This window comes from Hibiscus syriacus, unplaced genomic scaffold, assembly GCF_006381635.1.
Source record: "Hibiscus syriacus cultivar Baekdansim isolate YM2019G1 unplaced genomic scaffold, ASM638163v2 tig00111311_pilon, whole genome shotgun sequence".
NCBI classification, from domain to species: Eukaryota; Viridiplantae; Streptophyta; class Magnoliopsida; order Malvales; family Malvaceae; genus Hibiscus; species Hibiscus syriacus.
The window spans coordinates 1,962,583-2,033,869 of NW_024063054.1; the positions used below are offsets into that span (position 1 = coordinate 1,962,583).

The following is a 71,287-nucleotide window of genomic DNA, read 5'->3' on the forward strand; positions in this document are numbered from 1 at the left end:
TATCATCTAAGTAAATTTTCTAATGAAATAACTTTTTAAGATAACTAGTAAAAATTATAAAAAAATTAACGAATTGTTCGTAAATTTATCGAGTCAAGTTAAACTTTATTCGACTCAGTTTGTTAAAGTCACGAGTCGAGCTTGAATTCGAATTAAATCAACCCGAGTCGAATTACTCACTAGCTGCTCAACTCATCATTAATGATTGATTTTATCGATTATAATCGTTGGTCTCAGTTCTCCAGCAAGAAGGCAGATCTGGAGAGCCATAAGCTAAATTAGAAGGGGGGAAAAATCAACTGCGAAACGAAAATTCGTTTCGGATTTTGAAGAGGTAGAGGACTTTGCCTGAGAGAAATGCGAGCGGTTATCAAGCGACGACCACGACGGAGAGAAGCGAAAATCTACTCCTCTCCCGGAATCGAATTCAATGAGCGAATTGACGCTTGAAGCTGAAGCTTTGAGAGCCTCTATTGATATATATATGGGCTGGGGAATGGGTATATTGATTTAGCACAAGGAAGCTCATAAGGAAAGTTGGACTAGCTATTCTATTAAGCCTTATCGCCAGAAAACACTACAGTTTGTCACTGTGCTCTACAGTTGTCACTGTGCTTGGTTGGACCAAAATCACCATCGCTGTTGGGCTGAGCGTTAACAATGGCGCTGGTGAAGGGGAAGAATTCGTCTACAGGATTAGCACGGCTTAGGAATGGGAAGCATTGCAGAACAATGGATCTACTTTTGGCGAAAATTTGGACAAATCCTCTGGTTTCATTCACTTCAGCTCGCTTCATCAGGTTTCTCTATTTCTCTCTCAACTACCCAATTTTATTCCTTTACTTATATCTCCCGATACATGTAATTGAATCATGTTTGTGTTTGGCTATCATTTGTTGCAGGTGAAGCCCACACTGCAGAATTTTTTCTCTAACGTCAAGCTGGATTTGTACCTTCTTCAAATAATAATTTAATATTTTATTATAAAATTAATAGATTAGTCATTTATCATCTAAGTAAATTTTCTAATGAAATAACTTTTTAAGATAACTAGTAAAAATTATAAAAAAATTAACGAATTGTTCGTAAATTTATCGAGTCAAGTTAAACTTTATTCGACTCAGTTTGTTAAAGTCACGAGTCGAGCTTGAATTCGAATTAAATCAACCCGAGTCGAATTACTCACTAGCTGCTCAACTCATCATTAATGATTGATTTTATCGATTATAATCGTTGGTCTCAGTTCTCCAGCAAGAAGGCAGATCTGGAGAGCCATAAGCTAAATTAGAAGGGGGGAAAAATCAACTGCGAAACGAAAATTCGTTTCGGATTTTGAAGAGGTAGAGGAATTTGCCTGAGAGAAATGCGAGCGGTTATCAAGCGACGACCAACGACGGAGAGAAGCGAAAATCTACTCCTCTCCCGGAATCGAATTCAATGAGCGAATTGACGCTTGAAGCTGAAGCTTTGAGAGCCTCTATTGATATATATATGGGCTGGGGAATGGGTATATTGATTTAGCACAAGGAAGCTCATAAGGAAAGTTGGACTAGCTATTCTATTAAGCCTTATCGCCAGAAAACACTACAGTTGTCACTGTGCTCTACAGTTGTCACTGTGCTTTGGTTGGACCAAAATCACCATCGGCTGTTGGGCTGAGCGTTAACAATGGCTGCTGGTGAAGGGGAAGAATTCGTCTACAGGATTAGCACGGCTTAGGAATGGGAAGCATTGCAGAACAATGGATCTACTTTTGGCGAAAATTTGGACAAATCCTCTGGTTTCATTCACTTCAGCTCGCTTCATCAGGTTTCTCTATTTCTCTCTCAACTACCCAATTTTATTCCTTTACTTATATCTCCCGATACATGTAATTGAATCATGTTTGTGTTTGGCTATCATTTGTTGCAGGTGAAGCCCACACTGCAGAATTTTTTCTCTAACGTCAAGCTGGATTTGTACCTTCTTCAAATTGATACCAAGACGGTAAAACAACGCTTCTACATGTTTTTTGACAAAGAATGCTTCAGATCTTACTCTACTCCTTTGCTTGTTGATGTTAAAGATCAAATTGAAATGAAAATACAATATCTGGGTACTTGGATTGTTCTCAAATTGAGAGATTCGGAAACCCTCAAATTAACTTGCAATCTTAGTTAAGGAAGCAATAGTACTAAGGTTCGTTTAATGGTTCATTTTTGGAAATGATGGGAGTTGAAACATCAATGAATATTACAGATCTTTAGTTATTTGGGAGTTGAAAAAGACCACCATTTCCCCTATCCTTGAATTTAGGGCTGAAAATGAGACAAATATGTCGGCTGCTACTCGAAATTGGTTCGATCAAAATTCGGTCAACACTCTATTCGAATATTTTCGACTCTAGTTTTTAATTAGCTGAAACAAACTACTTGATACTTGATTCAAAAAGCTTGCAAGCAACTCGTAAGAGAATATGTTAAATTTTTAATTTTTAAAATTAGATTATTAATAATATTTACATTTATATGTTGTTTTTTAGAGAGAGAAAATGTAGCATGAGGTCTTCATGTACTTAAGGTTTAGGTTTAAGTTCATATTCGAGTTTCAATTGAGCTAAGTCTGAGAATGTTTTGGGTTCAAGCTTTTTCGAGTTCGAGCTTCAATCGAGCTAAGTCTAAAAATATTTCGAGTTCAAGTTTTTTCGTGCTCAAGTTTTGATTTCAAGTTTGAGTCAAGTTTAACAATTTTAAGCTCATGAGCATTTTAATCGAATCGAACTCAACCTTGAACTTTTCGAGTCGAGCTCGACTCGGCTCGGCTCTTTTACGGCCCTACTTGAATTAGTGTCATAATTGCATTCCCTAAGCATTGAGCATTATGCTTTTGTTTATGCTCTGGTTCCTCAACTTCTTGATGTACATGAGCTACCGTTTGACATTTGCAGTTGCAGCTCGGAGGTGAATTGGTGTATGAACTTGTGGATGATTCGAACAAATTCCCGCACTTCTATGGCCCATCTCGAAGCTTTGCTCCTCTTCCATTCGATGCAGTTACAAAAGCCGAGAAGCTGTCGGTCGTAGACGGCCAATTCAGCTGCAATTTACTGAATTAGCAGTGATGGTTCCACCGGTTCCCTCACTTCATCATCTTCTTGAATATGTAGAGATAATACAGCATTTGAATGTAGCCATACAATGTTCCACCATTGTGATACATAACTACTAATAAATGGAAATGGTGTGTGTACTTCGTTTAATGATCTGTTTTTATCGATTATAATCGTTGGCCTCAGTTTTACTGCACTGTCTTCTTCTCAAGCAGGCTTTTACAAAGCAAGGTTATATTTCGAACCCTGAAGATAATATTATTGTACATGTACCGTAAAAGTTACAGGCCTGCCCTTCGAAATCATCATTATTCTTGATAAACGATTTTGATCACGGACCATATAAAAGCAAAAACTTGGTAATCTTTTTTTTTTGGTTGTTTAGATGCTTGTCTTCGTATTGCTTATGCATGTTTTACATCAGGATTACCGGTTGCTACCGACATTTTTATTATTTCCACCTAACACTCCCCGTTTGTTTCTGTAATTCATCCATCAAGCTTCTGTCTGAACGACCAAAAAAAAAAGTTAGTGCCACAAACTCTTAATGGAAATGACTAATCCCACTTGCTAGTTGCATAGCACGCATCAGCAGCTGTATCTGCTGGTGCAAAGTACCACGACTGCTCGGGTTTATGGCCAGGAATTCATTACATTAAATTTCCTTGGCCATCAATTTTTCCTTTAAATGGATATCTTTCCTCTCGTAAATGCATAGTGTCACGTCTTAGATAAATGGAATATTAATCCCATATCCAAAAAAAAAAAAATTTAAAGTGGTTATACATCCTATTAGATATATTTTGGAAATATGACAATAACCCATGACAATAGTCTTTGGTCTATAATGATTCTGGTGTTCTGTTTTGTACTTGTGTAACCTGTGTTCGTATTTTGCCAAATAATTTTCCTGAAACAATCAGTTCATATCTCTTTCGAAAAAGGCATAATTTCGATTTCTTTTTTCACCTTTAAAGTGTGTATATATGTAAGCATCATTTATGTTTGTAGACTTGAAGACAAAGAAAACCCAAACAATCTAGAGATATGGGAGTAGTAAAGGAAGGGTGTTATCTTCTCTTTCCCTTTTTCACACTTTATGTGATTCTTTTCCTCTCTCTCCCTTTGCTTCCTCTCTCAGTCCATTCCCAGTGCACAAGATGTTGGTTTTTTAGCAAAATCTCACATTGGTTGTATATAAGGAGGAGAGAAAATTATTTGTTATAAATAGAGTCCTCCTCCTCCTTAGTTTAACATCCCACAAATATAAACTTTCTTCACTATTAAAGGCTATTTGTACTATTTATCTCTTTATAATATTTCATCTATTAGTGAAATATTATTTTAGTAGTGTTCGATGACATAGGCATAATTTGACTGAACCTCGTTAAATTTTGGTGTTCTATTTTATGTCTATTTAATAGCTATTGTCGGGTATATTTGTTGTTAATTATTGTCCTATTAAAATTATTTATCTTGATAGTTCTGTCTAAGGAAAGTGAGTTTTAAGAGGGACTATTGTAACCCCTCCTCTTTCTTGGGAATCTACCTTGGGGTGATTTTTAGTACAATCGTTTTCACTAGTCACTTAGATAATAGTTTTCAAGATGAATTTGTTATTATTGGTGGAAATTAACCCGAATTCCACAACAATTGGTATCAGAGCTCTTGGTTTATTTTAGTATGCTCTGTGGTTGCGGCTTAGGCTGATCTTCCACATCAGAAAAAATTTCCTTGGGACAATTGACATTCCGCATTGACAACTATTAAATAGAGTTTGTAGCAGAAATGGAAGATGACATAAAAACATCTGTAAGAAATGCTGTGACAAATGTTAGATTTGTAGTGGAGATTTTTTATGGTACCGGTCATTTCGGCATGTGGCAAAGTGAGGTTCTAGATGCCATATTTCAGCAGGGTCTAGACATTGCTATTGAAGGAGAGAAACCAAATGGTGTTGAGGAGAAAGAATGGAAGAAGGTCAATAGATTGACATGTAGTACTATTTGATCGTGTCTTTCTAGAGAGCATAAGTATGCATTTTTTAAGGAAATTTCTACAAGTAAATTATGGAAGGCACTGGAGGTGAAATTTTTGAAGAAAAGCGGTCAAAACAAGCTCTACATGAAAAAGAGATTGTTCCGCTTCAACTATGTACTAGGTACCACTATGAATGATCACATTACTAGCTTTAATCTGCTGGTGACTGATCTGATGAATATGGACATGACTTTTGAAGAAGAATATCTGGCTCTGATGTTGATGGGATCACTTCTTGATGAGTTTGAGTATCTTAAAACTACTCTACTTAATGGGAAGGTTGATGTGTCTCTCAGTGAAATAATTGATGCCTTGTATAGTTATGAATTGAGAAAGAAAGACAAATAAGAAAATACAAGTGTCGAAGCAGAAACTCTTGTTGTTAGAGGTCGTTCGAAGAGTCATAATAAAGGAAGGAGAGGGAGATCGAAGTTAAAGTCCAGATTGAGCAAAGATGAATGTGCCTTTTGTCGAGAAAAAGGGCACTGGAAGAAAGAATGTCCCAGGCCAAAGAATAAAGACAAACCTGAAAGGCTGTCTTAGAATCAAATGTGGTCGAGTATGATGATGCAGATTCAGATTTCGCATTCACTGCTACGCCATCAACCAGCTGTTCCAGTTCATGGCTGTTAGATTCAGCTTGTAGCCAACATATGACCCACAATAGAGAATGGTTCTTTGATTTTAAAGAACTAAAAGGTGGAATTATCTACACAGCAAATAATTCCCCTCTTGACACACTTGGGATTGGTTCAATTCACTTGAGGAATCAGGATGGATCAATCAGAACCTTAATAGGTATCCATTATGTACCAGATTTAATGAGAAATCTCATCTCTATGGGAACCTTAGAGTCAAAAGGTTTAGAAGTGAGGGAAAAAGATGGGATTATAAGGATTATATCTGGTGCACTGGTGATAATGAAGGAAATTCAAAAAAAAACAATGTGTATTACTTTCTGGGTAGTACAATTGTTGGGACAACAGTAGTGGCAGCTTCTACTGATGAACAGGAGTCAGAAGCAACCAGGTTATGGCACATGCGCTTGGGGCATGTTGGTGAAAAATCCTTGAAATTGTTGATAGATCAAGGATTATTGAAGGGTGCTCGTGCTTGCAAATTAGATTTTTGTGAGCATTGCATCAAAGGGAAGAAGACGAGGGTGAAATTTGGAACAGCAATCCATGATACTAAAGGTATTTTGGATTATGTTCATTCTGATGTATAGGGGCCTTCCAAGACAACTTCATTGGGAGGAACACACTATTATGTCATATTTGTTAATGATTTTTCCCGGAGAGTTTGGGTGTATACAATGAATACAAATGATGAGGTGCTAGGATGTTTCCTTAAATGGAAAAAGACGGTGGAGACTCAAACAGACAGAAAAATCAAACGTCTCCGTACAGACAATGGTAGAGAGTACAAAAATGATCTATTTCTGAAAGTCTGTGAAGAAAAAGGTATTGTCAGGCATTTCACTATCAGATCTACACCATAACAGAATGGGGTGACAGAGCGTATGAACTGAACATTAGTGGATAAGGTTCGATGTATGTTGTCTAATGCTGGGTTAGGTAAAGAATTTTGGGCTAGGGCTTTGGTCTATGCTTGTCACCTTTTCAATTGTTTACCATCAACTGCTATTGGTGGTAAAACACCATTAGGGAAATGGTTTGGAGAACCAGCTACAGATTATGATTCCTTACATGTGTTTGGTTCCACTGTATACTACCATGTTAAGGAGTCAAAACTGGATCCAAAAGCTAAGAAGGTGATCTTTATAGGGATCACCTCTGGTGTGAAAGGCTATCGTCTTTGGTGTCCAGAAACAAAGAAAATAATCTTCAGCAGAGATGTTACCTTTGATGAATCTACCATGTTGAGAAAGATGACTTCAGAAAAATTGGAGCAGATAGATGGAACTCCCAAACAGGTGGAGTTTGAAGTAAGCAAAATTGTCCCAGCCAGTAAAGAAACTGATGTTGACTCTCCTATGGTAGAAAAAGAGTCAGATGAAGAAGAGGTTCAGACCCAAGAACCTCCACAGCAACATGAATCAATTGCACTCAGAAAGGGAAAGAGGACCATTAGATAACCTGTTCGTTATGCTGATATGGTCTCTTTTGCATCACCAATTGCAATTGATGACGTTCCTGCCACTTTAATGAAGCAGTCCAAAGTTCAAAACATAAAAAGTGGAGGATCGCCATGAATGAAGAAATGCAATCCCTTCAAAAGAATCAGACGTGGAAACTAGCTAGTCTTCCGAAGGGAAAGAAGGCAATTGGGTGCAAGTGGGTATATGCAAAGAAAGATGGATTTCCTGACAAGAATAACATCCGCTACAAAGCAATTGGTGGCTAAAGGCTACGCTCAAACGGAGAGAGTTGATTATAATGAAGTATTTTCTCCAGTTGTAAAACATTCCTCCATCAGAATTTTGTTGCCTTTGGTAGCGTAGTTGGATTTGGAACTAGTTTAAATGGATTTAAAACTACATTTTTACATGGAGACTTGGATGAGGAAATATATATGACTCAGCCAGATGGATTCAAAGTTACTGAAAAAGAAAAGATGGTGTGCAAATTAGAAAAATTGTTGTACGGTTTGAAGCAATCTCCAAGGCAGTGGTACAAGCGATTTGACAAGTTTATGATAGGGCAGAAGTACACAAGAAGCAAATATGATCATTGTGTGTATTTACGCAAGCTACAAGATGGATCCTATATTTATCTTCTTCTTTATATTGATGATATACTGATAGCTTCCAGGAGTCAGACAAAAATTACGAAACTAAAGACTCAATTGAACAGGGAGTTTGAAAAGAAGGATCTTGGTGAAGCGAAGAAGATTCTAGGCATGGAGATATCAAGGGATAAGAAATTGGGGAGGTTTTGTTTGTCTCATAAAGAATATCTGAGGAAGGTACAAAAACGTTTTGGCATGACTGAGAAATCAAAACCAGTTAGTACACCTCTTGCTCCTCATTTCAAGCTTGGTGCATCCATGTCACCTAAGGATGATGAAGAACGGGAATACATGTCAAAGGTTCTGTATGCAAGTGTTGTTGGTAGCTTGATGTATGCAATGGTGTGTACGAGACCCGATATTTCACAGGTAGTTGGGGTTGTGAGCATGTATATGCATGATCCTGGAAAGAAGCATTGACAAGCTGTGAAATGGATTCTGCGGTATATTCTGAACACCGTAGATGTTGGTTTGGTTTTTCAGCAGGACAAACAAGATGGTCAGTGTGTAGTTGGGTATTGTGATTCAGACTATGCAGGTGATTTGGACGAGCGTCGATCAACTATTGGTTATTTGTTTACATTTGCAAAGGCATCAATCAGTTGGAAGTCCACCTTACAGTCAACAGTGGCTTTGTCCACTACAGAGGTAGAGTATATGGCAGTTACAGAGGCTGTGAAGGAGGCAATTTGGCTTCAAGGGTTGCTTGGTGAATTGGGAATGGAACAAAAGCACATCAAAGTGCATTGTGACAGTCAGATTGCTATTCATTTAGCAAGGAACCAGGTTTACCATGCAAGGACGAAGCACATCGATTTTCGATATCACTTTGTACGAGAGATTCTAGAAGAAGGTGGAGTCATAATCCAGAAGATTTGAACCATTGAGAATCCTGCTGATATGTTGACAAAAGTCGTAACTGCGGTCAAGTTTAAACATTGTTTAGACTTGGTCAATATTGTTACAAATTGAAAGATGAATTTACAAACACTACTGAAGATTGGATTTTTGAGAGTGTGGGGTTTTTTGGATAAATAATGCATGCAAGAAAAATTTCATTTAGGAGAAATAATTTGCAATTATAGTGAAGAATAAACTCATTATTCTAATAAGACAAACTTTAATATAAAAAAAATTATCATTTCAGAAAGACGAATTCTCGAAAAAATTTAATTAGAATTCATATTGTTGGAATAAGGAATTCATTTAAACAATAATCTTCAATGGAACTTGTTTTGCTAGAATGATAAATTTATCCTCCACCATGACAATCTAAGGATTGTACTCTAATTTTATTTCCCGTGACAACTACTTATCCCCAATTTTTAATTCCACATAGATTATTTATCTAAAAAAAGGCCCACATCTAGCGTATACCATATATTGTTAAAGTTCGGACCCTTCCTTTTAGATGGATATCTTCTCCTACAGTTTTTTCCTATAGACTTTGGGCTGATTAACCCCTATTTTGATTCAAGTGGGTGGTCTTGTTAAACTATGGTTGAAATTAGTTACACGTTTGGATGAATTTGGAGATGAAATTGAAATATTCAAATTTTGGGGATCAATTTAAAATGAAGGTCATGGTTTGCAGATGAAATTTGAATGTTCAAAAGTGTGAGGACTAATTTAGAATGAGATTGATAGTTTAAGGATGGAATTATAACATTCAAACATCTAAGGACCAATTTAAAATGAAGATTATAGCTTAAGGATATATCACACAATTAACTCTTGTTTTATACTATATATATTATAAGCTTAGAAATTGAGAGAAAGGGTTGGCAATAATTCCACCGAAAATGGATAAATTTGGAAACGAAGGCCAGAAATTTCATGCTGTTTGTTGAATGGTAGGCAGGTGAAAGCTTGAACACTGTTTATCTGACTCCATATCTGAACTCTTTGGGGCCGAATTTCACAAACGGAGCCAACTTTGCAATTATTGGGTCCTCCACTCTGCCTAGATATGTCCCTTTCAGTTTGCACGACCAAGTTTCTCAGTTTCTTCGATTCCGATCTCGCTCCCCGGCACTCATGTTGAACGGTATGTTCCAAGCCAAATAGCTACTTATTTACAGTACCTATGAATATTTGGCAATTGATGTTCAAGTTTTTGGTTCCTGGAGTCAGGCTACAAAGATTTGGTTGGTGATGGTGACTTTGAAAATGCACTTTATACAATTGATATTGGACAGAATGACTTAGCTGCGTCTTTTGATTCCCTCACCTGCTCACAAGTAATTGATAAAATCCCTTCTTTCATCACTGAAATCAAATATGCTATTTGGGTGAGTCTTTCATTATTCAGTGCCTGTACTTTGGCTAATCTGATGAACCAGATTAGTTTTTATTTCTGCTCTCCAATCTTGATTGCAGGGTATATACGAGAAAGGGGGGAAGAATTTCTGGGTACATAACACCGGAGCACTCGGATGTTTGCCGCAAAAACTCGCTTCCTTCGCTCGAAATGCCAGTGAACTAGATGAGCATGGCTGCCTTCTGCCTCTCAACAATGCCGCAAAAGCATTTATGCACAGCTTCAGACTTTATGTGAACAACTGAATTCTCAACTGATTAATTCCACCATTGTCTATGACGATATATATTCCATCAAGTATGACCTGATTGCCAATGCGTCGAATTACGGTATGGTCGGTTCTTACCACTTGTGTTCCGTTTATATTTGTGTCAAATTTGAAACTGATAATGGCATGTTGTGGCTATGGGGGTCCTCCGTACAACTACAACGCGGATCTCACTTGCGGTTGAACCGGATACTACGTCTGCCATGAAGGATCGAAGTTCATAAGCTGGGATGGAGTTGACTACACCGAAGCCGCCAATGCCGTCTTTGCTTCCAAGATTCTTTCCTTTAATTACTCCACTCCTCGAGTCAACTTCAACTTCTTCTGTAATAAAATGTGAGTTCTGCTTCAGAGTTTTACTTAGCAAATTAATTGAGGTGTATGCTCTATTTATAGTAAGATTATCAGCTTCTTTCAATATCAAAAAACATATACAGATTTCGTTAAGGCTTGAGGCCCATAATTCAAAGAGTTGTCCATATCGTTAAAATTGTGACCTTTACCAAATGTAAAGGTTTAATTCAACAACCATCCTTAAAATAATTTTATCATCTAATTCTAATGGGTAAGACATACTTTATATTTATAAAAAGAAAAATAAATTCGATTACGAAGAATTCTTCCTCTATAAGATTTTTTATTTAAATAAACTTAATCACTAAATAATTTTTAATCACTACAATTACGATTAAACTCAAATTAATTATCAATTATAATTTAAGTCAAGAAACAACAATCTCCTTCTTAATACAAATTCAATTAAAAAAATCAACTTTTAAAGTTTTCAAACTCTTATATAAAAAGAGATAGAATAGGGTAAAAGTTCCACAAGTCTTCCATTTTCACAAGCAAAGGCGAAGCTCGGTTAAAAAGCAAAGTCTTGGTTCTCTAAAATGGTAAAATTACAAGTTTAATCCATTTAAATTTTAAAATAGGATAATAATAATAATAATATTGTATTTTGAATCTCAGACCTTCAAGTAATAAATTTTTTAATTGAATCATTTTAAAAATAATAAAATTACAGGTTAAAGTAACACTAAAATTATATTTTAACCCTTAAAAATGGAATCCACCCCCCCCCCCCCGAAATATTCATCAACTTTCCACCACCAAAAAGGTAAATGCAAAGTCAATATGATGAGCAAGTTTGTCTTGGTTGCAGTGCTAATTCTTTCAGCATGTAGCAAACTAATGGTTTAATATGAAATGAAGTATATGCATGAAAATATCTGTTCACTTCGGGGAGGAGAAAGGGTTCCCAAACTTTTACCGATACCAACAAGAACTAATAAACACTTGAGTACAGTTGTCCTCAAATCTGAAGCAACAAACAAAACAGAACCCTTGGTTTTCCCGGGTGAAGTAATTCCATCAGATCTGAAACATTTTCTCTCTAAATTACCATTGATTTCATTTCAAAACAGAAGCATTCATCTAGCTTAACTTAACCAGGAGAGTCGAGATGGAGATCATAATAATAATTAAGATCAACAATATAATACAATATCAAACTCCATTGATTTTTTGAACAAGAAAATTAAACTGCAGCCGAAGAAAGGGTGAGATTCAGATCCAAACCATCGTCTTCTTCCTGTTTCTTCTCGTATGGAGTTGGAAAGACGATGAGTTGCCTTCGAAACTCGATCTCTGCAGTGAAATCTTCCCATTCAAATCTCGGAACCCAACTCGGTCGCTCATCGTCGCCCAATTTAATTGTCTTGTTTTTCTTCATCTTCTTGCTCATCTCCTCCTCCTCATCTCTCTGTTTCAGCTCGTGTTTTCGCTTATTACGTGCCTCCCGAAAGTTCCTTAACAGAGCAAAAAACTGCTCCATTTTCTCATCTTCTTGATCCTCACGATCGTCTTCACCATCCGAAACACGATTTCTCTCCTCCGTCGCCATCTCAAAAGGAAAAAAATAGCGGGAAAAAACTTGCAGGAGTTTTTTCTGATGTTTCTTCGCTGCTGAAGAGTTGGTTCGAATTTGTACTCCTATTTATACAAAGGGGGAACAAGCAAATTAAGCGGTCAGGGTCAGCTCAAGAAAGACCAACCTGCCCCGACGGCGCCAAACCCGTCTTGCGTAATCAAGGCCGGAGGGGTATGAAAATAAAACGAGAGTACGACGTGTGAAATCATGAGCTGCGTCACTAACTGACGTGGAAGGGGATGCCGATTGCATGTCCACGTCGGGGGTCGAGAGGATGATGACGTAACCCCGATTGCGCAATATACTAGAGCTCGGACTTAATTAACTTTAAAATCAACCCAGACCTTAAGACTCCTGTTAGTATAAAGGATGCAAAATATGAATGGTAAAAATTTTGTTAATTAAATTGTTTATATTCATAATCATATTTTTACTTTAAAGCTTGGTCATTGGATTAATAAAATTGTCTTCTTAAGCTTTTATGTCTTTCTTAACACGTAAAAAATAATTAAATGATAGAATCAGGAGATCAAATTTTATGTAAAATAAATAATTTTCAGATTAAAAGTGTTTTAATTTTATATTAAAGTGTTGAATTTTAAAAATTAAAAGCTGAATTTTTTTTAGTTTTTAACAATGGGAAGATGTAAAGCATACTCAGAATGGGCACATGGCCACACTGGAATGTAAATTTATTTATATTAGTAGTTCATTTTACTGTGGGTGTCATCCCGTACAAAAAATTCAATAATTAATATGTGCATGTCCACCCTAAAAAATATTTCTACATCCGCCCCTACTGAGAATGACTTCATACCTAAAATGTTGATCATAGTCGACGTGATTATGAAATTAAAAAGGTTTATATTCTTGTATATAGCAGTGTCTCTCATCCTTACTCTTCTAGATTTATATCTACTACTGTACGTATTATTTTCGAATACTAACGTCGTTTAAAATAAACTCCACAACAAGAGTTTAAGTTGAATTTCTATCTGCTTTTAGCAACTGGATATGAAAAAAAATATTGGTATAGATTTACTTACACAGGAATTTGTGGACATAAAAAAATGAAATATTCTATTTTGATTAAGTTGGATGTATATTTATTAATTTTAAAATTATTTCAGCAATAGTACTGTTTTATTTTATTGGATTCGATTAAAATTTATTGTTTATCAACTATTTTTTCATCCTTATTGTCACTATCATAGTCAGGAATTTAAATAGCGTTTCTAGTCGTGTTTTCAGTCACGTTACATTTATCGTGGTTGCGGATATAACAGATGTCATCGCGGTCACTACGGGTGCCGTGGTCGTGAATTTTTTAAAATTTTACACAACTTATCTTAAAACACAATAATTATAATTATAAAGAGTTATTTTAAATAATTTTTAAAATGTTTTACATGCGAAAAATAAATATATATATATATATATAATATAGTTTAACCAAATAGAAGACTTTAAAAACCCGGAAATAGGATAAAATAATTAATATGATATTGTGAGTATATTATTATTTAAATTATTGAAATTATGAGTAAATTAAATAAAAATTAAAGTTTATATTTTATATTAAAGATTAAATTCTAAATTCTAAAAAGTAGGAAAATGACAAATTAATATATCCTTTCAAAATATATTTTAAAACTGATTTTAGAAAAATGAGAAATGGGAGTTTAAGTGGAACGACCCAAACATATACTCTATTTTTTTTAATTGAAAACCCAATCATATAGAAAAATCTGGAAGCTCTCTGATTCTCTCCAAGTCTCAAGTGTATCAAATTGTCTTGTTCTCCTTTGTTCAGTAAGAATATTTACTCTCTCTCTACTTGTTTCTTGAGCTTTTCCTTTTTTATAAGAAAAAAAGGTTCGAGGATGAGATGATCTTATCAATCAACTTTTATTGGGTCTTGGTAACCAATGCTCATACAGGTACATACAGTCCTAACCTTTCATTTTTCAGAGAACTGAAAACTCTATCGAGCTCGATTTCGTCGAGTGGTCGTCCATGTTAATCAGTGGTGGCTACCTTTTGTTTGGCGACGGTGAATGCAAAAAAATAAATCATCTTTCTAAAGTTTTTTTGTAGTACCGATAGAATAACATTAATAGTGTTTCATTATCGTCGCTATACGTTGTTATCCGTTAAAATTGCAGATGCGATAGAACGCTATCAACGTGATTTTGTTATCCACCGCTAAAATAGTCAATATCGGTTTCAGATGGTTGTGCCACCACGAAATAGCAACCGCTATAACGTTTGCGTTCCGCTATTTGAAACTCTAACCATATCGATTAGCAAATGCTAAGGTAAATAAACTTTTATGATCAAAACTAAACCCAAAAAATTATATTGTGTTTAGGATAGTTTTAATATAATATTATTGAATGGTTTTTGTGTAGAAAAAATATTATTTTTCTTAGATGACTTTTGAATAGTTATATCAGTAAGATATATATACGCTATCAATAATTAAAAAATAATAATTAAATATTACTTTATAATAACATCAAACTAATAAAAAATATTTTATCATCCTAAAAATATTATATCATCCTAAAAAGTAGAAATAAATGTTATTGTTGAGAATCAAGGGGATGTTGTTGTTGATTCTGTTAGCATGCCTAATTCTTCCTTGGCTGAGGAAGTGGCTTAACAAGTGTTGTAGGAGGATTTAAGAGCAGGGAAGGAGTTTCCCCCTTTGCAGGAGTCCATGATCCAAAAAAAGAAGACTAGAGGCAGGAAAAAGGAAAATGTTAGCTCCTATAGTAAGCTTGATATGTTAGCTGGTGGAGGTGTTATGGATGGCCAGAGGAAAGCTAGGGTGGCTTCCATGGATGTTGATGTTTTGCTCAATGAAATTAAGTCCAAGAAGAGGGACCTAGTGGATAAAGCCAAAGGCATTGGGAGTGTGGGGGTTGGTAGTGGTGTTGACCCTACTGTTACTTGATGTTGGTAAGTTTCTGGATTGTGAGAGGGATTAATAACCCTCTCAAGCAATTTAAGGTGTTAAGGAGGCTGGTTACTTTGGAAGCTGATGTTGTGTGTCTTTTGGAAACTAGGATTAGGAGGATCAATGCTGGTAAGTTCATCTCTTCTTTCTCCAATGACTGGAATATGGTTGGAAATTATGAGTCTATTGAGGGTGGCAGAATTTGGATTTTGTGGAAGAAACAGTGGTCTTTTATTGTCTTAAGGGTTAGTGATCAATCCCTAACTATAGCTGGTAGTGTCAATGGTCACAGGACTCTGATCACTATTGTTTATGGTAGTAATAGCAGGACAGTCAGGAGAGGGTTATGGGATCAGCTAAAATACCTGGAAAGGGAGGTTGGCTCTGCTCCATGGGTGGTTGAAGGAGATTTTAATGCTATCCTCAGAGCTGAGGAGAGCTCTGATTTTGAGACTCTTAGTATCTACAACTCTCCTGGTATGAAGGATTTCCAAGGCTGCTTGGAGGACTTAGATCTTTTGGACCACCCTTTTCTAGGTCCTTTATTTACTTGGACTAATAAACATGATGAGGGGTTCTTAGCTCGAAAGCTGGATAGAATTTTGGTTAATCCTGGTTGGTTGTTTGTTTTCCCTGATTCTTTTGCTGAATTTAAGGCACAGGGTGTTTCTAACAACTGTCTTCGTGTGATTTGGACTCAAAGCCTTGGCTAGGAGACCGAAACCATTTAAATTTTTTAACTGTTGGACCTCAAGTGCAGACTTCTTGAATATTGTAAAAGAGTCTTGGTTGGAGCACTGTAATGGTAACCCTTTGCAAAGGCTTTTCACAAAGATGAAAAGATTAAAGCCTAAATTGAAGGACCTAAACAATGAGCAGTACTCTGATATTTCAAAAAGAGTTCTCTGCAAAAGAGCTGAGCTGGAAAGGATCCAACTGAGGAACTTGAGTCATGCTGATCTGAGGAACATTGATGAGGAGAGAACTGTTCATGCTGAGTTAGCGGATTTGGAGGTTGCAGAATCTGATTTTTATAGAAAAAGGGCAAATGTACATTGGCTTAAAGAATGTGACCTTAAAACCAGGTTTTTCATCAAAGAGTTGAATCAAATAAAAAGAAGAACACCATAAAACTTTAGAGACTAAGAATAGATAGTTTTTGGACTCATTTGATGACATGGCTGCTGAGTTAGTGAATTTCTTCATTAATCGCATTGGGACAGTTGATCCCTTGGTTAGATGTCCTTCTGTGGCAGATCTGAGGGGCTTGTTAAACTTCTCCCTGGCTGCTGGTGCTGAAGATATGCTTACAAGGGAGGTTGATGATAAGGAAATTAAGGATGCCTTGTTTAGGCAAGGTAATGGGAAAAGCCCTGGTCCTGATGGTTACTCTTCTTGGTTCTTCAAGGCTGCATGGGAAGTGGTTGGCAGTGATTTTTTAGCTGCAGTAAGGTTTTTCTTTCATTCCTCTTCCTTGTTGCCAGCTTTTAATGCAACTACTATTGTTTTAGTCCCAAAGTCCTTGAATGCTTGTAGGGGCTAAAGACTTTAGACCTATTTCTTGTTGCTCGGTGGTATACAAGACCATCACTAGGATCATTACTACTAGGTTATCTCTCTTTTTCCCTGGCATGATCTCTCCTAGCCAAACGACATTTGTAAAGGGTAGGAATATTGTTGATAACACATTATTAGCTCAGGAAATAGTCAAAGGTTACTCTAGGAAGAGCCTTTCTCCTAGGTGTGCCATCAAGATTGACTTGCTAAAAGCTTTTGATTATGTGAACTGGGAGTTTTTTATGGTTGTTCTTGAGGCTATAGGTTTGCCTTTGAAGTTTTGTAGTTGGATAAAGGTTTGTGCCACTTCCACTAAATTTTCAGTTTCCTTGAATGGAAGCCTAGTTGGTTATTTTAATGGTGCTAGAGGGGTTAGGCAGGGGGACCCTTTATCCCTATACCTCTTTGTATTGGTGATGAATGTCCTTTCTTCTTTACTGGATGTCTCTGCCAAGAATGGGATTTTTAAATATCATCCAAAGTGTAAGAGAATCTCCCTCACCCACCTTTGCTTTGCTGATGATTTGTTGGTGTTATGTTATGGTTCTATGGATTCTGTTATGGGTGTTTTGAGCACTTTGGAGGCTTTCTATAAGCTTTCTGGTCTGAGGCTTAATGTTCAGAAAATTGAGATCTATGCTTGTGGTTTATCTGAGCTGTTCTTGAGCAAATTTAGGTTGGTACAGGATTTAGAGTTGGGCAACTCCCTGTAAAGTACCTTGGGTACCTTTGGTGACCAGAAAGCTTACTGGAAAAGACTGCTCTGCTTTGGTGACAAAGATTAAGGATAAACTCAGTAAGTAGTCCAATAAGAAACTGAGTTTTGGTGGCAGGCTGTAACTCGTCAAATCTGTCTTGTTCAGTGTTTTCAGCTATTGGAGCAGGCAGCTTATTCTGCCAAAAGGGGTTATCAGGGATGTTGAGAAATTATGTATGAGGTTTTTCTGGAAAGGGTGTGACTCCCCAGCTCGAGGAGCTAGGGTTAATTGGAGCCAAATCTGTTTCCTGAAATCTGAGAGAGGTTTGGGGTAGGAGTTTGGTTGATTGGAGTAAGGCTTGTTGCTTATTGCTAATGAAGAAAATCCTAGCAGGAGAGGGCTCTCTCTGGAACGCTTGGGGTGAATTTCTACTGCCTTAGATCAGTAGATTTCTGGAATGCTGAATATAAGGCTCATTTCAGTTAGATCCTAGCAAAGTTATTCAAAATGAGGAGTGGAACTAGGAGGGTATTTGGCTCCAGTAGTAATTGGGACCAAATCAATGCTAGATGGATATGGGATAACATTCGGAATAGGTGTGAGAAGGTATGTTGGCACCGCCTGGTGTGGTTTCCTGGCCATATCCCAAAGTTCTCGCTGATCTCATGGATGGAAATCTTAGACAGACTGCCCACAAAGGACAGGCTTTCTAGATTTGGTGTAGTAACGGACAGAGGTTGTGGTATGTGCAGCTCTGGTCTTGAATCTCGCGACCATCTCTTTTCTGACTGTGCATACACAAAGGAAATCTGGACTGCTATTCTTCTTTCCTGTGGTCTTTCTCAGGCACCCCTCGACTGGAATGGCTCTCTCCAGTGGTTGTTGCTTAACCTTAAGGGTAAATCTCTGCTGGTGCATATTCTCAAGCTGGCTTAGACTGGATTCATCTACTACATATGGGAGGAACGAAATTGCAGACATTTTGGAGGATCTCATCGCTTGGTTGGAGTTGTTGTTAGTTGTATCAAAGAATCTGTTAGAATCAAATTACATAGAAGTCATATGAATAGAATTGATGCTGTAAATAGGGAACTGTGTATAGATTGGGGATTGGTGTAATGTCTTTAAGATTATGTTTTGTAACAGCAATTGCTGCCTCCCTTTTTGGATGAATGAAATTTTTACTTATCTAAAAAAAAAACAATTGCTACTACATCTACATTTACGATTAATGTCGCCATATTAATTATAATTAACGTAAATACAAGTAACGAGGAAAATGCTTAGACAAATAACATGTGAAGCCGTGAAGGGTTGATGATAATTTCTCACCTTTAAGCGTGGAACATTCAGTTCATCCAATCACTCTATTTTGATGTACCAACAGTTTCATCCCTCTGCAGTGAAAGGGTAAGGTCCAACTCTTCTTTAACCTCCTCTTTCCGGTCATTGCCCTCTTTGTTTTGCGAAGTACTGGCGAAGCTCATATGAGGCTCCTCCTTATTATCGGCCTCATCCATGAAATCTTCACGTTGAAATGAGGGGTTCCACGCTACAGCTTGCTTCTCTCGATCTTCTTCAAGCTTTCGCTTCATGGTTTCGCCCTGATCATTTGCTGCTGCTGCTGTTGATAAGACGTTGTTTGAGATCAAACGATCACGAGCCTCACGAATGTTGTTGATGAGAGCGTAGAATTTCTCCATACTTCCATTATCCTCGTTGGTTCCTGGTATACAAATAGAAAAATCTATTTTTTATTAAATACACAATTGAAAAATTCATCAAAACGAGGTCGAGCTATTACAACCATAAACATTACTTTTGTGATAAACAAATTACTTTTACAAGTACAAAAAGGCTCAATCTCTCACGGATAAAGATAATATCGCTATGAAGTTTTTGATAAATAAAATCACTTTTCATCGATATGTATTATATTGAATATGTCAACAAATAAATGATTTATGATGAGAGTACCTGACTGAAACATTGATAAGCAAAATTTTAGCCTGGCTCTTTTGTTTGCATCAGTCAAATAAGACTTTATAGCATGAGTGTGTGGCTTGATGAAACCTTCCTTAGCTCGACGATGAAGAGTAGCTTTCCACATGTCTAAAGTTTTGAACGTCGAACAAATATTAATCAGTCTACGAAGTGAAACTTTTAAGATATGATATATATCTAGAGAAATTCTTTTATTTGTAAAAATTCTTTGAAGACATATACTACCCGCATCCACCCTCATAACTTGATGCTCCACATACATTTTTACTCTATTCCACAATCTGCTTACGGTTCTTGTTGAGACTGAAAATATAACCACAGTCCGACTTACAGAACTTTTTGATAACTCTCCACTATTGTTATTTTACAAAATTTTCAAATAAAGCTTGACCTCCATTTTACTCGATTATCTTTTTGGTTGTCTTCTATTTGTTGTTATTGGAAAAGACTCCATTATAACATGCATATCCTCTTAATCCATCATAAAAGATAATGGGAGTTTTTATAACTAATGGTTCAAAGTAAAATAAGGGTTTGACAATTTCAAAAGGGGAAAAATGGTGGTTTGACTTTATAAAGAAGTTGATATTTTGGTCTAAAAAATGACGGAAAAGATTACAAGGAGTGGCCCGAAAGTTGGTGCTAAAATCTTGGCAAAATTTTTTAAGCTAAAAAATAAATAAAAGATTGTATATTTGGCGCCATTTATTTGACTGGGTTAAAAGCTTATGACTGTTTCTTACTATAAACAAATACGTGATGTCTTAAGGGGTAAGTTTGTCATTTCATTTATTTTATACTCCATTTAACGAGAAATTATTTAATAGACTTGGCTCATTATGTCATTTGTGGTGAGAGTGAATGAGAGCCATAAATTTTAAAAGAACTTCTAAATAACTACATATTTTTTTATTTACATGTAGGAAATATGTGAAGATTCATCTTAGAAAAAAAATAATATGGACAAATATTATTGATTGAGATCACAAATGACGTGATAAGTTAGGACTATATAATAATTTTTCTCATTTGACATATGGTCAATTAAACTCTAACCTTATGTGTACAATCAATATCATGCTCAAAATATGAAACAGAGGGAGTAATAATATTTTTTTGATTTTATTATTATACTTAATTTATAGATTAATTAATTTAGATCAAGTATTATAAAATTTTATTAATTATAAAATTAGCATTTAATTTTAAATTATAAGACGACCCAATCACATTTAAGATTAGAATTCTACGTTGTCATCATTAAATTTCAAAACAAAAGTATTCAAAATGTTTGATGATACATATTACAATTTTCATATAATTTATATATTTTTATTAAGGCTTAATGCTCAAATAAGTTTCCAAACTATACCCTTTTATCAAATAATTTTTTTAGCCTATTCGGGTGTCTGACGTTACAAATGTTACAACTTTAGGTACTCTGGCTGTCGACGACGTTAGTTTTTCTCGTTAAGTGACATGTGTCACAATTTGATAATTTTGAAATTTGTGTTTTAAAAAAATATTAAAAATATTATTCTATTTATAAAAAAATCTAACTTTTCTTATATTATAAAACAACCCCAAAATTTCAAATCATAACCTTAATCCGCCGTTGCCGCCCTCTCCAACTACGACCACCGCCTCCGATGTAGTTCTTTCCATCATCCTAATTATATATCGTCATAGTTGTTGTTGATTCACCATCAGAATTGCATGGGATCACGATTTTCATCCTAGGGTTCGCGGGATTTAAAACGTCATCAATCAGTTGTCAATGGGTCAAGATTTCATAGGGGTTTTGGTCGTCGAGGAGGGAGAGGTCGGGTGGAGCTTCTTCGACGGCAAAAGGTGACGGTCGGCGTGTGTTTAGGGGTTGAAATAAAGGTTTTCAAAGTTTAGGGGTTACTTCAAAATTTATATATTTTTTCTTATTATATACTAAAATTATCAAATTGTGACACATGTCACTTAACGGGAAAAACTAACGTTGTTGACGGCCTGGGCACCTAAAGTGCTAACGTTTGTAATGTTAGACATCCGGATGAGAAAAAATGTAAGCACTTATTTGACACAAAATGTATAGTTTTGGGAACTTATTTGGGTTAAGCCTTTTATTAATAATTAATACTATTTAAAAATCAAAACTTATATAATTATAATTTCTACTATCAAATATGATGTGCAAAATAATATAACATTATTTTATATGTCTCATTAAATATGTCTATTGTTATTTTTTAGTAAACTTCTTTTTAACTTTGACTCATTATTATTTAAAATTTATTATTGATAAAATATATAATCATGAACAAATTTTAAAAATTTTGACTTTTCAAAAGTCAATAACGAAGGAATTATTTTTTTATAATTATAAAAAAGTATAGTTACTACTATGATAGTTATAATTTCATATAATTATTCTATAAAGTTTGCATATAAAAAGGGTAAACTATACTAGTGACCATCTAACTATAGTCACTTTTCATTTTGACCATTATTTTTGAATTTTTCTCAATCGGGTCACCAAACTATTTAAATGCATTCAATCAAGTCACTTACCGTTAACAGTTAAAAGAAGTGTTGACGTGACAATTAATAAAATTTGTATAATTACACATTGGATCCTCAATATTTATACATTCTTTCAATTTGGTCATAATTTTAATTTGATTTAATAAATTTAACCTCCAATTACATGGTGAAGTGTGTTACTACCATATTAAGGCATATATTATTAATTTTAATTATTTAATTTAATTTACTTTGTATCCAATCAGGTGATGAGATGTATCACTAAATTTAAATATAATAATAATTATTTTTAATAATATATCACCACCTGATTTTATTTACTTTAATCACATTAAAAATTTATGTTATCAATAAAAAATATTTCAAAAGCAGTTACTACGTGAAATATGGATTGAACAAATTAAAATTACAGACTTTTTATGAAGTAGAGAGATGGACGATGGTGGTCGGGGTGTGAAGAGTAAATTTGAAGGGGGAGGGATGACATTTACACAATCATCAGAGCAGAGGATAAACATGACGCATGCATCATGACACCATGCATTTCGTAGACTCACTGATGGAGCCTCCCGCCGCTGGTTTTGCTGGAGTCTATGTTCCTTTTGAAATGCTTTTGTTATTTTATTATCATTTCATGCCGAATTGTCAACATCCCCCGCTCTGCTCTTTACATGCCACTTCTCAATTGACTTAGGACATGGATTATGTTATTTAACAGATGTTTGTTTCTCCATTTTTAGGTATTTTAAGGGCAAAATTTATAGTATAATGATATGGATAAAAAAATTCCTCAAATAATGATCTATCGGAATTATTTATTCAAATAATACGTTTGCTGCAGTACAATCTTAACTCGCATGGAATATTATGCGACACACCTAAGTCACATGATCTGCCATGCGACACCTACCTAAGTCGCACTAATCACCATGCGACACCCACCTAACATGCAGTGGTAGATGCAAAGTATCTTCAGGGTCTGAAATCTGCATTTTTTTATATTAAATATTCATTTTATTATGAGTGCTTACTTTAAAATTTTCTTTGTGTCTACCCTATCAAAAACTTCAATAATTAATATATGTGTTTACTCTCAAAAGTATTTTTGGATTGGTCACTACTAGCATGGTTCACCATGAGTTTTCCATGCATTTTCCAGGCACGGCTCACGTAAATCACTAATTTTAAATAAATAAAAAATAAATCTTAACTAATTAAAATCATAAATGATAAATCAAATCAAATCAAACACATTAAAATAATAATTAAATAAAATTAAACCGAAATCCAAACCAAAAATTACAATGTAAACCAACTTTAATTTTTTATCAATATTTTTACTGGGTCTTAATTTTGTATTTCATAAATGCATATAGATAGATAAATGGATTGCAATGTGTTTTAGGGTAAAATATATAGAACACAATGCGAATTGTCCCTCCCGTAGCATTCACTTCATTCGAACAAATAATTTGAAAACATCATTTTTAAGGGGGAAATCTCACAACATTATAAAAAATAATTCATCGTATTTTAAGGGTTATAAGTTTATTTTAATATTTCAATTATAAAAAATATTTTAAATATTATATGTCTGTATTTCTTGAATAAGTTGTTAAAAACTCTTGATTGATATTTTGATTTAAAATATTAAAATTGTTGTTTGTTAGTTTAAATAGTTTGGTTTAATCACTCTTTAAATTTATCTTATCAAAATCAAGTAAATTATTTTTTAAAAATATTTTTAATAAACTTTTTCATATAATTTTTAAATACTTATGAAATCTCAAGATAAAATTAATTCTATTTTAATACTAAATTTTTGTTATCTTTGCTTATAATACTATCGTAACTAAAAGTGGAAACATTATTTTTTTTAAAAATATTTAATTGAAAAAAGTTACATTGATATAATGAATTGAAATCACAAAAATGGTTTAGTTTGTAAGCATAAGTAATTTACTCACGTGTAAATGATGGTATTTATGACTATGGACTATGGTGGTATTATGTAAGCCAGGTAATTAAATAATGTGATGGCTGAATTTGATCTCAATTTTCCAAGTCAACACTCGAATGGCTGCTGCGGGATAATTAATAACATCACTTTAATGAACAAAGCATTGAAGTTTGTAAAATTACATTTATAAAATAAAGATAGTCAAGAGTGAGTTATATTTTCTCATACATGTCCACGTTAGATTACTATTAGTTTCTTTTATCGTAGAATAAAGGGATAATACATTCAGATGGACATATTTTTATAATATTTATATATATAATATTTATATATTCATTTGTACAGAAGACGAGTGGATGGACCAAAACAGTGTGTTTATTTTTTTATTAAACTAAGATAATTACAATGTTCTTTAGATTTTAAACCTTTAAAAATGAATGTGATCAACTACGTCTGTTTGCAAACACTAAGACTTGAACTTTAGACCTCTAGGAATAACAATTATCCTTTTAATCACTGAGATAATTTGATTCGTGCAAATATTGTGTATGTGTTTTTTTTAATATAAGCCGCTAGTATTATTAAAAATAGAAATATCTAAAATTACAATAAGAGTTTACAACAATCATCGTAAATTAAATAAATAATTTGGATTTTTTCTTATAATATTGAACCTAGTCACTTTAGATTATTTAAGGACCATACATAGAAAAAGTTAAAAACACAATCAAAAGGCTTGAACATAAAATATATACAAACAAAAGCATCCAAAATTAATATGAGGGTTCATAACATAGAAGGTCAACAAGATTACCAATAAATATCATATTGATCAGTCGTGATATCGTCAAATTCAATCATGAGAAAGTATAAATAAAAGAATGACCAAAAGATCAAGAAAGAAAACGAAAAATGTGTCATAAAAAGATAGAGAAAAACGTGTTACAAAGATAAAATTATTCTTGTTACAAAAATTAAAAAAGAAACAAAGAGAACAGAGAATGTACAGTCGACAACCAATATTAAAACTAGTGTCACCACCAACTAAACAAAATCAAAGAAAAAATTTGATTTGATCTATAAAAAATACACAAACTCAAAAGAAAAAAAGAGGGGAGATAAATATTGTGTATGTTTAAAAGAATAAAAAATAAATTCAAAAAATAAAATAAGATGGTAAAAATGTTGGGATAATAATTTAGGGAAAAAACAATTTCTCAAATAGTGTGGGTAGAGTATTATTTTTTTAAGGGTAAACTATGCCGGTAATCTTCTTTATTTTTGATCTGATCGATTTTGATCACCAATTTTTTAATTAAGTGTATTTGATCACTTTCGATATCGATTCATCCTATTTAAATCTCTCTATTCTGATAACCTATCAGTGGAAGTCAGAGTCGGCAATTAAAAAAAATCAAAAACACCCTTGTGTGTTTTCTTTTTCTTCTTCCTCCTCCTCCTCTAAGAGCTGGAGCTATTCACCATTAAATGACACCAAAGAGTCTAATAGCTACGTGATAAAGGCACTCGTCGCACGTTGATGGCAATGAGTCAAGGGATGAATGGTTCTACCGAAAACAGGTGTTTTTTCGGTATTAGATTGGATCGCATTCTCGAGGTCACAGAAGATGCAAATGGCCGTCTCTCCGATCCGACAACGAGTTCAGGTCGTTTGGTTCCAAAGTAATTCAGAACATTCTTTAGCGACCATGCCGTCGACGGTGGAGAGGTTGTCGCGCAACGTCTCGTATATGTCGAGGAATTTGAAGAGCTTCTCATCGAATGCTTCACGGTGGCGACCTCTTCGACGAATTTGAGAAGCTGGATAAACACGCGACTAACGAGGTTGCTAACGTGGGCGGAGGACAAGGAAACGTGACCGAATAAGACGGATTCGACGAGCTTACGCTCGCCAGAAAAGTCGAGGTTAATACATCGTTTAAACGTCGTGATCCATGGAGGAATCTCATTCTCCAAAGCTTCTCATTGCATCTTTTGAGCATCATCAATGGTGATCTTCTAGTATCCAAGCTTGTTCAAGGATTCTTTAATCATGTTCCTTCTGGTAATCATGTAAGCCTCGCAATATTCAGATTCATATCCTCCATAGACCATCTCCTTGGCGATCTTATTCAAGGTGATCAACACCTGATTAGAATAGCCTACATAGTTTTTTTCTTCATCGAAATGATGATTGACCTATCGATCTTTGCCGGACTGATCCAAAGCCTCGGATTCTTCCATGAGAGACATAAATTCATTCGAACTGATTATAATAACACATGGCTTGCTGCTGGATCTTACCAATGCAGTTGATCAAAGCACCGTGATCGGAGGTTTATCTGGATCTTACACATGGCTCCCTGGGAGGCTTCTTCTAGGGCATATTTGGTATAGGGATCTTTATCTTGAGTTTCTTTCTCTGATTTCTCCGCCTATGCAACGGAGGTTTCTTGGTGGTGGTGGTAGTTGTCTTCTATGGCTGAAAATCACAAGGCAAAGTGCATCATTTTGTTGGAAGGGGAATTGAAATAGTCGTGGGTGGCAGTAATGTACGGAGGGACAGTGAGAGTTTATTTTCGATGGTTGTAGTATATGTTTTGTAGGAGGGTTAAGTCATAACCACATCACCTTGTAAGAATAAACACGATTCCCGGTGAAACCGTTCATCCCTTAACTCATTGCCATCGATGTGCGGCGAGTGCCTTCATCACGTAGCTATTAGATTCTAAGGTTCCCTTGACTTATTGGTGAATAGCTCCAACTCTTAGAAGAAGAAGAAGACTCACGTGGGTGTTTTTGATTGATTTATTTATTTTTTATTGTCAACTCAAACTTCTTTTAATGGGTTAACTTCCGGTTGAAAAATTTAAACCAAACGAACCGATAGACGATAACGTAAGGGATCAGACGCACTTAATTAAAAAATCAGTGATCAAAGTCGATCGGACCGAAAACAAAAGAGACTATTGATATAATTTACCTTTTTTAAACTAGGGCGATAGGAATAGTGCAAAGGGAAGTCGAGTATACTTCTCGACCATTTCATAAAGATGTTAAAATTGTTAGACGTCTTCTGTAGAGCGTTTGGATTCCAAACTATGTAGATTAGTATGAGGCATGCATGGATAATTGAGAAAATGTCCTGCAATCTCAGTGTTTTCATGAAATCGTGAGAGAAGTTCGATCGACTTTCCCTTTACATTGTTCATTTCACTATAGTTCTTAAAATAATCTTTCAAGGGCACTATCTGATAAATTGTTTTCCCATATCATTATTTAAACATTTTTGCCAATACATGACATTGTTAAATGGTAAAATTGCCCTTATTTTCTCGTAAAGAGTGAAATGAACAGTGGAAACGAAAGTCAGTTGGACTGTTCGACGACTTAATGAAGACGGTGAGGTTGTTGGATGTCTTCCAAAACCTCTTGTTGTTCTGCATAAGTTAGACCGATCTCGACCCTTGAAGTTTCGATTTTTTCTTCTTTTCGCATGGCTTCGAAAAACTAGGTTTGGAGGAACATGAAAATCATTTTCTTCTCCGCTAGGCTTTGAATAACTAGGTTTATAGGTCTGATCACATTATGCTTATGCCTTTGCTCCGACTTAACACTAAACCCAATTTCCAACGAAAAGATGCCTTGCAGTTCCGATAACTTCATAAAGACGCCTTGCAGTTCTGATAACTTCATATGTCATGCAGTCTGGTCGTGTTTCCCTCCATTACATGGGGGATTGTTTTTCCCCATTGTTGAGATAGATTAAAGTTGTGTATGTACGTGAGCTAGAGTGCTCATGCATACCATGTATGTAAACTAAGAGATGATGATGGAAGTGGCTAACCATCATAGCAAAGCTGTTAGGAAATGGTTTAGGGTTGTTAAGTTGTTAGAGGTTATTATAATTATGCTATAAATGATAAGTGTAAAGGTGAAGCAACATAAGCTGATTCAATAAAGAGAATTCCTCTTCTACTCATTTCTGTTAGTTTATTTGCTGCAATTTCTACATTGCTTGACATGGTATCATTCGCTGGACATTTATGAGGTTCTTACCTACTGTGCCAAGCTCATGATCATGGAGGTTTCTGTTGGAAAGACCTTCTAGAGCAAGAAAGTTAACATCATTCTTGATGAAGCTAATTTCCTACTTTGGAAACAACAAATCTTGCTGACTGTACGCAGCCATAGGCTAGAACGATTACTAACCAGAGCGACGTGTCCTCCTCCTGAAATAATCAAGGATGAGAATTGTAATACGGTGGTGAATGAATTGCATGAGGAGTTTGTTGCACAAGACAGTGCACTCGCTTCCTGGTTGTTTTCCACGATCAACCCACACTTGTTGTCCCAGTTTGTTGGAGCGGAGACGACAGCGGCGGTCTGGAGCAAGGTACAGCAGTTCTTTATGAACTGATCAACCACGACGGTTATAAGCCTGCACTACAATCTTTAGTCACTCAAGAAAGGTAGTGACATAATGCGTACGTACCTTACTCACATCAAAGAGGTGTGTGATGCCTTAGATTCGTGTGACAGTGCGATCCCTCAGGCCGAACAGGTTGCGAGTATTCTAAAAGGTCTTCCCCGAGAGTACCAACTATATATTGCGTTCATAACCACCATGAAAGACGTCTTGTCCCTCGACAGGATTTGCTCGATGTTGATCGATGCAGAAACATAACTTGCGGGTTTTTACTCTCAAGAAGAGCTTCTGTCGATGAGTGCTCACTTTGCTCAATCTGGCTCTAGCTTGAAGACTGATAGTCACACGTATCATGATCGCTCTTCTGGCATGTCTGGAACCAGTAATGGAGGTCGGGGCCGTGGTCAACCACATGTTCAATGCCAATTGTGTGGGAAAAATGGGCACCTTGTCGTTGACTCTTGGTACAGGTTCGATCAGACATTTACTGGTCGATCGGTTGAGCGAGCTGTAAGTCGTGGTGGTTCGGGTTCAGTAAACTGCACTAGCCTGGAACTGTCTCCTCTTAATGTAAGTGAGTGTGTATGTTGCACTAAAACTAAGGTTGAATCACATGTATGCTACTCATCATAACCGCAAAGCCATATTGCTTCTAGCATGAGGGACCACTGGGTGCTGGACTCTGGAGCTACACATCATGTGACCACTGATTCGACCAAGGTCTTTAGCCCAAAAGAGTTCTCAGGACCAGGTAAAATACTGGTTGGTAATTGTGGTTTACTGCCAATTCAAGCCACTGGTAAATCAGTTTTGTGTTCTTCTTCTCGAGCTGTACTGTTAAATGATCTTCTTCATGTACCTAAGGTAACTAAAAACCTTCTATCCGTCTCAAACCTTGCTAAGGATAACGAGGTGTATTTCGAATTCCACACATCACGTTGATGTGTTCATGATGAAGCCACTAGTGATGTACTGCTGCAGGGATATGAGAATGATGGTTTGTACCTGTTTTAAATTGATGATAGCCATAATAAAAGCACTTATCTTGTAGCTAATAAAGTTGTTTCTTCAAATCATTTGTATGATCTGTGGCATAGGCGTCTTGGGCACCCTGCTTATGCCACCCTCGAGCAAATATACAAGCTCCTTGATGTAAATATTGAACAAAAAGTTAATGAGAATTGTATTGTTTTTCATATGGGAAAGAGTCATAAACTCCCCTTCTCGGATTCAACTACTAAGTATGACTCTCCTTTTCAACTTGTATTTATTGATCTTGGGGGCCATCGCCTGTTATTTCAAACGGTTTTAGGTACTATGTCATTTTTGTTGATGCCTACACTCGACACACGTGGTTGTATTTGCTTAAGGACAAGTCTCAGGCTACACATGTCTTCCTACTGTTTCAGCAGCTTGTTGCAACACAGTTTGGGTTGAAAGTCTTGGCAGTACAAAGCGACTAGGGCGATGAATATCGTCGACTGTCTCGTGTGCTTGCAGAAGATGGTGTATCCCACTGTGTTACCTGCCCACACACGTCAAAACAGAACGGTTTTGTGGAGCGCAAACACCGCCACGTGGTGGAGCTGACTCTAGTGCTACTTGCACAGGCGGCCATGCCGATCAGCTACTGGTCCTATGTTATGGTTATGGCGGTTCACTTAATTAACAGGCTACCTTCGAGGGTACTAGCTGAAAAGTCTCCCTTCGAGTGTGTGTTCAACACGAAACCTGACTATGGCTCACTTAAAGTATTTGGGTGTCGATGCTTTCCTCATCTAAGACCGTTCAACAGTCATAAACTTGACTTTCGATCGCAACCATGCACGTTCTTGGGGACAAGTCCTCAACACAGAGGGTACTTATGTCTCACACCTGATAAATGGGTAGTGGTGTCTCGACACGTGAAATTTGATGAATGGTGCTTTCCATTTGCTCAGGTCAGTCCTACTAAACAATCGGGAGTTCGTTCGCAGCTGAACAGAGCCATTGACATAGTAGCTGATACTAGCAAACTATGTACTACCACTACTCGACAGTCGAGACTCGCTGACCTGTCTGCAGACACTTCTTGGCACAGTTCTACACGGTCGAGTGCTGTCAATGAGTCTGCTGCAGCACCTGAGGAGCCTGGTGCTGGTGAAGTTGCCCTAGAAGTGCAGCCATCGTCTGATGAAAGAACAAGGGTTGTGGTTGCTAATGGGCATCCTATGTTAATTAGGAGTAAGTGTGGAGTGTTTCAACCAAAAATATACAACATGTTTTTTTATGACATTGTTCCAGCAACAGTTGAGGAAGCCTTTCAGTCTGCCCCGTGGTCTAATGCAGTGCATGCTGAATATTCAGCGTTGATTCATAATGGAACATAGAGCCTTATTCCTCTACTTTCTTATAGGAGTGTGGTAGGCTGTAAGTGGCTGTTTAAGATTAAAAGAAATCCAAATGGCTCTGTGCATAGGTACAAGGCACGGTGGTGGCAAAAGGGTTCACTCAAGTCCCAGGGTTCGATTTCACGAACATGTTCAGCTCGGTTGTAAAGTTTTCTACAATTTATGTTCTTTTAGCCTTAGCAGTTGCAAGAGGCTAGGCATTAAGACAGGTGGATATCAATAATGCATTCTTGAATGGTGACTTGAGCGAGGTGGTGTACATACACCAACTACCTGGGTTTGAGCGATGTGCTGAAGATGGAACTCCACTGGTGTGTAAGATGCAAAAGGCCCTCTATGGTCTTCGACAAGCTCCACGGAACTAGAATGACAGGCTTGAAGCCTGTTTCCTAGAGCTTGGGTTTGTAGAATCAAAGGCAAATGTGTCATTATTTGTTCGAATCCAAGATGATTGCAGTACATATGCCCTGGTGTATGTAGATGATATCATCATCACAGGGACTTTGGTCTCAGCTATTGATCAAGTTGTTCGTTTGCTTAGCTCGCGGTTTTCACTTAAGGATCTTGGTGAAATCTCTTATTTTCTGGGAATAGAGGTTAAGAAGGTTGGTGTTGGGTTACTGTTAAGTCAGCGTGCCTACATATGTGATATGTTGAAGAAAAGCAATATGAGTCAAGCCACACCTGTTTGTACTCCCATGGTTGCTGCGAAGATTGATGGTCAGGCTAGTGATTTAATGACAAACGCTCGAGAATATAGAAGTATTGTGGGCGCTCTCCTGTATGTTTGCCATACAAGATCGGACATTGCGTTTGCAGTTAATAAAGCAGATCGGTTCATGCAATCTCCGCGAACGAGTCACTTTGCAGCAGTTAAGCGAATTCTACGTTACCTAGCAGGTTTTCTTGATCATGGGCTGATGTTCTCAAAAGGAGATGCTCGGCTGTGTGTCAAAGCGTTCTCTGACGTTGACTGGGCTGGTGATGCCAGTGATCGTCGATCCATGTATGGATATTGTGTTTTCCTTGGAGAGTGTTTGGTTACATGGAACTCGAAGAAGAAGAAAAATTGTCTCTCGATCAACAATGGAGGCATAATATAGGAGCGTTGCTGAGTCTGCTGCAGAGGTGACCTGGCTTACGGCGTTGTTGTGTGATCTTGGGTTGTCCCTGCAGGAGGTACCTGTTATTTAGTGTGATAACACAAGTGTTGTCGCCTTGAGCGTGCACCCGGTTTGTCATGCTCGGTCTAAACATGTTGAACTCGACATCCATTTTATTCATGAGAAGATTGCAACTGGTGTTCTTCGGGTTAGTTATGTTCCTGCTGAGTTTCAAATAGCAGATGGACTAACCAAGCCTCTCACCAAGGCTGCATTTGAGCAATTTCGTGGGAAATTACAAGTGGTATCTTGTTAAAGAAGAGGAGAAAAAAGAAGTGGAGAAAATGTTGAGATAGGTTAAAGCTGTGTATGCACGTGAGGTAGAGTGCTTATGCATATCATGCATGTAAACTAAGAGATGATGATGGAAGTGGCTAACCATCATAGCAAAGTTGTTAGGAAATGGTTTAGGGTTGCTAGGTTGTTATAATTGTGCTATAAATGATAAGTGTAAAGGTGAAGCAACATAAGCTGATTCAATAAAGAGAATGCTTCTTCTACTCATTTTTGTTAGTTCATTTGCTGCATTTTCTACATTGCTTGACACCCATAAATTGTCATCGTTAAATATTAATTTTAAAATAGCATAAATTTAATTCTTGGTAACCCGCAGTACATGAGGCTGAGTGCTTCCTTTTCCAGTCAATTCACATAAAAGTGATCATGAACACCCATCCGTAAAAAAATGAAGAAACTCTCATAATCTATTGAACAGTTTGTATTTACTTGATGTTTTTGTTTGTGAAGCATCGAATTGGATTGTATGCAGAATATGTGCGAGCAATGAAGCAACTCTCATCTCATAACCAAAAGGAACGTTAAGGTATGGGACAAAGGAGAAAAGCTGGAAGCATTGACAATTTGTTGTACTTTACCAGAGCACTTAAGCCTACACTCTCGATGATGGACACGATTATTGTATCTACATAAATGCTGCGCGTGCTTCATGATAGACAATATTTATTATTAAATTCAGTGCTCCCATAAATCAACTAAAAGAAATCTGCTTTAGTGTAACTTGATGACGAATTTACTACATGCCTTCAAATTCCCAGAATTATTCTCTAATTATATGTTTTTGTGTTCTTGTCGTCTACTAACTTTTGCAGATGGATTCGATTGTTTACAAGAGCTTTTATCTTGGTTTTAAGACACACCATGAATGTGCAGAGAATCTTACACTTTTTCCCTGTTTGTGACTTCCATGCCTCATTAATGGCCTTAGTATATGTATGTATTGCTGATGATTTACAAGAAAAAAGAGGGTTTTAACATTCTAAATCATCCGCAATAACCCATATCCTTATTATCCAAGATGGTTCGAGGAATACCCTCCATTAAGCAGGAGACTGGCGGGATCGTTAGCGTCTCAATGTCCCCGTAAACGTTCCAACAAAATGGGTCCGAGACCATATCTCCTTTCACCGGAAGAAGCTCGATATCGGAGAGTGTGATGTTTGTACATGGAACCGAATCGCTGCAGGCAAAATGCATCGGAGGGCTTCGGATGTCGTATGTTCCCTTGATCTTTTGTAGAGTATGTCTAAGACGTAAACAGCTGACGTTTGGTTTGTGCAGCCCTTTGCAAGGAAGTAGAATCGATAGATTATTATCGGATTCCTAACATTTTCCATGGGAATGTTGGTGAATGTTATGCCCGATACAGCTCCAGATCCACCTTGCATGTCTTGATCTTAACACCATTATCTGATGCCTTAATCACCGAGTCTCAAACGTGATGTTGGAGATGCAGGCTCGTGAATTATGATTACCCAGGCTCCCGATGCTGAGGGGAATAACAGAGGGAACATTTGCAATAAGAATAAGCTTGGCAAACAAGAAATCAAAAGGTTAATACAGTTCAGTAAAAACATTTGGGATTACCTGATTCCATGACCAGGGTCCGCAAGTTAGATTCTTAATATCAACATCATAGCATCCTGATCCAATGGATACACAATCATCACCTGTGAAGCAAAATCATCAAGAAGCTGAGCTTAATTTTAACCCAAGGGAATTGGAATTTTGAGAAGATTCATGGGATTTCGGGTTAACCATTAGATATAACCGAGTTATATATTTCGGCACCATTCGTGTTGTCTATATGGATCCCATCAGTATTGGGACTCAGAGCTGGAGCAGTTATGTGAAGGGATTCAACATGGACATTCTTGCAACCATCGAATCTGAAGTGGAACTGGGGACTACCCTTAACTATAAGTCCTTGCACAGTCAAGTTGGATCTCATGAAAAACCTTATCGCCTGCATCATGAAGGTTAAAATCATACAAATTTCTTCGCATTATCTTGGGGAAATAAATTTAAATAGAGTCGGTCAATTTACAATTGGGCTGTCACATGGTCCTGGCAATGTTGTTCTGTTCATGCCTGAGCAAATGCAAAAGATTAGCTATTTAACTCAAGTGGCATAAATTTAAAAAGTTACTAAGAGTGAGTTCAGCTATACCTTGTGTAGCTTGCAAGGAAGATCCCACCATTTTTGCCCTCTACGATCAATGAGACCACTTCCTTGCAGGGACATTCCGTTCATTCTGTAAAAGACGAGCCACTGGCGCTTGTTGTTATTCTCCGGCCAGACATCGGGCCCATCAGGAGGCATAAGTGTACCATCAACCTGAAAGACCAGTCCACCTTGACAAGGACCGGTAAAAATTGTGGACTGAATCACGAAGGAAAAACCGAAAGGGACATGGAGGACTGATGAATTAAGTTGACAAGCAGAGTCTCATGCCATCTTGAATGCTTTCGTCTCATCTGTTTCACCATCCCCCAAAGCACCAAAGTTTCTTACATCGAAAGCACCGGTAGAATTATCGGCATTTCCATCGTTAGATGGACCAGGCTCAGGTGCGAAAGGACTCTAAGGCTCGGGTGCAAGAGGACTAGAAGGCTCGGGTGCTGAAAAAGGAGCGGCTGAAATTTCAGATATTCTGTGATGGGGAGTAGATGTTTGTGTTTAGTATGGTGATGATGCCATCTTCCTTGGGTGGAAATGAAGAAACAGACAAAAGACATGCAAAATGTAAATAACGATACACGAAAATGCTCCATTTTTAAGCTAAAATTAGTTCCACCAATGAGGACAGATCAGTAGAGAAGGAAGCAAGTGACTTCCTTCGATCGAGTAAGCACTATGTTTGTTCAATTTGAAATGCATAGTGAACCTGAAAGTCTACATATATATACTATATGAAAGTGTAATACAAAAAACAGATGGTGGGAACTGGGAAGTATTATCAAAAACATCTGCAACTTTAGATTATTTTAATTGAGTTTTTGGAGGCGGGAACCGACCAATTCCATATAGGAATTGGCTTTTTTTTTTTAGTGAAGGTGAAGTCTGTATATGGCAGTTCTGGGGAAAAAAAAGGCCCCCTTTTTCGTCCCATAACTTCCACTTTCATTGGCCGCAAGCAACTTGAATTAATATATATGCAGTGGAACACGCTTTCGAAAAACCTGCTGGTTTAGTTATGGGAAACTGAGCAGACCCTTTTTAATGCTACATAATACGTGGAACATCCGAAGAGGAATCTGATATTTTTTCTCCCATAGACGAGAAATGTATTGAATGATACAGCCATCTTTGCAGCGACCATGGAAGGCAGTTTTTTCGGTTGCTTCTTTCAGTAACAACCAATGATGGTTCCGATAACACATTGATTGCCGTGGGGTAGTTGATGTTTTAGACAGTGGTGGTCGGCTATGACGTGAGCACAAGGCATTCAGGAAAGCATGACTTTGAATAGGAAAGAATTGTTTTTGCAGCAAAGACGGTGAGGGTGTAAGGGTTGGTTGATTGGGGCGGTGGTGCACTAGTTTGAGGTGAGAGAGCTATCCCCACCAAATAAAAAAAAACCCACTTAGTTTTTAAGGTACCTTAATTCCTTTTGTGTTGTACCGCATAGGGGTGCCGCAATTTTTCGTCGAGCGACTGCTGCATATACATGATTAAGATAAAACTAAACTATTGGTTAAGTTTGTGCGTTCAGGAATAGGATGGTGAAAGGTTATAGGCTGCTAATGATGGATGCAAAGAATATGGTTTTACCATCCTAACAACATTATTTTCAATTTTATTATATGAATATATATTTAATTATTGATAAATAAAATCATTTAATGTTTAAAACATTTTCATTTAACTAAACACGTTATTTTTATTTATTTATTTTTGTTTTTGGGTGGGGGGAGACAGCAGAAACAATTTTTTTTTAAAAAATTGAAGCTTTAAGTTAATCATATGAACAAGCCCTGGTTAAATTACACAGAATTAAGTTTCATAAGCAGTTATGATTCAAGCTGCAACATAAAACCAACCCTCTCTTTCATATGCAGCTCCAAAATGTTAGGTCTGAACAATGTTAGCTTAAGAATACAAATTAATGTTTTGAACCAAGCCTTTCAATGCACCTAAAGAAAAAGAAAATGAGACGATTATCGTGTTGAACCTGAGCTTTTAGCATATGCTGCAAACCGATCCAAACCACTTTTGAGTAAATTTTCAAGAAATGGTTGAAGTACCTGTGTAATTTAACAGAGTAAGAAGACTGATTTCTTCATGTCAGCTCCAGATTTCAATTATAAAAACTAAATGATTTGCTGTACACCAAAGTTAAACATTAGTAGGAACTTTTATTTTTTTTCCTCCTAGGTAACAAGTTTTACATGTTTGCCTCAACGGCATTCTTTTTCATGGCAAGCATACTTACGGATGCCACCGGGATCAAAAGCTGTGGAACTTCATAAGAAACCGTCAGCTGGAAAGGAAAATTGCAACCAGTGAGCACAATTTGAAGTAATAGCCAAAAAAAACTCATCAGCACTATACACTAGGGCGATAAATCAGTAAAGCATCGACACGAAGTACTGTAATGCAGTTTGATGTAACTGCTGCTATAAGGAAGAAGGTTGATGTAATGCAGTTCACCACTTTTGAGGAAGCAATAGCAATAAATCAGTAAAGCATTGATGCCAAGTATTGTATAGAGATTCTCACTTCTATTAGACATGATGAAGGTCCTTTAGGATAAAATCGAACAGCACCCCTGACATGTAAAATCCAGGTTGTTAAGACTCTATAAACAAGCCGATGCAAAAGATAAAAAGGAAATTCTATTTAAAGGAATGCAAGAAAGTAGAATTAAATAAATTATCTAATTTTTGAGTATATGAAATGAAACAAAAGGAACTTCAACATTGTATGAAAATTATAAGGCAACTCATTTCATTTTGCTAGATGTTCAATATGCCAGATGAAGAGGAAACAAATGATAATTTATTTGTCGAGTGTCGATATTCTTGATGTGTATAGAAGGAGGTGCTGCAACTGTGATATTTGCATAGGTAGCCTCTCTCTAGCCAGCAGGAAATCGGATGATTGCAAAATGGAAAAGGGGAAAACTCTCCTCAGTCATTACAATTATTCTCAGGTTGGCCTGGAATGCTTATGTATACTGGATATGTAGAGAGGAATAATAGGCAGTTTAGAGGACGGAAAAGAACTGAGCAGGAGCTACTGGAAATGATCAAGGTAATTGTTAGTGTAAGATCGCCTGATACTAGAATTAACATGAATGATATAGTCAACAATCAACTTTTTCTAATAGAGTATTAGACAAAATGTATAGGGAGTTGATCGTTTGTAATAGTCCTTGAAGTGATTGTACAACTGTAGCAGATCTCTGCTTACTTGGATAAATGAAAACAAAGCTTATCCAGGAAAAATAAAAAGGACTTCAGGGTCAAGCACAAACAACACTCCGTGTATACAAGTACAAAATCGAAAAAGAAAGGTTCTAAGCGAATGTGATAAGACAGTCCACAAGTGCCAAAGCTTAAGTGGACAAAAGAGCTTTGGTGACAGCCATTCTCATTTGTTTCGATTAGTTGTGCTTCATAGCATACTTGAACGAAAACAGGTGGTAACTGAAAAGAAGATGTTCCAGTATTATAATCTTATAACTCCTCTAGAAGGTGTCTTCAAAATATTATTTGTCTTGTGAGTGGGGTAATTATCATCTTTCATTGTGTCATTTCCATCATATTTCAGGGATATGCAGCACCTAACAAACAAATAAACTGTTCTGCAATGCGAGAGTTTCCCAGTGGCAGATGGTTAGTTCATAGAGCTCTGTCATCGGCAAGACAAAAAAAAGAAAATGATAAACTGTCCTAAAAGAACAATGCAAAGTCTGGTTATTCGAATATGTTTGATTCAATGAGACAATGCAACTCCTATTACTGTGTTGTTTTTGGCTTGCCTGTTAGGAAGTCCTTCCAGAGATCTCCAGTGAATTTTCTGATTCGGAATGGGCTGCACGAGAAAATTAATTATCAGTTCCAAAAGAAATTTATATATATATAAAGGGCCAAGGAAAAGAGAGCTAATATCATGTTCCTTACTTGCATATTCCTAGCAAGCCAAGAGTATTCCAGATCACGGCCAAAAGCGTTATACTTCAAAGACCACCTGGACAAGGCAGGCTCGTCTTTCAATACCTGATTAGAAATACAAAAGAATCAAACTTTCCACTGAAATTATCGCCGCCTGCCGCACAATTACAACACTTTGAGAAAGACCCCTTAGAACACATTAGCAACAGACACTAACCTTGACAGATGAAATGAACGGCATCCAATTGGGAATTGCTTCACGATCAGAGTAACAATTGTAAGCCACGGAAGCAGGCACATCAACTTCAATCCTTGCCCTGAACCCAATTTTACACTTACAATTTTGGGTCAACGAGTAAATTGTAGTCAATAGAAAGAAGAACAGAAGGGAAGTTTGGGAAACTAACGTGCAATCCTGCCATTCCATGACTGGAGAAAAGGGCCTGGAGAAAGTGAAAAATGAGGCTTTCTTAAAGGACCCATATGGGATTCTGATGAAGATTCTGTTAAGAGACAGCGGCTTCAAAGGATAGACTCTGCCACAGGACATGGCGTTGTATAGAATTGCATTTCTCTTTGCTGGGAAGACATGGCTGAGTCTCAGGGACGTTGAACTTGAAATTAAGGAAATTGCTGGTGAAGACATGGCTCAGAAAATAATTGCAGCAAGGAAAGATAGAAGGCAACTGGACGCATTCGGACAACAAAACACCCTTTGTTTGCCTTTTTACTTTCAGGGTAAACTATATTGGACACCATTAAACTTTAGTCGGTTCTCCGTTCATACCACTAAACTTTTACTTGCTCTAATTATAGCACCAAATTTTAATTTTGACTTCAATTATACCACTAGGCTGTTACAATCTAAACGGCATGATGACATGAACAAAACAACATTATTTTGTTGTGATTATTGATACGCAAAATAATATCTTTTTAAGCACTAAACTTTAAGTGTATATCAATTTTGCCATAAAACATTTAACGATTTCTCTTTTTGGCATTGCACTTTTACAATCGTCCCTAGAGTAAATAATTGACCATCACTTGTCACATTTCATGACAATATTGATATAAAAATGTTTTCGCATTTCACTCATCTTTTTCTCATATGATATGTTTTTCAAGAAAATCATCCAAAATTGATGAAAGTAAACAAAAAAAATTATTATCATTATGGACACTATTTTTATCTGGGGTTTTATTTTGAGTTTTAGTCAATATTATATATTATACTATATCATTTTTATTTTAGGTCGAACTAAAAGGTGCAATTCAGTAGGGGTAGAGTCACGGTCCAAATTGAATTCCATTGAGGGTCTAAATTCAAGCCTAATTGAGCATGCAGGTTTGACCCGACAAGCAAAGTTCGGTTAGGGTTCAATCAGACAAATTAGGATTTGGTACTAAAGCATCAACACCGTATAATTTACTGTCATTAGATCGAGTCACGATCAAACGGTTCAGATCGAAAGATGGCAAGAGTTATAAAACCCAAAAAACATATGATACATGAGCGTTGGATCTAGCCTTTTGATCCAACAACCAAGATTAGATCCAGAAGACACCGAGAGAGATTGAATGTCACACCCCAAGATATGGATTAATATTTTAGACTTAATAATGTAGAACTTGTAATGGCTTTAATTTTATTTTTGGAAATAAATTGAAAAAAGATCTTTTGAAAATCTTAAAATGTTTAGAGGTAATTTTGTAAATTCTAAAACCTTTTGGAGACTTTGCTCTTGATTAATCCATGTGGAATTAAAATTCAGTTTTGATTTTAATTGAAACTCTGCCGCCGTGCATTGACTGCTTAATTCCATATTTCAAGATTTGAATTGTCCTGCTTGTATATCACTCAAGCCTAAGCTAGACCCAGATATAGTTAATCCGAATGTTGACTACAAACCATGGCGAAGCTTGGTCAAATGGAATTTTGATTCGAGTACAACTTTGATAATATTTTTAGTGGTTACTATTAGATGTGTGTTTTATTGTGCTATAATCATTTTAAATTTTGTTTGTTAATTAAATGTGAACAATGTCATGAGTTGTATCTAAATCTGTGTGTACTTTTAATTGTGTTACTGTGATTTATGTTCTAAACTATATAATTTATTGATTGGTTGTCAAATCTGTTTTTAAATTAATTGTGAGATGTCCGAACCTTGTATTTTTGAATACTTATGAGATGTCCAAACATGTTTCTAAAATAACTATGGGATGTCTGAACAATATGTTTCCTGAACTGTAACTGCCCGAGCAATATATTTTCTGAACTGTGACTGTTTGTATTTGCGCGTGTTTTTGAAATTAATCTTATTTTTATATCACAAGTCCGGTGTTGTCATGTAATCTGTATAAACATTTCATTTGTCTAATTTTATGGGTTAGGATGTGAAGGAGGAAATTTGATGGTGTAACTGTTATACAATTTTCAGAAACTATTTTCCTGAATTTTAGTAGTTAGCATTCCTGTTTATTTGATTCGTCGCATCCTATTTGGTATTCGGTTGATTATGGGTTCCGGAGAACTCGTCCTGTAAAGCTTTGTGAACGGTTGGATAGTTGAGAGTTTATTAGATCGTGTCTATATTTTGATTTGTCTGTGATTTCAAATTTGTTGTGTATGCTTATGTGATTTCCTGAGTGCTTTTGTTTGTCAGCACATTTTGACCGCACTGTTAATAGTATAAAAATTGAATAAAATTATTTAAAAATTTGATTTTATATCTGTTAAATTTTTTAAATTGATTTTCTGATCAATTCGGTGATCAATATAACCTTTGGGACACGGCTGTAACTTCTAGGTTGGATCCAACGGATTACACCAAAAGTCTCGATCGGATAGATCTCGGCCCGTGAATACCACGCGCTGACGAAATCACCATACGCGCAACAACAGAAGCACTTTCAGGCCATGGAAATTTTTGGAAACTTTAAAAAATAATGCAGAACCGAGAGAATCAACATAACCAAAATGACGACAATAATCACAGATCGAATAAAAAGGGAACACAACCTTGGTTCACAATAAATCGAGACAACCAAAAAAAAATCAGAGATCGAACCAAAGAAGGATCAAAAGAAAATCAGGAAGAAATCCCAACGATTTCGGGATTAATTTCTCCCCACCCAAGCCTTATAAAAACATGTGAAGAAACAATAAAGGGGATGAGTGGGAGAAGATTCGAAACTTAAAACCATAAAAGAGAGAAAAAGAGCTGTTAGGTTTCGATCGTGGAAAGGGAGAGCACTGTCAAAGGCCAAGAAACATCATCAGGAAGTTTGTTCGTCGCTGTGAACATGAACAATCGCCTTTGAAGATAAAAACCTGAGGGCTCTCGGCTAAGATCTACACCGTGGGTAGATTTTAGGGCCTGTGGTTGGTGGATCTAGGTCTGGTTCAGGGAGACGAGCATTTTTTGTAGCCTTTAGGGGCATTTTGCTGGCCCAATCTCATTGAATGGGCTCTATTCCCACCTTTACCGGCCTACATACCTCCTCCTTTTCCCTGAAACTAGGATGCTAGATAGCATTAGCAAGTAGACTAGCTGCGCTCTGCTCCATTGCTAGATAAAGATTTACTAACCAAAATAATACAATTTTTTTTTAAAATATATATATAAACAAAGAACTAAAGCGATAGAAGAAAAAAATAGAAGACGGAAAAGATTATTAAGGATCATGATAAAATATAGTTGACAATCAATTAATCAAAGAACCACCTCATCCTTTTAAATAATCTAATTTGTTAATTTGTAAAAGATATACAAATATTATCATTACTATATTTTTTAATATATTATCTTGGAAATTTTGTATTTACAAAATAGATCAGAATCCAACAGGGTTTTATTCTCAGTTTAGCCTTTTATACCTTTTTTCCCCTTAGCTTACTCTTTTATACTGTCATGGTCTATAATTTTAGGTCTATTAGTTTGTGTACAGGTGTCTATAAGTTAGTGGCTAAAGTCTTAGTTAATCGGCTTAAACCTTTCATGTCTAAATGTATTGTTATTAACCAATGTGCTTTTCAGATAACTTTCTATGAGTTTTTTCATTATCTTAAAGGTTCTAAAAATGACCCTAATAAGGGTGTAACGCTTAAACTTGATATGGAAAAACCTTATGACAGGGTTAAGTGGAACTTTCTGTTTACCATTATAGAGCGAATGAGTTTTAATGACAATTTCATTTCAATTCTGAAGAATTGTGTTTGCACGGTTTACTTCCAACTCAGAATTAATAGACAACTATCGAGGTCCTTCTTCTCGGAGAGGGGCCTCAGGAAAGGGGACCCTCTCTCCCTATACTTATTTATTTTCTATGCGTAGGGCCTATCAGCATTACTGATTGAAGCTCAACAACAAGGCTTGATTAAAGGGGTAAGGGCTAGTTTGAGAGGCCCTTGGATCACTCATATTTTTTATGTTGATGATAGTCTCATTTTCTTAAAGAATTTTGTGGTGAAAGCCCAAACGATTAAAAGCCTTCTAAGCATCTATGAAGACGCATCCTGTCAGAAAATTAATTATGATAAGTCGAGTATCTACTTCAGTAACTGTACGTGTCAGGAACACAGAGACGCATTCTCAAGATCTTTAATGTTGCTGAGAAAGAAGATCCTGGAGACTATCTTGGGCTCCCACTTGTGGTGGGGAAAGGTAAGATTGATACGTTCAATTTTGTTAGGAACAAAACTGCTAAGTGTATTCAGGGATGGACAAAGTTTTTTTTTTTCTGAGGCAGGGATGTTTTTCTCAAGTCGGTAGCCCAGGCTTTACCCACTTATGTCATGTATTGTTATCTTCTTCCGGAAGGCATCATTGAGGATATTACCTCTCAGATTCGCTTATTTTGATGGTCAGCCAAATAAGATAAAAGAGGGTGGTCGAAGGTCTTGTGGAAGAAAATCTGTAGATCCAAGAGGGAATGAGGCCTTGGATTTAGGGACCTTAAGTTGTTTAATATTGCGTTGTTGGGCAATCAAGTTTGGAGGATTCTTCATAACCCGGAGTCCTTAGCAAGAAAGGTTCTTAGAGCCAAGTACTTTCCCAACCACATGTTTCTTGAAGCAAGGCTAGGCGACCGACCTTCTCATTCATGGATAAGTATTTTCATGGCTAAGGAAATGTAAAAAGAAGGTTTCTTTTAGAGAATTGGCTTTGAAAGTCGGAGGAAGTTCTTTGGAGATTCTTGGAGAGATTCCTCTTCTATTTGCTAATCGAACTACTATGCAGATAATGTACCTTATCCCTATAAATGCTCTGATTTCAAGCTCCCTAGAGTTCTAAGGTAGGACGAAGATTTAGTCAGGAGAACCCTTCCCAAAGAAGACACATATAAGGTAATTGATATTTTGATTGTGCCAATATCAGGAGATAAAATCATTTGGAACCATCACTCATCGGGATGCTATTAAGCAAAATCGGGTTACAGCTAGATTTTACTCCGACAAGAGATCCCGAGGGATAACGAAAAAAATTGGAAAACGCTTACCAAAATCCCAATTATTCCTAAAATTAAGATTTTCGGATTGCGAGTATGCCATAATGCGTGGTGCCCTTTTTGCAAAGACAAAGTTGAAACATCGATCCACGTTCTTAAAGATTGCCCTCAGGAAAGAAGAATTTTGCAATCCACAGGCTTCAAAAATGATATTTTCGAATGGTGAGGAAGCAACTGTAAAGATTGGCTGGATTGGACGGCTTCTCAACTCAACCAATTCAGACTAGTGTGGTTAATTGTGTTGCTCTAGAATATCTGGAATAGGCGCAACAAGTTCATCCATAAGGGCGAAGTTATGCAGGATAGAGAAGTCGTCATTACTTCTTGGAATCTCTGTTCAGACTTCTTTGATATTAATGGGAGTTGCATGTACCATATGAAAGCATCTTTTCGATCGAAAAGATGGACTAAACCTCCTAAAGAGGTTATCAAGATCAATGTTGATGGCGTGTTCAATCCTATGGCGAAGATAACAACCATAGGAGTGGTTGCACGAAATTCTCATGGTTTGGTGCTTAGAGAGATCCAATACCTTTGCTCTGCAGAGGTTTCCGAAGTGGAAGCTTTCACCCAAGGCATCAAATTTGCAATCGATAATGGTTAGGACAAATTATCATTGAGGGTGACGCTATTACAATCGTCAACAGGCTCATCAATTGCAAGGATTATGTTTCTACGATCGGATTGTTACTCAATGAAGCTCGAGGGCTACTTTCTTCTAATTTGGGGCTCAAACTCTACTACGTTAATCCAGAGACAAATAAAGTTGCACATGGTCTAGCGCATTGGGCTTTGTCGAATCTCAATCAGATTTGGTTTTTTATAGATGAACCTGATTGTATTAGACAAATTATAATTGATGATGCCATTGGCCTTTAATGAATTCATTTTCTAAAAAAATACTTCTATTATCGTTAAAAAATATTGTAAACTACAAGTTTAATACTTAAACTATTAATTTTGTTTTATTTTAGTACTTAAAGTTTCATTTGTTTCAAAATCATGCCTAACACTTATTTTTTATTTTGTTTTGGCACCTGGTCGTTAAAAAACTTAGCAGAACTGTTACAACATGACACTTTTTATGGGTAAATTACATCATTTATCATTCAACTATCTTTTCACTCCTGTTTTGGTCATTAAAGTTAATTTTTTCTTAATTTAATTACTTAACTTTCAAATAACTCCTAATGTAGTCACTCTAACTTTCTAATTTATTTTTTGTTTTAATTATATATTAATAAAATAACAAAAATATCATGTTATATAAATTATTAATAAAATAAATTAGAATGATTAAAATATGAGTAATTTTAAAGTTGAGTAGTTAAATTAAAGATTTTTAAACTTTAGTGACTAAAATAAGAGTGAGATGATAGTTAAGTGATTACTGGTGAAATTTACCCATAAAAAAGTCAGTTGCAACAGTTCCATTTAGATTTTAACATCGGAGCTCTAAAATGAAACATAAAGTAAACATTAGATATAATTTTGAAACAAATAAAAGTTTATGTACTAAACGAAATAAAACTTATAATTTATGTATTAAACATCGAATTTACCCTAAAAATAATATGATCAACACGATGTTATCACCTATAAGGAAAGTAAAAATATTTTGAAATATAGAAAATAAAGAAAGCATAGAAATATAAAAAAATATCCTTAAAATGTCGGTTAAATTAGTCCAATACCATTGGCGTCTATATTAATTGGGTTTATAGGATAACTCAAATATTATTTTGGGATCTATAATAAACATTATTTTGGGATTAGAAAATATATTTTTGCTCAATTTATTGGAACTCATCTATCATACGGGGAAGTTCCAAAAAAAAAATTGTGAAAAAGGGATTATTATAATGTGTCTTAATAAAAATCCCTTAAACTTAGTCGGAAAAAAGTACACATGATAATAAAAAGGGTAAATTACATGTTTAGTATCTAAAGTATCACTTTTGTTCCATTTCAATACATAAACTTTTAATTTTTCAAAATCATACCTAATGTTTACTTTTTGTTTCATTTGAGCACCCCATTGTTAACTTTTGTTTCATTTTAGTTACTTATTTTTTAACGGTGGGTTACTAATATGAAACAAAAAGTAAACTTTAAGTATGGTTTTAAAAAATTGAAAGTTTAGGTACTAAAATGTAACAAAAGTGATACTTTAGATACTAAACATGTAGTTTACCCTAAAAAACAATAGATAAACCAAGTCAAAACTTACAAGATAGCCAAATCAAACTGAAAAGCACAGTAAGCGAACCACCTACTTAATTAGCTATTATCATCACGTAATATTTCCTTAACATTTTCCGGAAGAAAAGGCATCAGTTGAATTTCCATAACATCAGCTTCAGTACTCCTAGCCGAGCAGTCAGCCAACGGTTTCCTTGTCGAAGGGTGTGTTGGTTTCGAACCTCCCGCTGGCGATCAATCACAGCAAAAAGATAAGCCAATATAGAGCAATTGTACCACCTGTGTTCTTTCTATCTCGAAGCAAGCAAGTAGCATGTGAGCCATCAGACTCCATGACTTTCCCATATTTCATGTCCGACATATATTCCCCAAAGCTCGGCTTCAAGCACTGAGCAGATGCCAAGAAATTTTTTAAAACCCATCTCCCGCCTTCCGTTGTGATTCCGAATAACTCCCCCATAAGATGCCATGCCGTTACTCTCTCATATTGCGCCGTCTATCGAAACTCACCGACAAGTTCAAAAAAGAATTTTGGGTAAACTATCATTTAGTACCTAAACTATCAGTTTTTATATATATAATAATTAAATGATAAATAATTAATTTAAAGTAACATTTTAATTATTTTTGAAAGTTGATTATGTGATAGGATTTGAATGAAAACATCATGCTTTTTGTTTGCATATAATTATATATGATAAGAGACTGATGGCCATTTACACGCTTAAAGAGTTAAGGCTCACTCTGCTTTATATTGAATTTGCATGTAGGGTAGTATCTTATGAGTAGTAATTATTGCTGTAGTGTGATGGTGATATTAGAATTATGATAAATATTCTTATTATATATTTTAAAATTATAAAAAGATTAAGTCTGTTTGTAAAAATAATTTTAAAACATCATATATATTTAAGACTTTTATATATTTTTATTCATAACATATTTTTATTCTACTAAAAGTTTGAGTTTGGCCTGGTGGCGTGGTAGTGATAGGTTCCTGATAAGGGTGATTAATGCAATCACGTGAAGATGTTATCTTAGTTGTATTAAACTGGAATAAAGTATTCACCAGATGCAGTGTATACAATGAATTTGCTGCGCACACAATAATTTATAAGCAAAACTATTCAGATTAACAGTTGACTTAAAATGGACGGCTGATCAAGTTCCAAATCCCCAAGATCTGTGCTTTCATCATTTTCTGTCATGCACTAATAATAGAATTAGAGATGAATAAAAGAGACAACGAAATAGTCCTCTTCAAATTTTAAACTGACACGATGTTAAAAGAAATTTTATATTTGATTACATATTTATTTTAGTCCTTATATTGTTTAGAATATATTGGTTCTAATCTTTTATTTTTGATAAAATAATTTATTTAAAAATAAAACCGTTAGTTATCAAAATGTTAATACTTCAAAATATGAGGTTTTTATTCTTAAATAAAGATTGGAAGGCTAAGCCTAAAATGCTCAAAAAAAAAAGTAAAAGGCAATTTGACTATTTAATCAAGGCTTAATGCTCAAATAAGTATCCAAATTACATCGTTTGTGTCAAATAAATGTCTACGTTTTTTTTGTTCATCTTGATACCTAACATTACAAACTTTAATATATTCTTTTAGCCTATTGAGGTTTAACGTACAGGATACAGTGGACGTGGAAGTTTCGGTGGTAAACATGGAAGATACGGTGGAGGAGGAGAGTTGCAGAGAATGGGAAAGGAGGGTGGGGGTAAATTATTTTAGGGTTTTTACTTTTTAGGATTAAAATATTAACATTAATGTATTATTTTTTTATTTTTTATTTTAAATTTTATACAAAAAATTATAATCATGACACATGTCAAAAATGAATGGATAACGGTTTTTAATTAACAGTCGTTACTCCTCAGACACCTAAAGTACTAACGTTTATAACGTTAATCACTCGAATGGACCAAAAAAAACGTAGACACTTATTTGACACAAACGGTATAATTTGAGCACTTATTTGGGCATTAAGCCTTTAATCAAACTCAAAGATCTTTTACCCTAAATTAAAATGTTGAGGAGTTAAAATGTTAAAAAGACAAGGACTAAAATGATCATTTTAATAAACTTGGGAGCTATTTCTGATATTAAATCTTTTAAATTCTTCTATAATTTAAATATCTATATTTTTATTGATAAATTATTTTTATTTCTTAAAATTTTATAAATTCATGCGTACGTAAGAACTTATTACACGAAGCATCGAGCTTTGCCAAAGGGTAAGCACTACTACTATAAATAGGAAAGATCTGGAGGTCAAAACAACAGCAGATCCCAGGGAATTGCTAAGAAATTTTCCCAAATGTCAAACGCAAGGTATGTTTAATTGTTTATGTTTATCTCTATTAGATCTGCCATTGCTGATCATGGTATGATAGTTTTGTAGGTTGGAAGGTAAGGTAGCTCTTATCAGCGGTGCAGCCAGCGGGATCGGTGAGGAGACGGCGAGGTTATTTGTACAACATGGAGCATTCGTTGTTATCGCCGATGTCCAGGATGATCTCGGGAACCAAGTCGCTGAATCAATAGGCCTCGACAAGGTTAGTTACCGGCATTGTGATGTGCGAGACGAGCAGCAGGTTGAGGAAGCGGTGAGTTTCACTGTGGAGAAATATGGGAAGCTGGATATCTTGTTAAGCAACGCTGGTATCCTGGGCCCGTTAACCGGGATCCTAGAACTCGACATCGACACCTTCGACAACATCATGGCCACGAATGTTCGAGGCATGGCGGCCATGGTCAAGCACGCCGCTCGCACCATGGTAGCTAAAAAAACGCGCGGATCCATCATATGCACGGCAAGTGTAGCGTCTTGTTTAGGAGGGACAGGTCCCCATGGTTATACCGCATCGAAGCATGCTATCGTAGGGCTCGTTCGAGGAGTGTGTAGCGAGCTCGGGGCTCATGGGATCCGAGTCAACTGCGTTTCTCCGTATGGATTGGGCACGCCTCTGGCTTGTAAAGCATTCAATTGGGAACCAAGTGAAGTAGAGGCCAGTAGTTATTCCGCGGGCAACTTGAAAGGCATAGTGTTGAAGGCTAGTCATATTGCAGAGAGCGTGCTGTTTCTTGCTTCTGATGAATCCGCTTATATCAGCGGCCAAAACTTGGCGGTTGATGGAGGTTTCACGGTGGTTAAGCACGTTGTCTCACCACTTACGAATTAATGGCTGTAAGTAGAAGCCAATATTTTATACTATAAATTGGTAATTTAAGAGAGAAGTTTATTTGAGTCGCTAGTCAAACCTTGTGACCAGCTCATTACATGTGCATTTTCCTTATAATCTGCAATGTTACTTTCTTTCTTTCTTCTTTTTTTTTTTTTTTTTTTCTTGTTTTTGTAGTCCACAAATCCATCAAGTCTTGTCTGCCATTATCTCCACTGCTCCTTACTGAGACTAGAATCAACCGTTTATTCCCGAATAGGACAAAAAATGATTAATCAACATTAAAATTAAAAATACGATAAATTATAGAGAAAATCGCCTCAGTGACCAAAAATGCCTTATAATATACGATTTTAATCAACTTTTTTTGGATTTGCCAAAATGACCAACAAAATCGCAATGAGATCTCTAATTCGCAACGCGATTTTCAGTATCGCAAATTCGCGTTGCGATAGTTGAAAATCGTGTTGCGATAGTCTACAGTGTCGTTGCGATAGTCTACAGTGTCGTTGCGATTTTCCATTTCGCGTTGCGATAGTCTACAGTGTCGTTGCGATTTTCCATTTCGCGTTGCGATAGTGTACAGTGTCATTGCGATCGTTGCGATAGTTGAAAATCGCGTTGCGATAGTGTACAGTGTCATTGCGATTTTCCATCTCGCATTGCGATAGTGTACAGTGTCGTTGCGATTTTCCATTTCGCGTTACGATAGTCTACAGTGTCGTTGCGATTTTCCAAATTCGTCGCGATAGTCTATAGTAAATTAAAAAAAGATTTTGTTTCTTAATAATTTTCTCTAAAAAGATAGTATCCGCGCGGACGTGTCGAAGACACGTATTACCACGACCACGACCACAACCATGACCCGACCCGAGACGAGACGGCGGCGACGGCGACGGCGCGCGAGAGTCCCCCTTGTTCTCTTTCACTCAACAAGGAAATGGGAAATCCAAGCCTTAAATACACTTCCCAATAGTATTTCCAATATTATGTGGGATTGAGCATTACTCAACACTTCAAAGAAAATATAGCAATTTTTGTAACATGTTTCCCACTTAATCCACATATCTAAAACATTTTATCATTTTATCAAGAGAATTAAAAGAGTTGTAGATATCTACATTTCAATTCAAACTTATACATATAGTTTTAATATGATAAAATGTTTTAATATTTTTAGATATGGATTAAGTAGGAAACATGCTACAAAAATTACTATATTTTCTTTGAAGTGTTGAGTAATGCTCAATCCCACATAGTATTAGAAACACTATATGGAAGTGTATTTAAGGCTTGGATTTCCCATTTCCTTGTTGAGTGAAAGAGAACAAGGGAGACTCTCGCGCGCCGCCGCCGCCGCCGTCTCGTCTCGTCTCGAGTCGTGGTCGTGGTCGTGGTCGTGGTCGTGGTAATACGTGTCTTCGACACGTCCGCGCGGATACTATCTTTTTAGAGAAAATTATCGCAACGACACTGTAGACTATCGCAACGCGAAATGGAAAATCGCAACAACACTGTAGACTATCGCAACGCGAAATGGAAAATCGCAACAACACTGTAGACTATCGCAACGCGAAATGGAAAATCGTAACGACACTGTAGACTATCGCAACGCGAAAAGGAAAATCGCAACGCGATTTTCAACTATCCCAACGCGAAATAGAAAATCGCAATGCGATTTTCAACTATCGCAACGTGAAATGCAGCGCGAATTTGCGATACTGGATATCGCGTTGCGAATTAGAGATCGCATTGCGATTTTGTTGGTCATTTTGGCAAATCCAAAAAAAATTGGTTAAAATCGTATATTATAAGGCATTTTTGGTCACTGAGGCGATTTTCTCTAAATTATATTAATGGTTTGCTTTTATGGGATTTTTTATTATGTAAAATGAATTGCAATTTCTTTTTAAATAATTTGGGTGTATTTTTTGAAAAATCATCGGTGATCGGTATATTTATCGATCTAACACCGGTCAGATTATATTTCCCGATCTAACACCCGTAGCAGTAAAGCGCGTCACCTGAACCGCGCTATATGCTGATTTGGTGCCACGTGGGGTATAGCGTGCCCCCTGATCCGCGCTATACGCCACGTAGGGGTATAGCGCGGATCAGGGGTCGCGCTATACGCCACGTAGAGGTGAATTATATTTAACGCGGTCCCTGATCCGCGCTATATCTTTTATCTGAATAATTACATATAGCGCGGTACAGGTACCGCGCCTTATATGGTTATAAATACCCTCCTCCGTCGGTTAAGTTTCTCACATCTCCTCGCATCTCTCCTCTCAACTTATAAATTAATACAACAATTCTGTCAACGAGTAATAATTCTGGTAATCTTCTCATATTTGATTTAGAAGTTCGTGCGATTTTTCGTTATAAGGTAATTTTGTTATAATTTTTTAATTATACTTATTGTTTATTATTATTATTTGAAAAAATATTATACTAATTATTTTCAATTAATTTTTATGTTTGTAAAATTGAAAAGCGGGAGCATACGTCGAAATAGTTTTGCGGTGCAAGTAATAATATAAAATTATATTATTTAAATTATTTACGTTGATGTGTAAAAAATTTATTGTGTTATATTTTCGTTCATATATAATTTATTTAATCAGGTTTGTTTCAGTTATTTTTTTTTGCAGATATAATATTGTCGCACTTTTAAACTCAAAGAATGGCGCGACTTTCAGCTATTGTTTATTATGATGCTGAAATTCGAGAAGATGAAACCGGCGTTGTTTTGGTATCAAATGAGCGTGTTAAAATATCAAATTCGCAACGTGAAAGTCAAATTCGCGTTGCGATTTTGCGTTTCGAATTTGACTTTTGCAACAATTGCAACGCGAAAATTGCAACGCGAATTTGACTTTCGCGTTGCGAATTTGACTTTCGCAACAATCGCAACATGAATTTGACTTTCGCGTTGCGAATTCAAGGAAAACACCTTCATAAAGATAACAGACAACAATCTGATAAGTGATAACAACTGAACATATCATAGCAATGTTCAAACTCAAGTTACTAATGAATGTCTAACTGAAATGTATGCATTCACACATAAAATACACATAATATAACGTTTGCATTTAAAAATCACCTAAGTTAATAAGTCCCAAAAGGTGAAGCCAGTTGTGATTGGAATTTTGATTTCCTTTTGCTTGGCACCATATGAGCTTTGGATTTTGATGAGGATCCATATTTTGGTAGAGGAAAAGATGATTATGATGGCACTGGTGATCCACATGTCAACCTTGTATGACCACTTTCCTTGTACCGACTACATGTCGATATCCTCTTCTCTTCACCCTTAGACGGTATACGATCGAGTTTTTTTTGGTCGACCAGGTAGCTTGCTGTCCATGACTGGTGGCAAAACTATTTGTAAGTCATCTGGTATGTCCCACTCAGAAGGATGTAGAATAAGATAGACAATCTCGGCATAAGTCTGTCGATATACTTCTGTATTGTAACAATCCATAGCGTATGCGCTTGAATCGTCTTGATTTAGATGAAGTGCAACTTTTATAACATGGCCACACGAATAACCAGATGTTTGTCATTTCATACAACTACATGTCTTTGCATTTAGATCGACAAGCCCATTTAAGTTATTATCCAATACTTCAAACAAAGTGTTTGAACATGGTTCAACTCTCCACGACGTTGACTTCACAACACGTTTCGTTATCTTTTTTTTTCAGTCCATGGTGTAACATGACGTTCCAATGTTCCTATAAATTTAAATAAATAATACTTAGTAAAATATATGATAAGTTACGAATTTAAAGAAATAATACTTGTATGGTTTCTTTTCTTATAGTACCACTGTTGAATAGAGGCTCGAAAAAACTCCATTAACATAGTATTGGGTAATTTCCGGGAATGACGACTTAGAGCGTTGATTGATTCTGCACTATTAGACGTCATGAAACCATATCTTGCTCCAAGTTGATGTACTCTTGACCATCTTTCAAACCTAAAATCTTCTAGTGTTTGAGCACATTGAGGCAAAACACGTCTTAAACAATTTATATGCTTATTAAAATCCACTTCCCGATAAGCTTTTACAGTCTTCCAGTATATTAATTTGTGATTTTTTATACCAGCAGACCTTGATTTTAGATTTCTGTACAAATGAACACCACAAAGTCCATGAAAAGCATCTGGGAAACACCTTCTAACAGCGTTGTCAATTGAGTTTGCCCTATCGGATATGATTGTCAGATTGCTAATAGGACCTATGTAATCCCTAAGATGCCCCATAAACCATGTCCATGAATCAGAGGTTTCAGATTTACCAACCCCGTAAGCTATTGGCAGTATCCCATTGTTAGCATCCATGGCTACTGCTAATAAGTTTACTCCAATGTATCGACCTTTCAAATGTGCTCCGTCAACTATAATAACTGGGCGCATGCAAGTAATAAACAAACGAATCTACAAAATAATATACACAGGACATAATCATTTAAATGTGAAATGCATGTAACTAACAAAAATGAGTCAACAAAATTATATTGATTTACTAACCGCAGCACCAATGGTGATAAATAACAACTCAAAGCGTCCATCTCTATCTGTTTTGATATGAGTTACCGACCCAAGATTTTTCAGCTTTAAACTGTGACAATAAGCCGGCAGTTGGGCAAACGATGCTTCTGGAGACCCCCTCAACAATTCCAAGGCATAACATTTGGCTCTCCAAGCTTGAGAATATGAGATACTAATCTTGAACCGAGCATTCATGTCAGTCATAATTTCATGTCCCCGATATACCCTGCCATTCAAAAACATTAACTCAGCCAGAAAACCACCCAACACCTTTTTGTTTGACTGTCTATGGTGAGAAAAAACTTGGGTTCTTGAACATGTATGTTTATCAATAAAAGTCCTATCTTGAAACATTTAGCAATCTTTTATCCTCTTTGCAATCATACGCCACGTACAGTTTTTATCAATCATACACTTTGTTTCGAAATGATCTTTGCTTGATTTGTTAACTTTTAGTTGATAGCAATCTTCCACATATTTTGTATACAAAGCTATCTTCAAGTCTTCCTTTGTATCAAAACAATCATCTTTCTTGATACGAATAACTTTTGTGTAACAATCAACTGCTATCTTTACCAACTCTTCTTCCGATATCTGAAATAATTCTGGCATATTCCAGTTATACTCCCGTGGCATTTTCTTCTTTTTCTTTTCTTCGGGGACTTCTTCTTCTTTTTTTTTCTTCTTCAGGGTTATATGAATTACAGAATAGATGTTCAACATGTTCATTCACAGTCGTAACTTCTTCCTCATTATTATCAACAACATCTTCCTCGGCAGTGGCTGTTTCATCATCAAAATTCGGATATTGACCAAAATCAAAATCATTACACGCATGGTCTGTTTCTTCTTGTGAAACATCTTCCTCGGCAGCGGCTGTTTTATCATCAAAATTCGGATATTGACCAAAATCAAAATCATTACACGCAGGGTCTGTTTCTTCTTGTGAAACATCATCAAAATCTGATTATTGAACAAGATCAAAGTCAGGGTATTGACCAAGATCAAATTTTGAATACTAACTAGTATTCACAATTTTTTCTGTTGGCTCATAATCGTCTAACTGGTCAATACGAAAAAAGAAATTTGGTGCTGAAAGTTGATTGGGATTTGGATTAGGAAAAGGTTGTGGGTTTTGAGATTGTGTTTGATATTGTGTTTGGTATTAGAAATGTGGTAAAACAAAATTTTCCTGGTGATGAAATTGTGGTGGAACCATTAAATTTTAAGGTTGATAACAACGTTGTACATTGTGAGCACCATAAACTGGGGTTGAAGAACTTCGTTGATTACTACCTGCTACTGACTCAACTTCACTACTTCTAGGTTCAACAACATACAATGTAACATCATCTTCTTGCGAAACACTAATATAAGCAATGAATCGTTCAACATCTTCATTGTCGGTTAACAAATAAACTTTACCTTTTCTCTGATAAGATAGCCTAAATCCACTTAGAGGCTCTAAATTCAATTTCTTTACAACACGTAACATTAGAGTTTCATAAGTTAACTTTTTTAATGACAGTTTTAGTTGAAAAATCATAGGTAAAGGCATATATTGTAAAACACCATGAACATTCTCCCATGACCCTCCAAAACACAAATCTATCCAAACATGATCAACATTAGATGATTTCATTCTACAAATTGTAAATTAATTTTCTAAACAAACGAGCTATAAACTACATATCATCACTAACTTAGAGAAAAACATACATTTACTAAGTTGATAGTTGATAATTTGGGAGAGAAATCATTGAAAATTTATATAGAAATAAAATTATGTAAAAAAAATTAGAGATGGTGAAGGATGTCGTTGGATTTAGGGATTTAGGTTATAAGTTGATGTTGCTGCGTAGTTATATACCCAAAACATTTGTGTTGCAAAACTAAAACCTGTTGCGAAATTAAAATTCGTGTTGCGAATTTGAAAATCGAGTTGCAAAAACAAAATTCGCGTCGCGAATTCAGAAATCGAGTTGCGAATTTGAAATTCAATGTTGCGAATTTGGAAACTGAGTTGCGAAATTGGAATTCGCGTTGCAAATTTGTTGGTCATTTTCACAAATCCAAAAAAAATGGTTAAAATCGTATATTATAATGCATTTTCGGTCACTGAAACTATTTTTTCTTTCTTTTTTTTATCTTGTTTTTCTTGATTTAAGCCCTTCGTTGACACAGAAATGCATGAGAATTCTGCTTTACATTGATGGCTACTTTCTTGTGATAATGTGTTCTTTGATAATCATATCATGGACCTGACTACCTTATTATCTAAAGTCTAACAATTCAAAGATTAAATAATACCATGCCACACCATTTAGTGGCATTTACGTGTCTTTAAATTATGAAAAATTTCATTCGTATGTTTGACCATGACTGTTTCTATTTATAGGGATGGGATGTGGCGAGTTGGAATTTCGAATATTTTATTATTTTAAATTTAAACAATTTTAAAAAGGCAAAAGGGTATATGAGGCCTTGTAATTTAAAAAAAATACTAACGTGGCCCTTTACTTTTTTTACACTTAATGTGATCCTTCAAGTTAGAAAAAATTCAATGTGGTCCTTTGACTAACGTTTTTCATCTTTGACCGATAGGGCCGTTAATATTTTATGATATGGAACGTTAAGCACACCACCTCACTCTGTTTAGTGATGAGTAGACCATGACTAGGATTAAAATGCTGATTAAGAAATTAAATAATTAATCAAAGCTAAATTAATAAATTATTACCTGGAAAATCTTATTAAAAACCCGAAATCTTTCACTTTCCCCAAAAAAAAATCTCACCATTGTATCGTGCTTTTGTCCAGAAAACAAGAGATTGAACATGCACACGTTAATCAGTTAACACGATTTTTATTCTAAAATTCGAAATGAATTCGAGATGGATGAAACGTCATCAAACATCAAGATGAGTCGGTTATAAACAACAATTGCTATTATATTTGGATAGAAAGAATATCATGTTTCCTTTGTTCCTCTGAACAATCCCAGTCCAGAATCACAGAGATTCAAAACAAATAAAAACAGAGGATTAATGGCAAAAATAACCCAAAACTTTACCCTGCGATGAAAATATGATAATCGTATGATTATGATATGCTGCACCCCAACCATGGAACATCCAAAATCTGATCACATTATAGCCAGTCTTTACATTCACAGCAACCCTGCTTCGAAGAGATTCTTCCGCCTCAAAGTCTCGTCCACGAGCTTGAACCTTTTCTTCACGACCTTCTGGTCGAGGGCGGTGGTTCTGTAGACCTTAAAGACTCGATCTACTCGATCGGGGGCTGTGCTTTGAAAATACAATTCCTCGAATTTCTTCTTTGTAAACCTGGAGAAACAAAGTTGTCAAGAGGTTGAAAATTAATTAATTCTCGGCGACCGGGGAAAAACGCTTACTCGATCTTAATAAGGTTTTTCAGGTATTAATTAATTAATTTAGCTTTTATTAATTATTTAATTTCCTAGCCAGCATTTTAATCCTAGTCATAGTCTAGTCATCAGTAAATAGAGCGAGGTGGCATGCTTAACGTTCCACATCGTTAAAAACTAACGTTTCCGTTGGTCAAAGACGAAAAACGTTGATTAAAGTATCACATTAAATTTTTTTTTTGTCTTAAAGACCACATTAAGTGCAAAAAAATGAAGAGTCACGTTGATTTTTTTTAACTACGAGAGTCTTATGTACCATTTTGCCTTTTAAAAATTAAGTAAATTTTTGAAAGGATCAATTGAACTCTTTTATTATATCATCATTTGCTGTAAACTCTGACATTATAAATCGTTACATCAATACCATAAATTATTATATCAATACCGAAACAATTGATACTATTTTTATTAACCAAAAGATTATATTAATTTTATAACTTAAAAAATATATTATAATATTATTTTATTTTTTATATAAAAATAACACCCAAAAGTTCTATTTTTCAAAGTAGCATCTATTTCTATTGGATAGAAATAAGAGTATGTCGATATGACAATGTCTTTTGAAAGACTCTTTCTTAATGAAACGTCTTTTCTAACGTGATAAAATACATGAACTATTTTTTAAACATTGATATCGTCCTAGACCTGCCACATAAATAAATATGCTTCTTTGAAAAAGAATCTTCGAAAGATGCTATCATGTAAGTGTGCCTTCCTCTTATTTAAAGAAATAAATAGTACTATTTTGAGAATTAATTTTTTTAGAGGATATTTTAGTAAAATAAGATAAAAGTATTATTTTAATAATTTAACCTCGTGTACTACTAAGATTTCTGGCTATAAATGATGATTTTCTTAGTACGATCGGCAAATGATAACAAACCCAGGTCTCTAATCATAATTGCGTAATCCCCAAGTAACAAAACTCATCCCAACAACTTGCCCATCGGATATGATTGATTGTTCAAATCAAGTGAGAGACGACAGCAACCGAGACTGTTGAGCAATGATCGAAGCAGTGGAAGGGCTCTGTTCCAAAACAACCTGGTAACCATCTCCCATGTTATCCATCCCAACGCTCAACAGCTGCCAAAACAGCCCACCGGCACACGATCCCCCACCCCTCGCACTGCTGTAGATGGCGTTGTAAATCCTCTTGAAATAGCTGTTTCTCTTCTCCAAGCTGTACCCCGGCAGCTTAAAAGACATGCCGAACTCTCCTATCACAACTGGTTTTTTCACCACATAGTTACAGTCCACAGCATGTGCTTCAATCCACTTGTCCACAAAACCAAGCTGCGCCTCTTCGCTCATATTTGTCGACGGTAACCTGAAATCATTATATTCAAATCATTTTTTAAATCGTAATTCAACTTATAAAATTTAAAGAGACGAATAAAATTTTAGGAAAACAAAAACAGATTTTAATAAAAAATACATAAAAAAATCTAAAATATATAATAATTTTAGATTTTTAGGGAGACGACTGCCCTCATTCATCCCCACTAGATCCGTCTCTGTGTGCAACTGTTCGAATCCGAACTTTATAAAAAAAATCCAACCCTCTTCTTATTACATTCAAGTCAGAACAAAAAGAACAGGGGATATCCAATGTGGGAAGAAGACCTAGAGAAGAAAGAGTGAAATTACCATTGCTCAGGGTAGATATGGATAGTGGCAAAATCGACCTCGGGAATCTGGTTATTCAAAATGAAGTCGGTCCCGATGAGGTAACTATTCGGATTGTATTGTGTCTTCTCGGGAATCGATTCGCCGTAAAATCCTTCGAGACCTATTTCCAGTAGATGGTGATTGTCGATGGACTTCACATGTGCAGCCATTTCTTTTATCCAGCTCTGTTAACCAAATCATACGTACAATTCGGTGAAGTGGTGTCCAATCAAAACAGAAAGAAGAAACAAAAGCAGTAAAATTGTCTGTGACTAAGTTGCATTTTTCTCCGTGACGGTGAGCTTCTGATGCACCAATGGGAAATGGGTTTTGTGTTTTTAGCTGGAATGAACTGAAATTAAGTTCAACCGATTTTAAAGATTGGTTCTTTATTAGGTTAATGTCTCATTCGTCTTCACTGTTTTACTACTCGGTACTACTTTCTAGCTAGTGTTCACATTATAATCAGAAGACCCGAGACCAAATTTGTACGCTTCTGCAATTTACATGGTTCATTCATTCTTTCTTTTTTTTTTATAATTTTTTTGATTTCAACTTAAAATATAATGAAAAAAATATAATATATTTAATTTTAATTTAAAATATTATTTAAATTATTCTAAAAAATTATACCCTTCATTTTTTTCGATTACAACTAATTTTTAATTTTATATTAACCGGGTTATATTTTAGACTTATACGAAATCAAACCTGAAGATGAGCTCCTGATGGGTCAGTGGGGCAACGAGGTTCGTTCATAAGTTCCCAAGCAAAAATGGTGGGATCATCTTTATACGCCACTCCGGTAATAGTGTTGACTCTCGTCAACACCGCCTGCAAATCAAGTACTAACGATTAGTTTTCATGAAAGCCGGACATGATTCTCCTCCGATTAGTTTTATGAAGCCGGACAAGTTTTCATGAAGTAGAAGACCAAACCCGAAGAAAATCTCCTCCGATTAGTTGCAAAACATTTATTAAAAGGAAGAAAAAAATGGGGTTTCATGAAATTAATGCAAGTGCTTTCCAGAAAATCAAAAGCTGTATACCTTAACATGATTCTTGTAGTATTCTCTGACAACAGCGTCTGTAAAAAAATCATCTTCATTTCTCAGGTTCCGTCCTCTTTGCTTTGCCCATTGAACGTATTTATCTTTTCCTCCGTAATCTTTGAAGTTATTCGCCAAGCTCATGATCAAGTGAATCCCGTGCTTGTTAGCTTCTGCTACAACAAAATCCAGTCCCTGAAAACATAACGGACAGTCGAACAAGTAACCTTTTTTTTCATCTAACGTATAAATAATAAAGCTGATGTAAAATGAAAGTTAAAACTAATTACTCTGTTACCTTGAACACGTCTTCGTTGTACGAACCAGGAGAGGTCTGCAGAGGCTTGTAATCGCCGTCGTTAAACGCCCAAGTTCTAGCCACCTTCATGCCGTACTTGGAGGCTTCTCGGAACACATCGCTAACCTTACTCCTCGTGGAAGTGTCCGATGCAAACACCATCAACCAGTAAGCATTGAAGCCATTTATGTAAAATGGCTTTCCGTTTGCAACGAACTTCGTTCCCGTCGTTCGAACGAAGCCATTGCCGCGAACGTCGGACCGAGCACGCTCGACGTTCGTCATCAGCGTGAGGACTAACAGGAGGATGAAGCTGTTGAACCTACGACTTGCCATCGTATTCAGGACTTCGGTACAAAGATTGATAGTCAATGAAGCAGATGATATATAAGGGGATTGTAGGTGGGTGGGAATGCTGGTGTGGTTTAAAATTGTGAATCAAATTTATACAACATACGTACATGTATACCGGATTGTGTGACACGTCCATGGGTGGATGAGAAAATAAAGATAAATAAACATATATGTGTGTTTCTTAAAATAATTGTGATAAGTGGATAGTGTTTTTAGAGGAAAAAATATAATTATCCTTTTTACCAATTTTTTTTCTAATTTTTTTAGTAATTTATTTGATTTCCTAACTCAATTAATTATTTTATTTTCAAAGAAATATAAAAATTACTTAATAAATTTGTTTAAATATATGAATCAACAGACCATAATTCGTTGGAGACTTAAAACTTAATATTCTTATTGTTTCTATATATCTTTCAAAGTTTAGTTCATCTTCTTAAATGAATATTTATGGATGCATGATGCGGAGCGCGTTTAGAAACTGCATGCGTCTGTTGCTTAAGAGATTTTTGACAAGTTATTTGGTTAAATTATTCTATTAGTCCCTCTATATTAAAAAAGCTTTCGAATTTCATAAAGTACTAATTTGAAATTAAAACTGTTGAAGATAGTAGTTTGGAGTTCTGTTAGTTTGTTAATAGTTAGACAATTTTTTTTTATTATAGCTTGCTTAGTTCATTTGTATAAATACCCTATTCTTGCAAAGTAATGTTATGGGCAATAAACACATCACGTTTCTTGTCAAGAACAAGATTGGATTTGTTGATGGCGAGTACCGTAAGGAAGATTTTGATGCGGCGTTGCATCCTCAATGGGATCATTGTACTTTCATGGATACTCAACATCGTCAGCAAGGAATTATTTGTTGGCATTGTTTTTGTTACTGGTGTGGCGTTGGTTTGAAAAGACATAAAAGAATGCTTTGATAACTTCGCCTATTCGCGTGTCTTCTTCCTCCACCGTGAAATTGCGACGCTGAATCAAGGTGATTCATCTTTTTCTTCTTATTTTACACATATAAAGTTACTGTGGGATGAATACGCTACCCTCTTTCCCTTTTCATCTTGCAATTGTGAAAATTCTCATCAAAACCCGCAACACCTTCAATAACAACGTTTGTTTCAGTTTTTGATGGGGTTGAATGAAACACACGTTGCAATTCAGAGTTAATTATTTCTTGTTGTTGAAGAGGAAGTTTGTTATTTAACTCTTATAAGTTAAAGAAGAGTTAATTAGTTAGTTTGTTAAAAGGAGCTTATATATAACTTTGTAACATTTTCATTTTTCTGACGTGAATGAATTCATTTCTTGAACTCTTGCTTCATATTTCTTAACATGGTATCATCGCCAGACACCGATCCTCGTTTTTAATCGTTTCTTTTGTTTCTTGGGTTCCCTCTGTTGGGCCTTTTATTTTTCTAGCTCATTTTTTTAGTTATGTTTTTTTGAGACTGCCAACATCGTTTCTTCTGTTCTTTTGATTACAATCATCCCCTTTCTTTATCCGTCCGATACACCGGGGACACTTCTGGTTTCCCATCAACTCGTCGACATTTAAAATTACTGTGTAGAGCCGATCTATGAGGATTTCCTTACTCGTCAAGAACAAGTTTGGCTTCATCTGTAATACCCCAAATTTTGTCTAGTGACTAAAATGTAACTTTTGAAAATTTAGTGACTAAAGTATAAACTTTGAAAAGTTAAGGAACCGAAATTGTAATTTTTAAAAGTTATATATTTTATCATGTACAATTTGGATTAAAATAAAGATTTTAGTGGGAATCAGATTTTCGGTAAGGGATTTATGTTAAAAACTATAAAGCGGTAAAGTTCGGTATTGAAAACAGATATTCAGAATGAACCAGAATTTTTCAAAAATTTGAAGAATGCTAGATAATGGTTGGAAATATTGTTTTCATATTTTAGATCATAGAAATTTGGCTTAGAACAATGTCATAATCTACATAAAATTCTATATCATTTGGTACCAAAATTTCATGGTGAAGATGATTGTGTGATGAGATATGATGATTAGGGTTATGAAGAGTTTATTAATTTTAAAGAGTTTTTTAAGGATTTTTTTGTTTTTAATGTTAGTATTATTTCTAAAGCATGTACAATGATTAGAATTATTTTACACGTGTATATAAGATTTGACCATGTTAGGGTTTGTTAGAATGATGAGATTTTGATTTAATTTGTTGTTGTGATGATTGGAAATGCATGAATTTAATCATGGGAGGTTGAATTCATGCTTGAAATTGAACAAAAAGTCCCTCTAGGTGACTTGAATTATTCGGCCATAGGGAAGAAAATTGGGGGAAAATGTTAAATTTTTTCATATGGATTAGAAATGATATTAGAAGTATTCTATGTTATTTGGAGATTGATTTGGATCAATTTGGAACCTTAAAAGTGCAAAAGGGTCAGTTTACAAGTTTTTTGGAATTCTGGGATATTATCATAAGTTTTAAATACTTGAAGGATTCAATGTTGATTTTTGATGTTTGTAATGCTGGAAAATTTAGTTGGAAAATTATTTGGAACCAAATTGCAAATTTGGTAAAAGTTTGGGTTGCAATTCAAAAGGTCCTAAAAAATGGGGATTTATTTGCAAGTTGGTAAATGTAGAAGTATCATTTGGGTAAATTAGGACAATTCTGGAAAGTCTGGAAGCTTGCTGGAATTTTTGTTTAATTATTAAGTTTGAATAAAATTACAAGTTTACAGAGATTGGAAGTTTAATTGACAAAGTTTAAGAAAGTTTAGGATGAATTTGTAAGCTTTTGAATTTTTATTGGATATTTTATTAAGGTGCTGTAAATTTTATGTTATTAATGTGAAATAATCATAATAGTGAAGGATCATTATGAAGTTAGTAGAAAAGTTAAGGTGAATTATAGATAGAATTCGTAATTGATGATTTGATTGTGTAGTTGCCAAAAGTTGAAAGGTTGATAGTGAAAATAAATATTCATAGAATTGAATAAGTGTTTTTGAGAAGTTTGAAAGTTAAGATGTAAGTATGATTTAACTTTATTTCGATTTAAGTATTGGATTTATTTCTATCGAGTTTTATATTTAAGTTTAGATTATGTTAGTTCGATGCTAACATATAGTTTGAATATTTTATGATATTATATAATGTCATCAGATCAAGGTAAATCTAGTGATTCAAATAGCTTGAAGAGAAGGAAAGAAGAATGAGATTGAGAAGATTATCATGGAGAAGGTTCGATAGCGAGGCAAAGGTGAGTGCATTTAATTCGTGTTTGTATTATCGTACAAATATTGGCTTGCGATGAGTCAGTGAGGAAGTTACTATGGGAAGAAGTGACTCCTAATGTTATGTGAACTGTGATTCTAGCCTAAAGGTTCATTTATTAAGCTTACATAATTATGAAATTAAGCTAAGGATGCTAATTAAGGAAAGTTGTCTAGAAATTTGAATTTGAACAATGAGTTTAGAAAATCACCATAAATTATACATAATTGATTAGAGTATGATCTCTATATCGTTAGATTCGTATATCAGTAATCGGTGAAATGTCATAAAACTGAGCAGCAGATTCTGTCGAAACAACTTTTATCAGTCAACTTTTAAAATTCACTATAAATTGTACAAGTGGAGTTAGACGGAGTGCCTTACATGGTTAGACTCGTATTCGAGTATACTTTTCATTAGTGTAAACATAATAATTTTTTAGTATATTAATTAATACAAAATAATATTTGTTTGATAGTAGTGTAAACTACCCGAATATAAAATTTTGATAAATTGTATATTGAAATTAGTGGAAGGTAAATGATTTAAATCTAAAGCTTAGTGAGACTTATATTTTGATTTAAAATAATAGTAATAAAGTGTTAAAGTGAATCCAGTTTGTTTATTTGATTATTATTATAGTCAAGGACGACTTGCGATAAGTCAACCTCATTTTATTTTCTAGTATGATTTATAAATTTTCTGTATGGAATATTTCAATAATTTTTTGTTTTATCAAGCTTTATGAATGCTTTTGGGTATGAACTGCCCAAGTATGATATTTGAGATGATGACTTCTAAATGTTTACTATTATCATATGATTTTCAGTGATCATATGATTTTTAGTTATCAGATGATTTACAGTTATCAAATAATTATAAGATCAGATATTTCATAATTATCAAATATAGAATAATAAATGATTCTATGATGATAAGTATAAGCCCATTGTATGTTGCATTGAGAGTCGTAGGTACATTTGGCATGTCATTAAGTGAGTGTTTATTAGTTTAGCTTTGGTACATTCATGTATCAATGTTTAGTTATCAATTCAGCTTTGGTACATTCGTGTATCAATGTTCAGCACCGTTGGTGCTTATTCAGGTTATGATTGTATTGAAGTGCATCATATCTCAGTTTCAGTTATGATTCAGCACCGTGTTGTGCCTAGTGCGCACCTTAAACTCACATGTCTTATATTCTCTTACATATACATTGGGTTATAATAGTAAATGTGAAAGTTATGACAGTATGTGAAAGAAAGGAACATAGACTTGAAAAGAAAGTTTTGAAATATTTTCGAATGAACAGAACAAAAGTTATTTATGATATTCGATGTTGACTTACATGATTTTTTATAAAATCATGAGATGATGATTTTTCAGGTTTTCAGAAGGAAAAACGACTTGACCAGCCCGGTTTGAAGTTTAATGTTTTTATTTAAATTACAGTTTGTTTCTTATATTTTATGAAATTTATGGTTTTACATCACTTTAATTATATTTCTGTCTCACTAAGTATTACTTAGCGCGTGATGATTTTAATGAGTAGGTTCAAATAAAGTAGAGGTTGTGAAGTAAGGAGCTTGCCAGCATCTTATGCAAGTTCAAACCTACTGACAGTATCAGTAAGGCATCCTAACTTTGACTTATTAGTGGCATGTACATTATATTTGTTGGGTTACCTTATTAAATTTATTTTAAAAGGGTTTGTAATAGTAATCAAAGTTATTTTCTTTAGTTTTGTCTAATTTTAGTATTAATCGTATTTATGAGTGAATATTATAAATGTTATATTTTAAATGGTTTAAAACAAAGTGAAATTAGGCAGTTGTATTTGGATATAAAACAACATTGAACAGCCTTATTATTGACTGAAATCATATTAGTTTTCAATGATCAAATAGTGTTTTATAAATTTTTATGATTAAGGAAAAAATTAAAGTTAAAAAGGAAATTATTAAATGAAAAAAAAAATTTAAGCATTTAAGTTCAGAAAATGTAAGTTGAGTTGATATGACATTTGTGACTCGTATTACAAGACATATATGGGCTATGGGTGTTACATCATTGATGGTGATTATAAGAAGGAGAACTTCAATTTGCATCTTCACCCTCAATGGGAGAGATGTAATACAATTGTGCTGTCTTGGATCCTAAATACTGTCAGTCAAGAGTTTTCCTCTGGTATTGTTTTTGCTTCTAGCACCATCATGGTATGGAGGGATTTACGTGAACGTTTTGACAAAGTTGACGATTTTAGGGTTTTTTCTTACACCGTGAGATCTATTATATTAATTTTAAGGATGTTAAGTTTGGAGAGAGAAATAAGGTTTGATGAATTGATTTTAAGGAGAAATTGGATTATAACTCAATTCCTATTATCATTTTTGATGATATGCATGTGTTTATACATTGTCGTTAATCAAGAAGTGAATCTAGAATCTCAATATTTTGAACAACTCTCCATTTAAGATGAGAAATCATTTCGGAAGAACAAACTCAACAACCTCAGAGAACAAGTGTCATTAAGAAGATCCATCAGATAAGAGAAATAATATTTAGATTATCATGTTGTAGGATGATATAATCAACTTTCGTCATGTCATAAAAGTTTTGACTCTCATAAGTGGATTAATGTCATGGTAGAAGAGTATAAATTATATATAAGATAATAAAGTTTAAGAACTTGTCTCATTATCTGATGGTGCAAAATTAATTGGTTGCAAATTGATATTTAAAACCAAAATAGATGCAAAAAGTGATGTTGACAGGTATAAGACATGTCTTGTATCGAAAAGGTATATCATGAAGAAGATATTAATTTTACGGAGACTTTCTCTTTGGTTTCATTGAAGGACTCTTTTCAGGATAATCATGATACTTATTGCTCATATTTGATCTTAAGTTATATTAGTTGGATTTCAAAATTGTGTTTATCAATGGAAACATTGATAAGATGGTTTATACAATGCAATTAGAAATTTGTATCTAATGATACAAAAGTAATGATATGCATATTAGGGAAATCCATCTATGAGTTTAAGTGGGACTCTCATTAATTGTATAACAAGTTTCACCAAGTGATTATCTCGTTTGGTTTTGAGAGGAATTTGGTTGACAATTGTATATACTATAAGTTCAGTAGGAGTAAACCAAATTATACCCCTTATAGCTAAAAGAAACAAGTTTTGTCTTGATCAGTGTCCTAAGGATGATTTTGAAATTAAGGAAATGTAAAAAGGTTCCTTATGCTTCAAAATAAATAAAGAATTTAATGTATACTTAAGTTTATACGAATTCAGATATGGCTTATGATTTTAGGATATTAAGCAAATATTTAAGCAATTTGGGTATGGATCGTTGGATAGCAGCCAAATTGATTCATACAACACATTTAAGAACAAAATGTTATATGCTCACATATCAAAGGTCCAGTAAGGAAGAGATCATTAGGTTTATGAACTCCGATTTATTGGAATATGGATGTAAAATTTTGTCACATGAACTATTAATTATGGATCGATAAGAAAGACCACTTGAGTTATTATGTGACAACTAAGTTGTAGTCCTTTATTCCATATATAACAAAAACATCTGAAGTCTAAGCACATAGACATTATGTTTTTGGTTGTTAAAGAAAATTCCATGTGACTGTGTGTTTATAGAGCATATTGGTGCAAACTCATAATTGCGTGCTTACTAAGGAACTGCCACCCAAGGTCTTTCATAAACACACTACTCATGTGGGTGTAATATCATTTAAATATATTGGGTTTTAGTGGGAGTTTGTATTTAATGCTCGTTTATTATAAACACAATTTCAGTTACTTCAGTTTAAGGACATTTATTTTAAAGTTATTTTCTACTGAAATTAAATTTATTTTGGTTTATCTATACTCTGATTTTGGTAAAATTTGATCTTACTAAGGTTTAAAGAGAACCAGTTGGAAATAGACATGTGAGGTTCACATTGAATGTAATTTCTATCACTACATGATTTATCTATGTCATTTGATTGTGTTTGTATATATGACCATTGATGGGTGTAGTCATGATTGATATGACAAAGGCCGCTTTGATTCTATATGAATATAGTTGATGTACGAGATTATTATATAATACCTATTGTATGATAACAAGTTTTGAGCTCATAAGGTTATACATTTATTAGGAAACATATGTTACCCAAGTGGGAGATTGTTGGATTAAAATCCATAATTATGGGCACATATTTATAATGTATATTATTATCATAAAATATGACATAAATTAAGTGATCAATTATGTTATAAAGTCATAAAGTATTAAAAGTGTCATGGAAATAAAAGTGTAGATACTATTAAAGTTGTATTTATAACTTGATGAGAGACAGAATTATAAGTACAAACAATAATTGATTCTTAAATCAGTTATATAAAGGGATTACGATCCCTAAGAAATATATATTCTTGTATTTACTCTTATCTGTCAGAGAGTTTATACTCAAGGAAACTCTATCCTCTTGGAAGGTCACAACCAAAGAAATATTCAAAGATTTCAACATATCAATTAATTAAGTACGCTTTAGCATCTATTATTTTATTATTGATGATTTGAGATGATTAGATCCTGATTAAATTTTATGTTTATTATGGTTTAGTTCTAACACAAATATCATATAAAAATTAGAAAAAATAAAAAATACACATGATCGAGGATTAATATTAAAATTGATGCGGTCCTCTGTCAAATAAAAAAAACAAGAAATAAGCGACGTTAGAAAGAATTTTATTTAGTCTAAGTATGCTATATCCACCAACTAAAGAATAATATAATCTTTTTACTATTTTTAGTTCAAAACAATATTTATGATATTTTTAGTGTGAAAGAATAATAGAAATGAGATATCATTTAAATATATTTTATAAATTTTAATTAATTAAAATATTGAAAAATAATTAAGTTTAAAATTAAATAAATACGTGATATTTTAAGTTTGATATAATAAATTAAAATTTTAATAAAATCGTCTTAAAGTTAATATATGATTTAATTAAATATAATTTTAATTTTATTTGAAGTCAAACATAATTTAATTGGAATTTAACTTAATAGTTTTAATATGATTTTAATTTAGTTAATTTTTCATGTTTTTATAATTAAACGTAGAAAAAAATCAATAGATAAATAATAGGTGCTAATATAATTTTCATTAAATTTCCAGGAAACGTGCGCCTTTTACAAACTATAAGAGTAAATGAAATCTTCATCAAACCTTAAGATCTGTGTGTGCTTAAAGATAAGTTTAAAGTAATTTTTAATTAAATTAAGATTAAGTCACTCGTGACACAAATGAAATATGATATGCTACATGCTTATCATCATAAAATAAGAAAGAAAAGTGTTATCACCGTAAGTTAGATGATGTATAATTGCCCTACATATGCTGAAATTATTAATTATTTCCTGTAATATTTTGGTAATAATTATTACCCCACGGCTCTACTGAACTGAATTGTGATGTCTCTTTGCTTTTGTAGTAATGAATTGCTATATAGAATAAACCTGTCCCTTTGTGAAATTCTAGTGAATTGCTCTATAAAATAAACACGTCCCTTTTGTGAAATTTTAGTGATATGTGACGAAAATAGAAATTAGGCCTCTAATAATAAATATAAGAAAATTAAATTGTAAGAATAAACAAAATTGGATGAATTTGCTTGTAAAATGTTTTTATACTACGTTTAATAAACTATCTAATAAGTACATTAAATTTTAAATAGAAAACATCAAAAACATTTATTAAACACCTAATTATTCACACAAAACCAGCATTATCCTCTTTTAAAAGGTATATGTTAGACTTTAACATTCTTCATTTTGTCAAAAAATAATGAAAGAATAATTAAGTAGAAAGTAAAAAATAATTTAAAAATAACACATCAACTTCACCGTTAAATTTTCAATGATGAATAATAAAATGAAACAAAATGTAACATTCAACATAATTTTGAAAAAATAATACTTGAATGACCAAAACATAAATAAAATAATAGATGAGTTACTAAATAAATAATTTATTATCTTTTAATTATATGTGAGTTTACAATTTTGAGCCCCAGATAAAAGGGGGCGGATCTAGAAATTTTTTTGAGGATGAATACACATATATTAATAATATAAAATTTTTGATACAATTAAATTTTAAAATGAGTACCATAGAATTTCAGAATAGACACACTCACACACACACACATATATATATATATATATATTAACAAAAAAAATTTGAAATTAAAAAAAAAATCTAGGAAATTTCAATACCCACCCTAATATTAACGTACGTCCGCCATTAAGAGGGACCCTAGGCGAGTGCCCCTTTTACCCATAGTATATAAATGTAAAATATATGTCAATTATCTATAAACTTTCAACTTAATTTTCACAAAGATATCGCTGGCGGTTCATATCCGCTTCCCAATTACGTATTGTATTTCGGCACGCAAAATTTGATCCTCAGAGTAAGGGTATGAGATTTTGTCATTTGATGAGTATAAATAACGATGCTTCTTATGTACGACTAGATTCATGTACAATTAAACCCGAATTAATTTAAAGAATTTTAATGTTGGTTCAAATTAGAATCAAATTAATTTGATATTAATTTATTTAAAAATCGAAGTTTATCTAGTATTGATTTAACTCAAAATTAATCTGATTTTAATTTGGGTAAAATTTTTCACCAATTTAATATTAATCCAAATGAAAAATTACTTGGAAATTCAGTGATTTGATATTAATCCGATCTAGTATCCAACACTATCATACTTACCGTAGATATGAATTAAATTAGAATCAAATTTGATGTGGCTCGAATTAAGCCTAAAGTGGATGTAATCTAAACTCAACATAATCTACAAATTCTATAGTTTTATAACATTTATATCTATTTTTGTTTTTTCTTTATAAAAATAAAAAAGATAAAGCCATCATAAACTTATTTATCAAGTATTTATCAACGACATGAATCAAGTTACCTCAGTTATTAAGGAATTGATATTGTTTCTAGAAGTTAATGGTTCGAGCACCAACAATTGCAGCAGGGTGATTAAGCGTTTATTGTTAAATAGTTGAGAGTATATAGAAGAGATATTATTTTGTAATCACTTATTAGCACATAATGCTTAAACGAGGAAAAATACATCAATGACTTAAATGCTTA

The 71,287-nt window shown here is 34.8% G+C and overlaps 7 protein-coding genes, 1 long non-coding RNA gene and 2 pseudogenes across 13 annotated transcripts in view; 5 read left to right on the top strand and 5 right to left on the bottom strand.

The window, feature by feature from the left end:
- Nucleotides 1-1,453, bottom strand: part of LOC120158298 (ADP-ribosylation factor 2-B-like) — a 12,345-nt gene extending 10,892 nt beyond the window's left edge. Inside the window, exon 1 of one of the 3 annotated variants that reach the window (XM_039169173.1) lies at nt 1,355-1,453. The gene's annotated coding sequence lies outside the window, so the exon portion shown is untranslated. Of the gene's footprint in view, nt 1-348; nt 410-1,327 lie in introns of those variants that run through there. The other 2 variants (XM_039169174.1, XM_039169175.1) reach the window with 2 other exon arrangements.
- Nucleotides 1,335-3,096, top strand: LOC120158300. Of its 2 annotated transcripts, none has more exons than XR_005519216.1 (3): nt 1,335-1,809; nt 1,912-1,986; nt 2,927-3,096. It is a non-coding gene; the product is annotated as an uncharacterized LOC120158300 (long non-coding RNA). The 2 variants fall into 2 exon arrangements; XR_005519217.1 differs by having other exon boundaries at nt 1,336-1,809; nt 2,933-3,096.
- Nucleotides 3,097-9,453: 6,357 nt separating this feature from the next.
- LOC120158442 lies at nt 9,454-10,807 on the top strand (annotated as a pseudogene).
- A 1,144-nt stretch (nt 10,808-11,951) lies between these two features.
- LOC120158299 (protein NIM1-INTERACTING 1-like) lies at nt 11,952-12,433 on the bottom strand. Its single transcript, XM_039169178.1, has one exon. The coding sequence runs from the start codon at nt 12,371-12,373 to the stop codon at nt 12,008-12,010; it is 366 nt and encodes a 121-aa protein (XP_039025109.1). The 5' UTR covers nt 12,374-12,433; the 3' UTR covers nt 11,952-12,007.
- A 2,925-nt stretch (nt 12,434-15,358) lies between these two features.
- On the top strand, nt 15,359-18,103 carry LOC120158443. Its single transcript, XM_039169277.1, has 6 exons — nt 15,359-16,025; nt 16,123-16,447; nt 16,602-16,814; nt 17,008-17,595; nt 17,804-17,900; nt 18,011-18,103. The coding sequence occupies exons 1-6, from the start codon at nt 15,359-15,361 to the stop codon at nt 18,101-18,103; spliced, it is 1,983 nt and encodes a 660-aa protein (XP_039025208.1).
- Nucleotides 18,104-18,124: 21 nt separating this feature from the next.
- Nucleotides 18,125-18,553, top strand: LOC120158444. Its single transcript, XM_039169278.1, has one exon. The coding sequence runs from the start codon at nt 18,125-18,127 to the stop codon at nt 18,551-18,553; it is 429 nt and encodes a 142-aa protein (XP_039025209.1).
- Nucleotides 18,554-33,331: 14,778 nt separating this feature from the next.
- LOC120158401 lies at nt 33,332-34,858 on the bottom strand (annotated as a pseudogene).
- Nucleotides 34,859-36,354: 1,496 nt separating this feature from the next.
- On the bottom strand, nt 36,355-39,210 carry LOC120158400. Of its 3 annotated transcripts, XM_039169257.1 has the most exons (7): nt 38,923-39,207; nt 38,733-38,832; nt 38,525-38,620; nt 38,383-38,435; nt 37,119-37,167; nt 36,832-36,879; nt 36,355-36,643 (listed from the first exon to the last, which is right to left on the bottom strand). In XM_039169257.1, exons 1-7 carry the CDS (start codon nt 39,159-39,161, stop codon nt 36,557-36,559), a joined length of 672 nt encoding a protein of 223 aa, XP_039025188.1. In that variant the 5' UTR covers nt 39,162-39,207; the 3' UTR covers nt 36,355-36,556. The 3 variants fall into 3 exon arrangements, 2 of the variants coding, with proteins under 2 accessions (XP_039025188.1, XP_039025189.1); XR_005519230.1 differs by lacking the exons at nt 36,355-36,643; nt 36,832-36,879; nt 37,119-37,167 and adding exons at nt 37,354-37,674; nt 37,812-38,184 and having other exon boundaries at nt 38,923-39,210; XM_039169258.1 differs by lacking the exons at nt 36,355-36,643; nt 36,832-36,879; nt 37,119-37,167 and adding an exon at nt 37,686-38,184 and having other exon boundaries at nt 38,923-39,210.
- A 9,287-nt stretch (nt 39,211-48,497) lies between these two features.
- Nucleotides 48,498-49,574, top strand: LOC120158398 (short-chain dehydrogenase reductase 3b-like). Its single transcript, XM_039169255.1, has 2 exons — nt 48,498-48,581; nt 48,652-49,574. The coding sequence occupies exons 1-2, from the start codon at nt 48,568-48,570 to the stop codon at nt 49,430-49,432; spliced, it is 795 nt and encodes a 264-aa protein (XP_039025186.1). The 5' UTR covers nt 48,498-48,567; the 3' UTR covers nt 49,433-49,574.
- Nucleotides 49,575-58,373: 8,799 nt separating this feature from the next.
- LOC120158397 (mannan endo-1,4-beta-mannosidase 7-like) lies at nt 58,374-60,815 on the bottom strand. The gene is made up of 5 exons (XM_039169254.1): nt 60,465-60,815; nt 60,167-60,361; nt 59,829-59,951; nt 59,097-59,302; nt 58,374-58,776 (listed from the first exon to the last, which is right to left on the bottom strand). Exons 1-5 carry the CDS (start codon nt 60,798-60,800, stop codon nt 58,416-58,418), a joined length of 1,221 nt encoding a protein of 406 aa, XP_039025185.1. The 5' UTR covers nt 60,801-60,815; the 3' UTR covers nt 58,374-58,415.
- Between the last annotated feature and the right edge of the window lie 10,472 nt (nt 60,816-71,287).

What these genes read in the sequence shown, in the direction of transcription:
- LOC120158400 (XM_039169257.1), bottom strand. Translation starts at nt 39,161, where the DNA reads ATGTCTTCACCAGCAATTTCCTTAATTTCAAGTTCAACGTCCCTGAGA. An exon ending in ATGGAATGGCAGGATTGCAC is followed by an intron (nt 38,833 to 38,922) that starts GTTAGTTTCCCA and finishes AATTGGGTTCAG; the next exon opens with GGCAAGGATTGAAGTTGATG. An exon ending in CGTTCATTTCATCTGTCAAG is followed by an intron (nt 38,621 to 38,732) that starts GTTAGTGTCTGT and finishes ATTTCTAATCAG; the next exon opens with GTATTGAAAGACGAGCCTGC.
- LOC120158299 (XM_039169178.1), bottom strand. Translation starts at nt 12,373, where the DNA reads ATGGCGACGGAGGAGAGAAATCGTGTTTCGGATGGTGAAGACGATCGT.
- LOC120158444 (XM_039169278.1), top strand. Translation starts at nt 18,125, where the DNA reads ATGAGGAGTGGAACTAGGAGGGTATTTGGCTCCAGTAGTAATTGGGAC.
- LOC120158443 (XM_039169277.1), top strand. Translation starts at nt 15,359, where the DNA reads ATGTTGGTAAGTTTCTGGATTGTGAGAGGGATTAATAACCCTCTCAAG. An exon ending in GATTTTTTAGCTGCAGTAAG is followed by an intron (nt 16,815 to 17,007) that starts GTTTTTCTTTCA and finishes GATCTCTCCTAG; the next exon opens with CCAAACGACATTTGTAAAGG. An exon ending in CCCCAGCTCGAGGAGCTAGG is followed by an intron (nt 17,901 to 18,010) that starts GTTAATTGGAGC and finishes AAATCCTAGCAG; the next exon opens with GAGAGGGCTCTCTCTGGAAC.
- LOC120158397 (XM_039169254.1), bottom strand. Translation starts at nt 60,800, where the DNA reads ATGGCAAGTCGTAGGTTCAACAGCTTCATCCTCCTGTTAGTCCTCACG. An exon ending in ACTACAAGAATCATGTTAAG is followed by an intron (nt 59,952 to 60,166) that starts GTATACAGCTTT and finishes CTTGATTTGCAG; the next exon opens with GCGGTGTTGACGAGAGTCAA. An exon ending in CATCAGGAGCTCATCTTCAG is followed by an intron (nt 59,303 to 59,828) that starts GTTTGATTTCGT and finishes TTTGGTTAACAG; the next exon opens with AGCTGGATAAAAGAAATGGC.